Source organism: Phaethon aethereus (genome assembly GCF_964289735.1).
Source record: "Phaethon aethereus genome assembly, chromosome: 9".
Taxonomy (NCBI): Eukaryota; Metazoa; Chordata; class Aves; order Phaethontiformes; family Phaethontidae; genus Phaethon; species Phaethon aethereus.
This window is the reverse complement of record NC_138585.1, coordinates 9,623,031-9,695,119: the sequence shown is the minus strand read 5'-3', so window position 1 is coordinate 9,695,119 and position 72,089 is coordinate 9,623,031. Positions and strand designations below refer to the sequence as shown.

General features: G+C 38.5%; 1 protein-coding gene across 2 annotated transcripts; it reads left to right on the top strand.

Annotated features, from left to right (window-relative positions):
- Positions 1-12,851: 12,851 nt before the first annotated feature.
- Positions 12,852-69,750, top strand: CUL3 (cullin 3; the record flags this gene model as incomplete). Of its 2 annotated transcripts, XM_082003705.1 has the most annotated exons (16): positions 12,852-12,917; positions 31,979-32,176; positions 40,347-40,460; positions 46,075-46,235; positions 47,364-47,478; positions 48,779-49,007; positions 50,619-50,764; positions 53,740-53,916; positions 54,979-55,149; positions 56,295-56,402; positions 59,731-59,855; positions 60,197-60,293; positions 61,357-61,491; positions 66,586-66,772; positions 68,140-68,285; positions 68,984-69,750. In XM_082003705.1, the coding sequence occupies 16 exons, from the start codon at positions 12,852-12,854 to the stop codon at positions 69,113-69,115; spliced, it is 2,307 nt and encodes a 768-aa protein (XP_081859831.1). In that variant the 3' UTR covers positions 69,116-69,750. The 2 variants fall into 2 exon arrangements, with proteins under 2 accessions (XP_081859831.1, XP_081859832.1); XM_082003706.1 differs by lacking the exon at positions 31,979-32,176.
- Positions 69,751-72,089: the final 2,339 nt, after the last annotated feature.

Sequence of the window (72,089 nt, the reverse complement as noted above, 5' to 3'; positions counted from 1 at the left end):
GGCAGTTTCACAGACCTTGATGGCTGGGGCAGCTGCACACAGGAGGAGGAAGCCATGGAGGTTGGTGCAAAGAGTTTTGATCAGAAGGGGAAATCCTAAAAATAATGTCATAAGCTAATGCTGACACACATGGAAAGCGCTTGGCAGAGTTACGTAAAGGATTGGTTGGTGTGTAGGTTTCTATGGAGGGAAGGGTGGCTTGGATTATTTTTTTTTGGTGGTGAAAATCTAGGAAGGTGAGGAGATCACGAGGACATGAAGAGAGAGAGAGTGTTAATGGTTTGGGTTCTGGAGAGATATGACTAGAACATTAATCTTCCCTATAGAAAGAATTGCATCTATTTCACCAAATTTTTTTTCAGCTATTTAGCCCTCTTCAGAACATACTGGCTTCCTAGCAAGTTTTTTAGGAGTTGGGCAGAAGGCGTGCAGAGCTGGACTTTGATGCTCCCCTCTTCTTTCTGGATGCTGTCCTACAAATACTAAAAAGCAACTCTGGAATATCATAGCATTTCTTCTCATAGGCATCTACACGCATTTTCTTGTTAGTAAGCACCCTATGTCACTCTTTAAAATGCCCAGTAGTGTATTTACAGTATTTACACCGAGTGTATCTGGTAAGTATCACCACAGCTCCTGTATATGGTGTACCAGCTATACATTACACAAAACTTCAAAAAACAAGTCACTTTTAATCATTTCTCTTCCTTTCAGAAATGCGCTTATGTATGTGTTGTTCTCTCACCCATGGTGAAGGAGTGTTTGGAATGTGTCATTACGGGTAACAGATGTATTTGAATAAGGGCTTTTTTGGATGTCTGACTGTTCGTTGGGATAAGTCCTTGAAGTCAGGGCAGTTCTGAAATGTGAAAGCAGCATTAAATAAAAAAAACCCCAAACAACCAACCAAACAACCCATGCCACTCTCCCTGAGTGAGAATCTACAATGAAATGAATCACTCTTTTATCTAATTGCAAAATTCTTTAGACATGTTTCTCCTACAGCAAATGGGCCAGCATTAGGCTGATTGATGGGGCTTGTGAAATGATCTTTAGGACCTTCCACTCCGATCAAAAGTCTTTCCAAATCCTAATAGTCCAGCTGGTCCGGAGACGGAGCGAGGGATGTCTTCAGATCTTTGGGGTGCGTTCAAAAATGCAGTCTTTCTTTTAGCAATGTAAGTATATATAAGTTTTTGGTGCTTTTCCAGCTGCTCATTTAAATTTGACCTAGTATGGAGCACTAGGTGTGAAAGAAATACACATAACTTTAAAACTTAACTAGAAAAGGATCTTTGTTTAATTTAACAGCTGGCATTCTGCCTCTTGCTTTTTCTAGTTGCTAACAGCAGGCAGCTTCAATCTCCGTCAGGTCCTGAGAATGGCTAGAGGCACCGCGTACACAAGAGGACAGGATTTACACCTTTCCATTTGGCTGACTTTGCCTAATTTGGCAGAAAAACATCTTCGGCATTCCGAAGTTTTAAGAAATCTGCACACTAAGTGAGGTTTGCTGAACTGTTGCCTGATGTCTAGGAGTTGCTAAACTGCGATAGCATTTAGACAATGAAACAGCTAAAATAGCACAAGCCTTACTCCTGTTATTTCTAAAACTCCTTGGGGCCATCCTAGAATTTACTTGCTTTTATTTTCCTGAACGATCAGATACTAGAGACAAGGTTTGCAGTTAACATTCATCCCACACGTTTTTCATTAACGCACACATTGGTTAAATTCTTGTTCTGCTAAGATGCCTACTTGATTTCAAAAATGAAATAAAATTGGATGTATTAGAGGCGGAGAATTCTTGAAGGTCTTTAGCTAAGATGAAGCCAAACCCTTGCGAGTTAATTAAAAGCCTCCTTAAAGGCAGTCGGATTGATGGCAGGGTAACAAAAGGACACTGGAGCCCCTCCTGCGCCCCAGCGGAGGACTCGAGGTCTCGGGGAGAGGGGTGTCAGGAGAGCAAGCCCCGCGGCCGCCCAGCGAGTCAGCGACCACGGGTGCCGCCGTCCCGGTACTTCTCCGACAGCCGTCCCGGGAAGGGACTGGCCCTGCTGCTGCACCTCTTGAACTCAGTGGAAATATTTGCTCAGTGTCTCAGGGAACAGGGGCTGGACCCTTAGCAATAAACACGCTTTTTCATGGCAAAATGAATGGGAATTGTTTCTAATATATGCGTATACATACAGTTGTCCTGCATGTTTGAGATGTCAAAAATAACCCTTACGATGGCCTTCAAAGTAAAATTGAAGTAAATGTTAAGTAATATTGATAAAAAAATGAAATTGTATCATTTTGAAACTGCCAGAATATTGTGATTGTTTTGTATTTTCACCTCGTTTTTGTTTTTTATACTACAGTCCTGAAACCAGTAGAAAATAATGAATCCGTATTATTGGTTGGACAAGGTTTCTGATGATAGCTTGTGCCCACGCCTAGTTGTTATAACTCCTCAATTAGAAGTACCAGAAAAGTAGGTGAGGGAGATTATAGTTAAGTAATCTGCAGGGTTTTTTTTTTATTCCGATATTCCCAGCTAGACATGGCAGGATCCCGTTGAACTAAGAAGAAGAAGAAAATTACATTCCAGAAACAATTCTTATTGCCTGTCTTAAATTTCCTACCAGTATTCTCTCTCCATACTGAAACAGAAGTGTTTTACAGATTCTGGCTTTCTTTATAGGGGTATCAAACTTGCTGTTTGCTCAAATTAAAGAATATCACGTGTATGTGCAATAAGAAATTATTTTCAAGAGTGCTAGGCGCAGCATAGCTCACCTGAGGAATATTGCTTGCCTTACGCTATATGGGCAGAATCTGCAGACTCTCTAACAGCATTTGAGAGTCCTCAGCCTGTTGCTCCGAGATGTGCTGGCTACACTGGAGCACACTTGAAGTCTTACGGAGATGAGCCAGGGGCTCCTGAGGTAATAGGAGCCAAGAGAGAAACACCAATAAAACACCTCAAAAGAATTAAGGGCTGTTCGTCTAAGAAGGTGACATGGCCTCCACACCGATGCACGCAGCATGGGCAACAAACAGGAGGAGTTGAAAGCCACCGTGCTGCTAGAAAGCTACGACCTTGTAGCCGTTACTGAAACTCAGTGGGACGAACCCCACGACTGGAGTGCAGCTATCGACGGTCACAGGCTGTTCAGAAGGGACAGGCGAGGAAGGAAGGGTGGAGGCGTTGCCCCTCTACATCAAGAAATGGATAGAGTGTGAAGAGCTGTCTCGGAAGAACAGCCACAAGGAGGTTGAAAACTTATGGGTAAGAATCAGAGACGGAGGCAACAAAGGGAACCTTGTGGTTGGTGTCTACTACAGGTCGCCCGATCAAGGGGAGCCTACTGACGAAACCTTCTTACTCCAGCTGCAGGAGGCATCGCGCTCGCAGGCTCTCGTCCTGCTGGGGACTTCAGCCACCCCGACATCTGCCTCTGAGGACAGGCTGAGGGAGTTGAGGCTGTCCAGCCTGGAGAAGAGAAGGCTCTGGGGAGACCTTATTGCAGCCTTCCAGGACTTAAAGGAGGCTCATAAGGAAGATGGGGACAGACTTTTAGGAGGGCCTGTTGTGATAGGACAAGGGGTAACGGCTATAAACTAAAAGAGGGCAGGTTTAGACTACATATAGGAAGAAATTTTTCCCAATGAGGGTGGTGAAGCCCTGGCACAGGTTGCCCAGAGAGGCGGTGGATGCCCCATCCCTGGAACCATTCCAGGTCAGGTTGGACGGGGCTCTGAGCAACCTGACAGAGTTGAAGATGTCCCCGCTCACTGCAGGGGGGGCTGGACTAGATGATCTTTAAATGACCCTTCCAACCCAAACCATTCTGTGATTCTATGATTTTAAATTGAAGTAGTGATTTTAATAATGATATGAATAAAACACCCCTACACTCCAGGTAGCTGGAGTCAAATATGCCTTGAGATCTGGCCACAATTGATTTCAATCCCTAGGAAGAATTTGGGTCAGAAAGAGACACTATGAAATGCGATTGCCAACCCGAGTACCACCTGGAAAAGCTGTTACTGTTTGTTCAGATATCTTTGGGTTTTTTATCAGCACAGCAGGCTTGTGTAACATCAGTAACAATGAACTTTTGTTAATATACACTGCATTTATATTAGGAAGATTTTGCCATACATCTGATATGCCCATCCTGGGAAAAATGGTCTTGCATATACATTTTTATTCTAGTATATGTAGCTCTTCATCCCTTATGACCTTGGGGTTTTTTGCAGTTTGTCTTTTAATGTCTTGAGAAACTGTAGCTTTTTCATGGGAGTGGATCTGTGCCACAAAGTATTAACATACCGTGCCCTCTCACCAGGACATTATTTATTTAGGTATTTTCTAAAGGTAAAAGAAATAAATTATTCGTATCAAAAGCTTATCCTTACCTTGCATCCATGTCATGACTGTTCAAAACGCCAGACTCAGCTGGCCTGATTTACCAAACCCACGGGGTTCTCTGCATGAGAGACATATGCATATATATGTGATCTCATGTGTGTTCACAGCAGGTTCAAGATATCTAGTATGCGATTTTTTTTTCTCATTTGGTTTAGGTCTTCTTTTAGACTGAAAGTCCAAGAAAACACATCTTCCTTCCTGCCACACCTTCCCCATAACCTGCCTTATCCACATCATTTTCAAGCTTTTTTGTAGAAGTCTGTCTATTTTTTTGTGCTTATCCAGTCCCAGATATGAGTATTGTTTGTTGACCCTTAGATAACTGTGTAATAAAATAGCAGCAATAATCTTATGGTTTAAAGAGGCATCTTGTCTGAATTTATCGTCATGGTATAAAATCTGTTAAAATACCACTTTTTGCATTGAACTCAACCTTGTGAGTTGAGAGCTGTTTAACGGCCAAAAGACAGTTACATTTTTCACGGATGTTTCAGATTTTTTATGCAGAACTAAAAAGAGGGACAGCTGTACAATGCAACATGCTTAACTACTTGGTGGTCATGTGCCATGACCACTTCGCAAACACCTTTGATGAAAGTCTTGCTGCCTCTACCTCCAGTTTTGCATTTTCACCATAGCCAAGAGTTACCACCAGCACAACTCTGCCAAAAAGGTGTATCCAGGGGAGGAAATGCCTGCTACTCTGCTTCAGGCAAGTTCCACTGGGTTAGTTCAAACGGCTGACAAAGGCAGGCTTGCACTAGCCAGTATGCTTTGTCTTGGGCAGATTAGGAAAACAGCAGCACAATTCCAATTTATGGAGCTAGAGGCAGAGCCCTGATTCCTGGCAATGCCCATTCAAGATGCCTGGCGTCTTTAGCCTGCAGAGCCGGGTCTGGATGAGAACGTTTACCGGCAGCCTCTAAAATAATGACCGTCTCTGAGGCTACGGTCATGCGGTCATTGTAGAAATGGCTTTGTGGCACTTGAAGACATCCATTCTCACCCGTAAACTGGAAATTATCCTCCTCCTGGTACAGCTCAGACGTCAGAATAAAGCAGCCGGGAGCTCCTCACGGTGTTTCAGCGCAAAGGCAGCAGGTGAGTACCCGCTGGTGGCAGTGGCGTGAGCATACCCCCCTGATTCCCACTGGAATTTAAACACCAATCTTTTTATACAGCCTTTTGCGCTACACAATAGGGCAGACTGTACAGCTGCTGTGGAGCCATGACAAACATCTGGATGTCAGTCACATCTTAAACTGGCACAGCTGCTTTTCCAGTAAATACCTGACCCGAGACTGATGATCAGTCGCTTTGCGGCGCAAGGCTTTCTATGGCAGCGTAAAGGACCTGGAACGCATGCAAACTACAGCCGGCTGGAGACTTCGCCCGTGCAGAAGTAACTTTAAAGATGATGCATATATTTTAGGAGGAGGAAATTCCCATGTGGGAAACCTAGAGTTTTTACCTGAACGTGAAAAGGCCACAAATGTACAGGCATTTTAAGTATGCAAGGCGACCAATTCTCTTACTTAGCTAACAGGAAACGTCAAAATAGCTGAGGCATGAAAGTCAGTAACAGCCACAAATAATCTCTGGTGAGTGTCACTGTGAAAACTCTGAAACGTGTTTCTCCCTCAACTTTCAAAGCAACAGTCCCAAAGAAACCGAATTGGTACTAAGAAACTAGATCTCATAAAAATTTGTCAGCTATGTCGGAGCACACATTCTCCACCAGCATCGTGTGTGCCACAGCAAAGTGATGAGAGAATGCCACCAAATAGCTGCGCTACCCACCCCCGGCTGCACACGGTGCCAAGAGCTGCTGATGGTGTTAGTACTGAAGTCAGTGCCTCAGGAAACCTGCAGCTTCTGTTCTGGGAGAGAGTGGTGTTAGCTCGTCCTGACAAAATTCACCCTCTTTGGACTCTGGCCTGGTATTTAGCAAGTTACCGAGCTTCATTTGACAGCTTGAATAATGAAGGATCTGTCGCATCTGTACGTAAATAGTTTTAAGGAATAATTACCTTTGGCATTGCATTGGTTTTCATCTTGCTTCACTTTCCAACCATTTTGTTGAGCTGTCTTTTCCTACTTGATTTAGATGGTAGTACTCTCAGAAACCACTTTCCCAAATGGGTGCTTTAAACACCAAGATCAGGTACCCCCTAACCTTTTGGTAGGTGTTTGTGTAGTGTGATGGTACCAGCGCGACCTTTTAACTTTCACCTGGGTTTCTATATAATATTTTCTTCAGTGGTTTGTAACAGAAACTCTTTTTTTTTTTTTTCTTCTGAAAATTTGCCTTGAGTGTTTTGAAGCATCTGGCACTTTCAGGCCATCTTCTGATACACTAGGTGCACACTTGTTCCCCTCTAAGAGCAGATTGTTGTGATGCGGTAGGAAAAATCTCTGAACCTGAACCATTTGTCTAACCACACCATTGCAGCTTTTACTGTTGGTCGCAACTGCTGTAGCATGATTTTTTTTTTTAGTAATGTGAGCATTGCACAGAAGATTTGCTCCAACCAAATTTCCTGTGACGCTACTGAAAGCCTGTAAAAACTCTCCACTTGACCATGGGGCAGTGGACTCGCAGCTGGAAAATGGGTCTGTAACACAAGAGTCTGCCTTTCCTCAATATGACACATCCCCTCTTCTAGCAGTAGCAGCGTAGCAAGGACACAGGCGTCTATACAGTTACATTGTACTGCTGTGGTCCTTGCTTGACAGAGACCAACGCAGGGTATGAAAGAAGCTGGTAGTACAGTAGTTACAGCAACTGCTCCCACAAGAGAAGCTGCAGTGCTGATGAATCACAGGCCATCAGTTTGCCGGTGTGTTTTGCAGTCATGTTGTGCAAGACTGTCAGAGGTGTGCATTGGAGACGTGAGTTTGCACTTGAAATGAGACTTGACCTAGTCTGTCAAGGACTTCATTATTATTCCAACAATCTTAAAGTGGGTCAGGTACTGAAAGGGAAGCCAGTGCTGGCTGGACAGCATTAATTTTGGTTATTATGTGCATTGTCTGGTTAGACCTGTTTTTAAAATGAGCCACTACATGATGCTCTCATTACAGCAACCTCATCATCTCTCCTGCCAGTCCTCAGCACGCTGCCTGTAAACAGTCCACTCTGAGCCCATCGGCACTAGGAGCAGATCTTGTGGAGCACGGTGGTGGTGGAGCCTGCTGTCGGGTTGGCTGTGGGGCAGAAAGCATTACACAGAGCTCTATGGGAGAGCATAGGTTAAGCTGTGCCCATCGGCAAGGGTTTTGTCTGTTAAGTCAGGTCACTAACAGAGAAAATAGGGTTGAGAGCGTACCTCAACATCTCTTCTTCTTCCTGCTTGGAAGAATATTTGAAAGTACTTCAGTCTGTTTTAATTTTGAAACTGTTGAGTTGTTTAGACTGTCATATTTTAGCATTTACTCTATTTGTGGTGGCATTTAAATGCAACTGAAATTAAATTTAAACACAGCTCAGCCAAATGTTCTAAGCAACGAGTTTCCATGAGGGAACAAGAAAAGAAATTTATGCTGCCTGTTTTCCTTCTTGCCTTGCCACTCCACAGCCTTTCACTGCACCCCCAGGCCTCTCAGCCAGCCTCACTGCCTCCACCATGTCAAAAAAAAACAACCAAACCAACCAAACAATAAAACACAACTGTGCTCCTTTTTAAAGAAAATAAAATAGTATTTACATTATTTCTGTAGAAAGAAGAAAGGGGCGGGAAAAAAACTCCAAAATTACAGATCTACTTGGTATGCTGGTAGCTTTATGATGTTGAATTATACCTTTCTCTAAAGTCCTCTGAAGCAGTGATGGAGGAAGATAAAACCAAGCTTTTTCTTCATCCAGGACATGCAGGAAAGAAAAGAAAAAGTCTCAAAGTGGATAGAAATGATGTGAAACAGTGTGCCTTGAAATTGTTCTGTTTCTTTGAAGAGATAGGTAACAGTGCACTGGTAAATCATGTTTGTGAATATCTGTCATGTTTTTGCAGGATGCTGTTGTCCCTGTATGTATGGTAATCGATGAACCTTGTACACAAATCAGTCAGTTATTGTTTTGATTTGCAGAGGAGGGATTAAGGCATTAAAAGTATACATTTATCTGGTTGTCCTGAGCTTTGTTGTTCTTTCAGCGATTTGGAGTAAGATTCTGCTTTTGGCAGAACTATTTTTGGCAGAATCCTCAACACGATCTATTCAAAGACACCCTGTGGTTCATTCATTGGATGCTTGTTTTGCTGGTGCACATCTGTGTTGTTATTAAAAAATATACATTTTTTTCCTCAGGTTGTAGAAATTGTGATGAAAAGAATTATTTGTTTACTGTATCTCCTAAAATAGTAACATGGGAAAGTGAGGGAACTCTTACACATATGGTTACTGTGTCACAGATCATTCATGCAAATCTGAAAGCAACCATCACATGCAAAGTGATGCAGGCACTTACTGGGTGGGGGGGAGGCCAAAAAAAAAAAAAAAAAAAGGCAGCCTCCCCCTGATTCTGGGCTTTAAAGGGAGAGAACTCACTGCTTTTCCCATCACAAGATGCAAACATTATTTTGTTTCTTTTTCTCTGCAGTAGGAACTTACAGTGAGGTCAAGCCCTGAAACGCTTACCCCTGTGTCTGCAGTCAGGCATTAGGTGCTCTGCGGACCAGGATGCGGTCGTTCTGCTTCCTGCTGTGATAGAAATACTTTTTTTTCTTTATGCTTGTGTATTTATTTCAGTGGTCAAATATCACTGATGGTGAGGGAATATGTAAGTAAGTCTTGAAGATATGTATGTATGATTCCTTGGAAGTGATGTTTACTTTAAAAAAAAAAAGAAAATCTTGGTTCCTGGCTTCGGTGGAGCACAATCAAACCTTACCAAGGAAAAAGTCACCATTTGAAATGAAGAAATCATATTCTTACAGGTATATAGAGAATATTTTTCTGTAAGTTAAGCGAGAGCCATATTCTGCTTTTAAAGGCTTGATTACAAAAATGTAAATTTACATTTATTCTAATGCAGTGTACTCTTCAGATTCTTCTAAAACTTCTGCCGCCCTTTGCATGATTGAGGTGCTAAATCAGATTACAAAAACAGTGTTTAAATAATTAAATATTTGTTGCCACCTTCAAGATATACATGTCAATGGAAAGGGCCATCCTTCTCATGCTGACAGAAAGATGGCAACATGTCATTCAGGTGGAAATATTCTGTATGGATTAGCAGGCACCTGAGCAACTTCCCTTATTATTTAGTGATATCATCAATACCTAAATCAGACGACTGTTAGGACCTCAGAAAAAAAACAGTAAATGACTGCTTTGGATAATGGTGAGCTCTCCTCTGCACATTTTGGGGGCCTTCATACCTCTGCATGTTGTTGTGGTTGGTGTAGGATGCATTTAAGTCTGCTGCAATGCACAGATGTGAACCTCCCAACAAGGACAACCATTCTTCTGCACAAGAACCGTTACTTCGTTGCTGGACTAACAGAAGATACACAGGATATGTATGTGAGATAGCTGAGATGACCCGGTTAAGCAATAAGGTGGCTAACTCTTCCTATGCTAACCTGTCCTTCTCTACCCGCCTGTCTTCCTTCTGGTTCTGACCCACCTGGAATTAACATTATAAGCCCTTAACGAACCTCTAACTAGTTCTTTGTGTAAGCTTAAAGGCTAATTTTTAGTGAAAATTCATTTTGTACATTAGGTATGGAAATAGAAAATTTCCACTAAAAAAATAGTAATTGTCTCCACCTTGGACAGTCACAGAACAGACCTCAGACATGAAGGGAGGAGCTACGGGTGAATTTCTACACAGCAGATATCCCCACTGGGTCATAAATCTGCACAAAAAGAAGGCTTAGACTGCAAATTCAGCTTTTAGTAATAAAGTTAGATCTAGCAATATACTTATGTTAGTGTACTGTAGCTATAAGCTCACAGTGTAAAATAAAGCTGCTCATCATAAGAGTTGAGATCACTTAGTAGGAAACTAATTTTATTTTTTTGTTGAGTATACTGTGCTGGACTGAACAGTGTCTATGGGTGAGGCAGCACTTTTCTGATTTTGAGGTAAAAGGGTGCATTAGTAGCAACTTAGATGAAGAGAAGGCAAGAGGCTGGTGGTCCAGGGATAAGCATAAGGCCAGTACCAGAGGAAGCACAAAAGCAGTAATTAGAGAGGTTAATCTAAAGCAGTCTGCAGTAACGGATACTGTAAAAGTTGTTCTTTTTCTTCTTTCCTGAAAGAAGAAATGCCAGTTCCTCAAAAACAGTTTGTGAGGAAAGTTTTGGTTTTTGAACATAGCACTAAATTTGTTGAAAAGTACTCGTGTAATATTTTCAACATGAAAACTCTGTGCTTCAGTACGAATTTACTTTTTACTTTAGTTTTGAAAACTGTTTTTACAAGAGTCAAAACTAAACCTTTTCAAATTACTTGATCTTAACTGTCACGGAATGGAAAAAACCCCACATACTAACATAAGAGGTTGTCCTCATTTGGCAAAGGGAGTACTTAGGAGGAGAAATAAGACAGAAATTATATTGAAGCAATGTGGAAGCCATATTCTTCATATTAACAAATGGCAATCTTTTCCTTCTCATCTCATCTTTGTTTCATCTGCATTTTGACTATACTGTAATTTTGAAAAGGGCTGGTTCGTATTGCATAGTCATGTTGCAACCATTGTTTATTGTGTTGGTGTTATATAACATCTTCTCTAGGCGTATATACTTAATTCTGATCAGGAGATTAAAAAATATGTTGTATATGAACATACATAGTCCCAATGGGAAGTCCCATCTAACAGAGAGACAAAAACGGTGAAATTACTCTTACAGAAGATAAACTAGCGCAGAGCAAGTATGTTGCTTCTGTGCCCTGAGGGCAGGTGCTGCATAGAGGCACCTGATATTCAGAGTCCAGTTTAAGAGTCACCTAAAAGAAATTCTCTTCCACGTACTTCCTCTGGGGGACCTTCAGCAAGGCATGTTTTGACCCAGATTTCAATTTCATCTGCTAATTTTTCAGTTAGTCCCCTGGCAACTGGGACCTAGATTTTTTCTGGCTGACCAGCCTAACTTTCAGTTACTACGCAGCTACTAACTTACAGGATCTGACATTTTCAAAACGTTCTTCCCTTTTACAGCAACTGCCCCTTCCCGAATGACCTATATTTAACTCTGCACTCATGTAAGCGTTGCCTCAGGTGCCACCCTCATTTCTCAGGCATGCATTGCGACGAAAACACAAAACATAAATAATAAAAAAAAAATGCCTTGCATCATGCCATCCTGTGAGCCTCCGTGGAGGGATACGCCTACCGGTGACATGACTCAGCGGGGCAGAACTGACATCCGGGAGACTTCAAAGGGTAAAGAATAGGAAAAGGAACAGATGTTCTTTCCTTTTTTAGCTGTGCATAGCTAGGTTACTACCGGGTAGCCCAAACGCGGGGCAGGTGCCGTCCATCCGTGGACTGGACTAGGCCAATGCCCCGTTTTCCATAGGCCAGTGGGGCTGCAGCAGCAGCACTGCAGCTGCCCTGCATGGGTGCCAAAACCTGCACTTCAGCCCCAACATCTCCCACACGCCCAAGATGTGGGATAGCGACGGGGGGTAAACTGCCAAAATAAAATCCCACAAAAAAAAAACCAAACCCCAAACAAAAAAAACAACAAATCAAAACCAAAACCAAGCGAAGCCAGCCGTGCCACGCGCCCTGCCAGCAGCACCCGCCGCCCCTGACGGGACGTGCCGCCCGTTTGGCTTCGCCTCGCCCCGCTTCTCCGCGGCGTCACTCTTCGCCAATCAGCGCCGCCCTTTCCTCTCGCGCGCCTTCCCCGCCCTCCCGTCTCCGCCGCCGTCACGCTGACAGCGCGGAGCCGCCTGGCTCCGCCCACAGGAGAGGAGCCGACCGGCCGTCTCGCGAGAGCGGCGGAGGCCTCGCGAGAGCGGCGAGCCCCCCCCACCCCCGCAGGCGGCGCTCCGCCCCGCGGCCCTCCCGCCGCCGCCGCCCCCGCCCGCCGCCGCGGCCGGATCTGTCTCTCGCTGGTTGCTGGCTGGGCGGTGGGAAGGGAAGGGAAGGAAAGGGAGAGGAAGGGGGGGCGCTCAGCCCTGCGCACTGAGTGATGTTTGTCCGCCATCGCGGCGGAGGAGGAGGGTGAAGGAAGCGCCGCTGCCGGAGCGAGGGGCCTGCGTCGCCGCCTCGCCGCCGCCTCCCCCGTCTCGGCCCGGCCCGGCCTGGCCCGGCCCTCCCGCCCTCCGCGCAGCCCCGGGGTCCGAAGCCCAGAGTGAAGGTCGCCAGCGGCCTCCCCCGCCCGGCCCCCGGCCCCGCTCCCGGGGTCTGCCGCCCCGCCGCGCGTCCCCCGGCGCCCCTCCGGACGGGAGGCGCCGCCGCCGCCGGGCCCGAAGATGTCGAATCTGAGCAAGGGGACGGGCAGCCGGAAGGACACCAAGATGCGGATCCGAGCATTCCCTGTGAGTACCGGGCCTAGGCCGGGCCCAGCGGCCGCGCCAGGCCCCGGCCTCCGCCTGCCCGCAGGCCCCGCGGCCTCGCCGCCCTAGCAGCCGAGCCGTGTGCCCGGGGCCGCGAGCCGGGCCGGCCCCGGGCAGACGCGGCCTTGAAGGGGGCCGCGGGTGCGGGCGGTGCGGGGCGAACTGTCAGCCGGCCGGCGGCCTGGGGCACCCGGGGTGCGGGGGGGACGTGCGGGAGCTGCCTCTCGGGGGAGCGGTGCTGCCTGCCGCGCGGCGGGTGGGAGCTGGAGGAGCTGGTCCCCGCGACTGTCGTCTCCCTCATCAGTAAAGCAAATCAATTATGAAGATCTACGTACGGCATTGGGGGGGGGACGGACACGACTGGTTTCTTTGTTTTCAAGGAAAAGGCCTCAGAGAAGGAGTCGAAGGTTATATGCCTACATCAACAAAATTAGTTAACCCCGGAAGGAGGGGGGGATATTTATTCATGTTTTCGGGAGAGTTTCCTCTTGGTGAATTTATTTCGCTCTCAGCTCCGTGAAAGAGACTATAAGTCGTCTGATTATAAGATTTAGGTGGCACAATGCCAGCTGTTCAGAAGATGTTGCTATAAACATGTGGGCATAGGTAACTTTCATGCATGTTTGGTAGAGCCATGAGCATGCCATCCCTTTGAGTTACAGAGGGGAATGAGCCAGATCATTAATTTATACTGCCATAAAGCTTGCCGTGTTTTGACAGTTGGTTCAATTAAAGCTTACAACAGAATAACAACTACAGTGCTATTAATGGCGGTGAGGAACAAGAGAAATAGAAAAGCTTCAGTCTGCCAGAGGATTGCCAGGAAGTGTGTGTGTGTGTTCACCGGTGTATACGTTAAAAAGAAGATACTTAGTTGAGTCACTGGCTTTTAAGGTTTAGCGTAACTTTTTGATGCTATGTCTGATCCCAGTAGACAGTAGTATAGAACTAATGTGCCTTGCCTTTATAGAGAATCTGGACATACCTGTTTATCTTATTTCACTGGCAAGAAATATATCGATATATTTGCTTCATCAAAACTCTCGCTGATGAAATGGGAGAACTCTTTGTGTTCTCAGCAGCTAGCTTGATCATAGCAATCTGATTTATACTGTTCCTCTTACTCTTTCCTCTACTTTTAATCACTGACAGTTGCATTTAGTGGTAAAAGCCAAAAGAAGAAAATGGGCTATGAAATTCTGAATTTTAGCTTATGAAAGGTTTTTGATCTCCAGATTGCATTTATTTCTTTAAACAGCCTTTTTCAAGACTGTCAATTTTGTTAGGATGTGTTGGATTATAGGAATAAAGAAAAAGACTTACTGCAACATGGTCAGGGCTTTACTAATAAGTAGTAGGAAAACCTGTACAAAAATAAATCATGACAAAAACACGATGTATGTTTTCTAACAAACTACAACAAAAAGCTAGCAGTCTTTTAATCTGATAAACAGATTCATGTATTCCAACTGTCAATATGTAGATATGGGTTAGTCAACAAACACAGACTTTAACAATGGGATAAACTTTTGTTTGTGTTTTACTTTTTTCAACACTTTTGTAAATGAGCATATGATATTAGGTTGGGGGGTAAAGAATGCTCCCACAGAGTCCTCTTCTTACATAAAGTTAAACATTGTCATCATGTTTTTTTTTCATCTGAAACTGTTTTTGCTAGCATTGTCTTTCTTTTCAGTTGCTTAAAGAATGTCTAGGTTAAAAGTCTTTTAAAAAAATTTTCTATCAAAAATAATTCAATAAGTAAATAGGCATCAAGGCCTGCTGATCTTAAATGTTTGGTGACAGCTGTTGTCAGCAATTTTTCAGGTGTTTCTAAGACATTTTGTTGACCATCCTGTTGATAAAGCATTTATAGAAAAGAAGCATGTGTTTGGTTGAGAGATATGGAGGGGTTTCTCCTTCATAGCTGCAGAAGGCAATAGCCGTAGTTCGTGTAAAAATGTTAACACAAATTTGGTGGAGGACTAAGTGGTTGTATTGCTTTGGTCCTGTAAATAGGGCCAGTGACTGCGGTGGGATTATTCATATCAATGAGATTGCATTTGTGTGTGGGACAGATTCTATACTTAGAAAGGGCGCTGTTCGTAGTCCAGCTACTGATCTTCACTCTTTTATCTCAAATTTGGTGGTTCTGCTCCTCAGTTCTGAATTAAGAGTGCTTCCAGAGATGAATTTGTTTCGATTTGTCATCTTACTGATCATCTTTCCTCAGCAGGTCTACCTGTTTTAGATTAGTCTGCTTCTTGCATGGAGGTAGCTATTTACTATTATAATTAACTAGAAGTAGACAAATTGGAAAGGTAAGATTCCTGGAAGATAGTAATATTATGGTAACTTCCTCCATGCAGATTCTGTCTCTCTAATATTTTCTGTTTTTATAATGTTTTTGATATTTCTGTTATTGTTGTATTTTACAGTAGCTAAAGGAAAGGAGAAATAGTAACTTGCAAAATGTTACGACTCCAAAATTTTCTTTTTCTGCTTTACCAGAAGTAGGAATTGACCAAAACATTTGAAAACCACCAGTATTGTACCTAGAGATCTTAACGTTTGGGAATTAGTTTCATTCTAGATTCCTTTATTATTTCTTGTAATTGGTGGCAAATTATCTGTCATCCCAGGTGTCTGTTAATATTTGCTAGCTCCTGGCATATGCTCTGATGTGCTTTTTCTTACCTCAAGGGCAATGACTTTGAGTATGGGGGTACTGTTTTGCTGAAGTGGGATGCAGAGTAATCAAAAATAGTTGAGGAAAATGGTTTTCTATATATTTAACCATTTTTTCTCTTCACAATAGAAAAAATACATTTATGTTCTTAATTTAAAAACTAACTTAACAAAGAAGTGTTTTGTGTTCTCTTGTTGGGCTTGACTTAAAGACAGTGATAATATTTGCATCAAAAGTAGTCCAGATGAGGATGCATTCTTTTTATGAGACTTCTTTTTGTCAGTATTTAAATCTAGAAAGAATAATAGAAATAAATTTTTATGAAAGTTTACTGTATATTCAGTAGAGCAAACTGATGAGGTTAAGATTGTGTGATTAAGTAACCTTACGTACTGCTGTAGAAGACTTCCATTGTGCTACTTTCAGTAACGGCTTATGGTACTTTTAACACCTTCATAATATATAGGTGTTCTATATTTGTGTAAGGTCTATCCAGGTAGCATTCAGAGTAGCACTAGGGTTAAAGCGAGGGATGGAATAGAGTATGAGGGCTTTTGAGTGAAGGTTCTTTTTTCTTAGGCAGTCTTTAAGCTTTGTGTTTCAAATTCATACACACTGCAACAAATAGGTATATGTTGTGGCTGGACACTAAAAATAACAAAATTATTTCTGAAATGTCAAGTAATTGTCAGTGAAGTAAGTTGGATATAGTTTGTAGGTAATTTGTTTAATTATTTGGAGCAGTGCAGAAGTACTTTTGCTGAATACAGAGTATGTGTATTACGCAAAAATGCAGGTTTGATACTCCTACAAAGCATTAATTCATTGCACCTGTTTTGGAGAAGTGTTGGGTGCCGTTTTCTTCCCTTCCCTGGTTTAGTTTAAAGTACTTTCAGGGTCTCAAATTAGCTCTCATTGCCTAACTCAGTGAGCCTGTTACTGCTGGCTAAAGGAATACTTTAAAGCTCTCAAACAAGCTTGCAGCAAATTTAATTTTAAGATTATTTAGTTGATCTGTGAAAAGTGGTGCTGAAGAATGCAAGATTTGCACTTAAAACTTTTGGAGAGATGTGATGTCTGCAACAGAGATCTAGCATGTATAAATTATGTTTCCTGCAAGTGTATTTGAGCTGTTTAGCTGCAACTGTTTAGCTAGTGGAAAATAGTAGCTTTAAATGTGTTTTGATGGAAAAGTTATAGAAAGTAAAAAATGCACATCTCTTACAGAAATGAACAGTATGTGAGAATCCGGAAAGCATTTTGGGAATTCATTTTCAAAATTTATACAAGTAATGTTAAGCTGTGTTGAATGAACTTTTTTGCAAGAACTCATCTTTCTCTCAATGCAATATGTCAGTTGTCACCATAAAATTGGTTGGATGGATCTTTCTGAAAACCAGCATGACCTGATGTAGGTTATTGGGTTTGATTGCTATAGTCTTTTTTTTTTTTTTGAGTGCTTTTAGTAATTTTTATTTCCTGCAAAGCTATCTTTCCTCTTTAGGGCAAGATTACAAAATACTGTTTTGCCAGTTCTTGGAATTATTCTGGTGGATCACTATTATATGGTTACATTATGATTTCTGGAAAGCATTTAGAGAGATCCTACACATGAATTTGTCATAGAATGAGTCTTTTGAGTATATATATGTATAAGTTTCACTGATTCATTTTATTTGAAGTACTTGTGCCCAAGAAAATTCTCATTTCATCAGGTCCTGTGTAAAAAGGTAGAAGTGTATGAAAAAAAGTATGCCTTTTGTTCCTTTCAACCCTGTTCTTCCTGAGAGAAAGTTCTGTAAACTTAGAGGTAAATGGCTTCAACTCTTCCATGAGGAAGTGTTAAGGCTCATATTTTCATTGCCACTCCTCTTTTCTGTTCAGAACTAACAGCCACATGTTTTAGGCTTTGTGTAGGCAGGTGGCTTGGGTTTTTTTCTCTCAGGGAATGCTTACTGCTTCTGTGGTTGGTTTTGAATCTTGGGGAATTGACAATGCAAGTTGATAGGAGGTTTGTTAAATTTATGCTTCAACCTATAATGTGTAGATCTACCAATTCAGGAAGTTGATGCAACTTTTGTCTTGTGCATCGTGCAGCAGAGACCGACCATAGAAAACACGTTGAACTGCAGTTAGATTTTTAAGTGTTCAGATTACATAAGCAATACGTGTATCTCTGCTTTGGCTTATAACCCTTCAAGCATGCGTGCTGTATTGGTGAGTGAGTGGAGCTGTAGGCTGTTACAGCTCTGATTAAAATAATGTAAACCCACTGAGCGCTGCAAGACCACATAGTTAACTTCATGTTTTACACGGTTGGCTTTGTGAATCTTGATTGCTTTATATTCTCAAACATATTTATAAGAGCACATTAGCTATTAACCCATATAGTGTATACAGTAGTAATAAACTAATGTTCACAACTAAAATTTTAGTAGGTTTAAAACCTAGAAATAAAACAGACCAAAAATCTAAAACTGTTTATCTTATTCAAAGGAAAAAGCTGTTTTTTTGTAAATTACAGAAATAGTTGCTCTTTACTGGACAGTTAATCTTATGAAGGCCTTACACTGTTCACAGCTTTTTTAAGTGAAATGCTGTGAGCAGGCTGAATGCCCTAATACTACGTTTAGAATTTTTAAGAGATGATAACACTAATTCCAGGGTAGACTTGGAGAAGTTGTAGGTGGGTGGTTGTTTGTTAACACGCTGTACGTATTATCTTTTAGTTGTGGTCTAACCTAATCTCATTAGAATTCCTAAGTTCAGGGTTCATTTGCAAGTTTTCTTGTTTTTCCTTGTTAGTTGGGTCATAAGTTCCATAAGTTCATAGCAATCATCATTCCAGTTGGTCTGAGTTTTGAGTAAGTGCCTCTGAATGGCACTGGAAAGAGTACTACTGTTTATGGATCTTGCCCGTATTTGAAATTTGCTTGATTTTTTCATGCAAGAATATAAAGTAACACCACTAGCATTCTCTTAAGATCTTTATACTGGCTAATTCAATCTGACTTTTTTCAAGTGGCTTGGTAGGTTTCTCCACCCCTTCATTCTCATGTTGTATAGTAGTGCATTATTAAACAGGAATTACTGTTTTTCCCCAGTAGTGGTAGGTAAAAGGGCTTTATGAGTGTTGCTACAAAACTGATCAAGAGTTTTTGGTATTCTACATGGGGAGTTATAGTAAGTAACATAAACCCAAGTTTTTTTTAGAAAAATTGTTACAATTTTTCAAAATGTTTCTTAATCTATTCTGGGCAGGTGTTGGTGGCATAAGTGGGAACATTTCTCAGAATGTCAAATATGTATTCTGAAGTCTTTGGCTTAGATCTATGGGACAGGTAGTTTTGGTGCAGGGGCTTTTAAATTTTCACCACCACGACTGATCTGGAGTGTCTTACAATCCTCTGTGGTGAAAATATTTTGTGATAGACTAGGACAGATTTTCTTAAGATAGTTCGATTGAGTCCATTCATAAAATGCACAGTAATTCTGTTACAGTCCAAAATAGTTTCTTGACCTTGTGCATATGATCACTGGATGTTATCTTTGGTTTCTAACAGTTACACACGTGGCAAAACAACTCTTGAGAAGTGGGCTTCTATTTCTACTCCTGAGCCAGTTTTTGTGGAAACAAGGAGTAGGCAATACTGTAGTGTGTGTGTGTGTGTGTGTATATATATATAGCATGGCCCAGCATACCTTTTATCATATGGTTATTTTATTTTTCTGATGTTTGGTTGAAGCCAGTAGAATTTTTAAATCACTAGTGATTCTCTTGTGAAGGTGCAAGTACCTTTGTATCAGCAGAAGTAAATACTGTTAGATGACTTAAAAACGTCAGCATGGAAGTTCTTTCGTTAACATACACATTTTGGGGAAGGAAGAAAGTGCGTTTAATACCTGAGTACAGCGAGGACAAAACTGTAATAAACATTTACATTTGGATGGTGCTTGCTGTGGAGTATCCTAGATTCTTTAATTGGTTGTGCATAAAATTAGTGTTTGAGGGCTGAAACTGTCTTGCTTGTAGCTTAAAATAAGGTATAATAGTATGCAAAATGTATGCAGATAACTTGCTTTATTTGTTTATGGTTATGAATGAAGTGCATTTGTGGAAATGCCAATTTTTTGTTTAATACTAATGAGAATAAACATAAATGAAGACAATTTAAATTATACATGTGAATGAGGTAAAATTGATCTAGCTTATGTCATCAAAAATTCATAACACTAATTTCTTATACTGCAGGTAATCTGGGTACTGGCTGTGTGTGTCTGTTTCTTACATTTTGTATGTGAAGGCTGAAAATAAATACTTTCTTTTTTACTTTGTTTTTAAAGTGTTGGTAGCATCTGAGTGGACCTTTTTTTTTATATTATATGTTTGGATATAACGTCCATGTGTAGCTCTGGATTTGTTTTTCTGTTGCATTTGCTTTAGTGTTAGTCTTGCTTTTCCAGGCGCTGCTGCTCTGTGCATCTGATCATGGTGTATGCACGATACGGTGCAAAAATCCTCCAGAGAAAGGTTATTGTCAGCATGCAGTGGTATTGATTATCTGTAAATGTATAAGTGATTTACTAAGTGTATCTTCCTTCCCCTCTCAGAAGTAAGCTGAGAAAAAAAATTATCTACTGGTGGCCTTTACCTACCATAAAATTTTATCTTTGATTTACTGTGAAAGTTCTTGAATTGTTAATGCTGTTACCATTATGGAGGAGGAGTTGTCATCAAGCCACGAAAGCCTCTGACAGCCCTTTTGCCCCCCACCCTGGCTTTCTTCTTCCATCCCCCTCAAATCTTTCACTGTGTTCCTTGTTTTTAAATGGCTGCAGGAAATGTGTCTAAAATCTGTATAAGTTGGTGTGTATTTCACAGATTTCCTTTTTAAATAGTGTTGATTTTTGAATAATTGTAAAATATTGAACTACTTGTAGGTTAATTGAAAAAATCCAGAAATAATTCTTGTGGGATTTGCATTGTATTTGAGTGGGCAAGGATGGGCCATTTGTGGTTCAGGGAAGCCTTCTGAATCCAGGTCATCAAGGCTGGGAAGTTAATGTACTAATGGGTTTTTTCACCTGGAGAGATGATACCCCTGAGGAGGCTCAGGGCATTCCACAGAAGGTATGGATGTGCAGAACAGCATTGCTCTTTCCCCTGGCAGTTCTTAACTGTGAATGAGGCACACAGCATCTCTGTTATGCTTTAAAGTCATTATAATGTTAATATTCTACAAGTCATTAATATAAAATATACGCAAAACCCCGCGATAAATTTGGCTCTTACTAAACCGATGCTGTTTATTTCTACTTCGTAGTGTTGGGATGATGGTCTTAAACCTAGTTGATTCAGTATGTAATCATACTTCTAAGTTTTAAACTGTTTTGACTGAGGTTAAAAAGAAGAAAATATTTCTGTTGGTTTAGAGTTAGGAGTGATACGAGTAGCATGGGGTGTAATAGTGCTGCTTCTGTGGACAGTGACCCGTCGTCTGTTATGACAGTTTCAATCTACTGCACGTTACCTGGCATGTTGCAGTCCCACACCTGGGTTTTAAAAGAAGATTGAGAGTCAGGGACCTAAATCCCATTGAAATTTGAGAGTTCCAGCTTTTTTTTAATCTTTGATAGTAAACCTTGTTAGGTTATAGGTAGCTAAACAACTTTCCTTTCTGCTCTTATGTCTTTAGTAAATTGGAAGTAATTCCAAACATGGAAGTAATTCCAGTGGAAGAGGTATGAGCCACCTTCCTTCTACTGCAGCGTAAGAGCCTGCACATGGCTAGTTATCACAAGTAAGCTGCTTTGAGGAAATCTGTAATCGAACATACTCTGTGGTAGTTTGCTCATGGTCACATAGTCCTCGGATTTTGAAAAGCATGTCCTTGGCTGTTCTAAGATTTTATTGCAGAGTAGAATGCTAAATGACTTGAATGAAGTCTTTAGAATCTGGTCCTTCTTTGTAAATGAGGAAAGGCATGCCGTTCATAAAATCTTGTGCCACTGTTTGTCATTTCACCTTTGGCAAGAGCCTGTTTGACAGCTACGGACAAACAGCTGAGCTCCTGAAGTGCAGAACTACTTGTCTTTCCCTGTGCCTTCTAGACCTCCAGGATCCTGCTTACAGATGAGAGGAATGATTCACTCGCAGAAATTCAGCTCTTCATTCCATTTCTGCTGTTCTAATTAGGTTCAAATGTTTTCTTTTAACACCAACTTTGTTTAGGATAGAAACCTTAAAGCTATTGTATTTCTTTCAGGAGCATATTTCCTGCTGTTACACAAGCCTTTCAGAAAGCTTTTCCATAAATTTGCGGAAACTTGTCTTAGGATTGCTACTTCTGAAGTAAGTCAAGAGGACTCTCAACTTCTCCTTAGTCTTCAAAATATTTGTATTTGTTTTTATTCTTTTGGGCAGGAGAGAAAAAGTAGGCAGAGGAATAAATACAAAGCTTTGACACCAAAAATCTGTTTCATTCAGAATGGATTTTCTTTGAGTTAAGCTTCCCCCCCTCCCCAGAAGTTATTTGCAACTTAAGTAATCAATACAACTACTGAAATAAGCCAAAAACTTATTTCATGTCTGAAAATGCTTCTGTTACCTTGCAAAGATAAACATGAAAGAGCAGACTTTTTGAATTGTAAACCTAGATCTAGACTTCAGCTCTAATAGTAAGAGAAGTTTCAGAAGTATAGACAGTTTTTCCTTACTATTGTTGGGTTGATGGGTTCTTAGGAAATAAGTAGTTTCATTATACGTATTTTATAATCCTCCTGCATTTTCAGGCACTATAGTAATAAGCGCTGTAGAAATGTCATTGAGTGTTTTTAAAAGAACCTTGGTTAATAATACAGGCAATGTCACTATTTTGATTGTATAAGCACTTCCATTCTATAGCTGTGACGAGTATCTTTTGAACTAGAACTTCCTATATTTAGCCTCTTAGCAATTCAGTTCTTCTAGAAGCTTGAACGAAACCAGTTAATTGTTGTCTTTTAAATACAGCCTTTTTTAAAACAAGTTTCATAACCTTGTGGCTGGTGGGCAGAAGCTTGCACTGTGGCAGGGGAAGATTTACTCATTTACAGATAATGCCTTTTGGTATTTGAAAAGGCATTTATATTTGTCTGCAGATGGTGGGGGAAAAAAGGTAACTTAAAAACCTGGATTTCTGTATTTTCTATTAAATCCTATTCTGCCACCCTTTTTGGGCAAAGCATGTAATTCTAGAATAAAGTCCTTAGGGTAATTAGTAGCATCTTTGAAAGTTTATGTTGAAAAGACGTTAATTTTGGTCTGTGTTCTTTGTTTTTCCCCAGTATCCAACCCTGCTGGAGGACAACATCCTTCAGTCCTTGCTGACTAAAGCATATATGTATTTCAAGGGGTTTGGGTCTTGTGGAAAACAAATAGTAAGACAGATGAGTGTGTAAGAGGCAGAGTTAAGCTTCGTATAAGTGATCTTAGATACAGTATTTACTGACTTTGATTATCCTATGTTGTTACTTAACTTACTGACATAGTTTTTATACAGGACCTTAAAGACTGGTCTGTGTGAATCCATATATACCAATAAGTGAATGAAAAATGAGGCTTGTGAACTATCATTCATTTTTGATTGACTCCCTCAGGCAAGTAATATTCTGCTTTTTAATGATGCATTTTGTAAGTTGAGCATCATAAATTGCAAATTGAACCCATAAGTTGATTTTTACAGTATAACATAGTTTGTGGACTGCCCTTAGCAGACCTGGAGGAGAGGAAAAAGATGGGTAAGTCTTGTCCATGGACTTAAACAAGAGTCTGCATCTCTAATAGAAAAATTGTAGTTGGTCATTAGTAGTTAAAAACACTTAGTATGAGTTAGTGTTAGGAAAGTGTGCGAAGGTCTTCAGTGGAAAGATGTGTCTGTTCGCAGAGCCAGCACTCTCTAATTTTGTGTTTCAGTTTATATTTAGTTGTCTGCCTCTCCAGATTGTTTCTGCATTTTTGAAAGAAATGAAACAAAACGTTTTACATGATCTCTTGCCTTGTGTTTATTCAGTAACTGACGGCTGCTCAAATTTATATAGTTCACAGTCACAATTCAGATGAAACAGGTGTTTGGGAGGAGGTTTTTTCCTCATTTTTTTACCCTTTTTTCCAGGATGTTATGTTCCACAGATTTGCAAGACTGAAGTTGAGGAGGGGCATTTGGGAAAAATGAAGAAAATGTATAAAATAAAAATTGAAATCTAGAATAACTGAGGTATGTTGGCAGTTCAGGATTAGTCTCATTCTTCTGAATTGATTCCTAAAATATGAAAGAGAAAGGAGTCTGATCTTTCTTTCTTTAAATTTGTTCAGTCTCCTAAACATGTCAAAACTGTTGCTACAGTATGACATTTTCTATTAAAGACTTGTTTTAAACTTTTCGTATAGAGTGTTAAATTGCCATTGTGTGTTGAAGCTCCTGTCAGGTCTACCTATAATGGCAGACAAATGTTACCTCGAGTGAATCTTTTTTCCTGGGCTTTAGGTTTACTAGAAAAGGAAGTTCTTGGAGGATGTTAGTTTGCTGTAAAGCTTATCAAAACCATCCAACCAAACCCCTTCCTCTTCAAGCCCCCACCCCAAAGCAGCACTTTGTGATGGGATCAGCAGTGCTCTGAGACAATGCCTTGGAGGTAGACCAAATCAGTCAGTCACTACACAGGAGGTATGATCCCATCTTTTAAGGAACAATCACTTTTTAATTTACTTACCTCTTCCACTTCATGCTGGCAGAACAGCTTTTCATTGCTACAGAACCCATTTAAGCAAAGTGGAGAAGGAAAGGGTTTTGCCTAAAATCCTGCAGCACTTGGGTGTTTCAGTTGACAAAGAGGATTCCCTTTTTTGACTTAATCACGTATTTCGCTTGCCTGAGTAAAGCCTGGCAGAGCTGGGAAGGAGAGGTGGATATTGCGATTCCTGCATTTCCACTACTGAATATTGTCATGGAGCCTTGCCTATTCTACAGAGGCTTGAGCCTTTTTTGGGGTCAGACAAGAGCTGATTTTTCTCTTGGCCTTTATGGGATTACTCTCAGCACTGGTTACTCAGCTCATCGTCTGAACCTGGAGTGGAGCATGGTGCAGACGATGAATATTCCTTGCAGGAGGAATCTGGAGAAGTTTAATGTAGAGATTTCCCACCCAAATAAGGGTAAGGCTTTTGAATGTCAAGGGATAAGTGAAGAACAAAACATGGATATTAAAAATTGTGTCAATATTTAATGTTGTAAATGATAACTGGCAGATACCATAAGCAAACTATAGGTATAGCTTCCCCACCACCACACACACCCTCTGAGGGAGTATAATAGTGTAGTAGGCATTTCCTGACGCTCCTGGGAGATGTGGATAATACTGGATCATCATCTCCAGTTGTTGTTATAGGTCACCTAGGAGCAAAAGCCTAATTATTAGGACCAGTTTTGGTAGCACATTGCTATGACTTCCCTGTGACTCTTTCAGCAGATGTCCAAAGTGGAGTGGTAGCCCAGATGCAGGAGAACAGCAGTAGGTCAGGGTGCCCCTTACTTTCTTCACGCTCCTTCTCTTAGCGTCCAGTCCTGTGTTTTTGGTGTATAACAGCCAACCTAGTCAGATAACACTATTGAGGAATTTTGTGCCTGGTGTTTTTGGTTGTTCAGAGATTAGTTGTTTTAATTTGTGAGTGTGTGGTGTGGAGTTGTTTGCTTCTTGACATACTGATGTTTCTTAGGCGATGAGGTGTAGCCAATGTATCCTCTTCCAGCTGTGTTCATTGCTACACAATGCAATGAGATGAAACCCTCAAAATTCAGAGAAGTGTGAATATTGAGCTCTCCATTTGTCATTAATAGGATTACATTTTATCTGCTCTGTAGTTGAAGAATATGTAGTTCCATATCTTAATAGGACATTTTCCAGGGATATTCTTGGAGCAAACACTGTACAATACATCTCTGTCATTGTAAATTCTTGTCTTTTAAATTAACAATATTAGAAGGGTTTATAAAAATTCAAGTAGTGACTAGGTTCTGAGGCAGGAAATGCGCTACTCTTGCCCTTTTCTGGAAAACCTCAGCCAAGCTTCATCCAGAATGAAGGATCCAGGCTAAGGATGCTGAGTTACTGTGTAACAGATTATTTAATACTGTCTTGAGTGCCCTGTCTTGAAATGGAAGTGAAGACTGTAGTTTTGACAGCTTCCCTTGCCTCTTGGACTGTGGGTGAGGACCCCTGTAGTGGCAGTTTTAGATGGCAGAAGTCAGGCCCTGCTCATTTTGTCTGCTGAGGGATAGGAAATGGGGGAGTCAGAACAGGCTACAATTACTAGGTGCAAATGTTTACTCCCAGAGCTGCTAACTAACTTTAATTGTCAGTATCCACTCACTTCCTTCAAGTTAGAGAGTGTAAACACTTGCATTCTGTAATTTCAGTTGGTTCTCACTCCAGGGCCCTGCGGTATTAGACTAAAGGATGTCACGGAAGGGAATGAAGCAGGTGATGGTTGTGTGTTTTGAAAATTTTGAGAGATACTGCTCTGCTGTTTCCAGATTGATCTGTTTCACCTGGTAGTGTGTAGAATCATGATAAACACTCTGCAGATGTCTCTGGAAAAATTGAGTAGTAATGTTTGCAACTTTTTAAAAACAATAATGTCCTGCAAGTGTGTTTACAGTCTGTTAAAATTTCTGAGAATTAAAATGGCCTATTGGGTCTGACACCTTTGTGAGAGCTTCATAGAACTTGTCTAGAAACTTCTTCTGCAAGAAGGATGAGAAGCTGTGTCTAGTCACTAGTCTTGTTAGTGCTACTAGTTCATGTACCTCTTGTTTCTGCTGGTTGGTAAACCTCTGTGGATACTCCTGCCAAGGTTCTGTATGACATCTATTACCTCTTCCTCACTTATTTCTTAACCACCTCTTGTTTAAGAAGACTGAGTAGCTACTTCCAGTAAGAGTAAGTTGGTGTAAACCGTCAAGAATTCAGCAGGTTCTTAACAGTTTACTCCTGTAACTGCCTTTCCTTACAATTCGCAACACGTCAAGCGTGGTTATGTAAGTAAGAGGAGCAAGTTCTATAGTGTTACGGGCAAAATGACCAACTGATAAGAACATGAAATGAAGTTGTGTTCAAAGGAAATCGTGTTGTAAAAGCTCAGTTGTGTAGAATGGAAATTACACGTTGAAGCATTTATTTCTTCACAAAATAATCTGGATGTCAAGCAGTAGATCTGTTTGTTCTGCATAGATTTGGGAGTTTTGGTGTTGTTCTTTGACTGTAGTTTGTATGAGCTAGGGAACAAATGCCTGGTTCCATTGGTGACCACAAGCATTTTGTTGCTCACCTTTGTTACCCTGCAATGCATTTCAGTTGGAAGACTGGTACTGGTTGTTTTAACAGGTCATACTTACTCAAGAAGCCCTGGTTTTCTGGCTTCGTCTGTGTACAGTTGTAATGTGTATCACCAAATCACAGAATGGTTGAGGTTGGAAAGCACCTCTGGAGGTCATCTTGTTCAAACCCCTTGCTCAAGCAGGATCACCTGAGAACTGGTTGCTCAGGACTGTAGCCAGATGGCTTTCGAGTATCCCCGAGCATGGAGACTCCACAACCTCTCTGGGCAACCTATGCTAGTGCTTAGTCACCCTCACAGTAAACAAAGCTTTCCTGATGTTCAGAGGGAGTCTCCTGTGTTTCAGTTTGTGCCTATTACCACTGGTCCTGTCACTGGGCACCACTGAAAAAGAGCTTGGCTCCGTCTTCTGTACACACTCCCTTTAGGTATTCATAGACACATATTTGATCCCCCTGAGGCTTCTCTAAGCTAAATAGACCTGACTCTCAGCCTTTCCTCATAAGAGGTACTCCGGTACTCCATCTTAGTGGCCCTTCAGTGGACTCTCTCCAGTATGTCCATGTCACTCTTGTACTGGGGTGCCCAGAGCTGGACACAGTACACGACGTGTCTCACCAGTGCTGAGTAGAGCCCTCTACCTGCTGGCAACACTCCTTCAAATGCAGCCCAGGATACCATTAACCTTCTCTGCCTCAAGGGCCCATTGGCCTATTGTCAACCTGATGTCCACCAAGAACCCCAGGCTCTTTTCTGCCAAGCTGCTTTCCAGCCAGTTGATCCCAGCATGTGTTAATGAGTGGAGTTGTTCCTCCCCAGGGACAGGATGTTGCACTTCCCTTTGAACTATATGACTAGAAGGGAGATGATAGTATTTAGTATGAAGTTATGTTAATAGCAAAATTACTGGAGTTCAGCTGTTTGTCCCTTTTGATTGAAGGAATGCTGATAAAGTTATTCAAAAGAAGTGGTGTCTGTAGTGTTAGCTCCTGGGAGGGAGACACTGAAGAGTATATTCAGGACTGTTACTAGCTTTACCTGCTGGTGTCATGTTCTTCAGGTGATAATGGCAATAGATTGCTGACAGTGATTGTTTATTAGGGCTTGGAGTTTTTAATAGGACAGACAAACATTGTTAAAGGGCTTGCATGTATCTGATCCTGCACTGTGGCAATACTGTGGAATAAAGGACCTTTTGAGTCCTTGGCAGACTTTTTTTTGGTGAAATGATTGCACTTTCATGTACGCTATTTTAGTCTAATTTCCTCAAGATGTACTTCTGCTGCACTTTTGAGTTCAGATGTTTGTGTTCAAATTGCATCTTTGAATCATTAGCATTTGGGCAGTGGTTTGTGGAAGTTTTCCAACTGGCGGCTGCTTATAAACAGCTATCTCTCCTGCCAATAACAGACTTGATCTTTCTCCCATTCCCCAAGAAAGGTAATGTTCAGATAAACTGGAGTGCATTAACACATTTCCTCTCGTTGGACATTGGCTTCTTATTATCTTGGTGAATCTGGGTGTAAAGACTACTGAAATTACTGGGATTTTGCTTCTGAAAGCTTTTCTGAACCTCGTTTTTGTTGGGGGTTTTTTGTGTGTGGTTTTTTTTTTTTTTTCCCTGCAGCAGCAGTAATCTAGTTTCCCCTTAAATCTTCAAGAATAAAAGGCACAAGCAAGGCAACTGTATTATAACTGTGGAGTTCACTTTTACAATATAACCATTAGAAGAAATCTGGGAATGAGCATGGGAAAACATTTTTACAGCTCTGATGCTGTATTCGTATTTGTGGAAGTGGATCACTTACAGGCTTTGTTGTTGATAGGGATCTAGAGAGTTGCATAAATCTGCACTGCTGGGTCAGACTGGGGGATTAGGATCACAGTTCTCTAATAGTCTTTTCAAAGATGCTTTAGTACAAAATTCTGAAAGGTGCAAAAATGTCCTAGTAGCATCACAAACTTACTGCTTAGTTGTTTTGTTTTCTTTTTTAAATCGGCAAACAAACCTGAGTTAAGGAAGGGCGATGAAAAGAGATGAACCTGTGAGTTAAATAACCCAAGGGTAGCGTTAGTCATTGCAATTCTTACATAGCTTTGAGGATAATGATGGAGGAAGGCCTCTTCTGTTCAAAACCTAAACAACTTTTCAGCTGTGGAGAGGAAATAATAAATTTTTGCTAAAGCTTTACTGCGGTGACTTATTGTCCAATAGAGTGGAGTTATTTAAAGTATGAGGAGTCTTTGCTTTGTTAGAAAACTGCTGCAAACAAGCTAGCTATGCTAGATCTTTTTTGGAAGACAGCGTTCTTCTAACTTGATATCCTAGAACTTCAGCAAACCTGTTCCCACAAAACCTCATAGATACTAATGTAAAGTCAGTAGCAGGGTAGGAGGCTGCACTGAGAAGCAGAGTCCTTCATACTTGATCTTAAAAGATAGTAAGAGAAGTTTATAATACTATTTAATGTATTTCCGTATATTTATCCCATGGAGATGTGTAGTCCTTAAAACTACCTTTTATGGATCTTTCTTGTGCTTCCAGAGCCGTTCGTGGTGTGTCAGTTGTTAAGTGGCCGAAAGCTCTGTGTTCATGTTTGTATTCAGTGAGTTTGGAGCAAATAATGTTATAATCATTCCTTCGAGTTTTTTGTAGCATTTGGATTAAAAGTAGAAGAATTAAACAGTTCCGTTTTAGTTTTTTCTTGAACAGATCCGAATTATTAGATGTACTGCTTATCTTAGCTGACCAACCCAGAAACAGCAGTAGTCATACCTCTTCAGACTAGTGGCTGGTGATTTGCCTGTTTTGTACAGATCATACCCTTTTTTAAAATAAAATGAGCAATTAGATTGCAGTCGAGATAAAGATTGTCATGTTGGGTGGGAGATTTTTGATTAGCAAGGAGAGAAAATGGCATTGGGAAGTGTTGGTTTGAGTCTATGCTTTGTTTGAAAACAAAAGCTCTTTTTTTTTTTTTTTAAAGGAAAACTGAAAAGCTTTTACTTGGATTGCTGTCTGCAATTCTAAATGGTTGCCTTCATTATCAGTACTTGTAAAATTGCTTGTTCAGGAAGGCTTCAGAAAATAATTCCCCTGAAGAGGCACCAATGTAGCAAATGCAAATTAAAAAGAAAATAACTGACCTTTCAATATTATACATAGCAGAATAAGCAAGATCATGGCAGGACATCATTCCACCATTTCTGTGTTACTTTGAGGTTTTGGGAGATAGGGAGCTAAGAATTTTTGAGTATGTTTGTGATTTTTTTGCGTTTAGATATACAATGACATATCTCTTAAGTTTTGGGTACATATAGATTAGAAGGCTAGTGGATCAGGTATCAGGAGAGTGGAAAAAATAGTGATAGGATTATTTTTGTCACAAAAATATTTTTATTTAACCAAAACTCCAAAAGATGAGGAGGATGGAAGAGGATGTGTCATCTTTTGATTTTGTTCAGCAGCCCATACCCTCCCAAGGCAGCAAATGGTTTATCCGTGTTATGAGCTGTACTTTTACTTATAATGCCTAGAAAACTTGATATTTTGAAATTTGGTGTAAAAATGTACTTTTAATGAAAAAAATTATGCTAATCATTATGTTTGATCACAAATGCAGGCAAATCTAGCCTTCCATACCTTTACTCTGTTCGCTTACGGTTTTTTGGGTGGAGGGAGAGAGAGAGGAGAGGTAGACCAGGGCTGGTCGTATTTTCCTCTATAATCTCATACCATTATTCTTTACTGTTTTATTACTTTCAGCTCTTATTTTCAAAGCTGCTTTGACAGTATTGGTAGACTCAGGGATATTTTCTTTCACGACAGTAATTCTGGGAATGGTGGCTTTTTCCCCTTCAGCCTTTTTCTTTGGATGTAAAATGCTTAGATCAGTTCCATTTTTTTAATGAACTAAACCGAACTTAACCTTAAACATTGCATTTTAAACTTGGTTCAATTAAATTTTTTTTTCACTTGGGTCATGAAACTTGGCTACATCACAAACTTTAAGCAACACTGACATCTGATACTTTGTTGCTACACTTACTTCCCATCCCAGATACTGCTTTATTTATAAAGCATCACATTTTGAAGCACCTTTGCATTGGTAAAGCACAATTATAAACTGATTCACACTAAGCTCTAGATAGTAGAGGAAGAAAGTTGGTTTACTGTTCTGTTGAGACTATTTCTTACAGGAGTTTCTCTCTTTCTCGGAATTTTTCTTTATTGCTGTAGTTATTTGGTGTATTTACTGAAGTATGTTGTGTCTGGATGACAGATCAAGCGGATGCATATTCTGCTTTGTGCTTGATGCATATCCTGTAGCAAGTTACTTAACCATATTTGTGCAATGAAAATATGTTCAATACAGATGATAATTTTGGACACTTGTAGGGTTTTTCAACAATATCTGTAAGTATTTAAATTGTAGGCATAATATTGTAGGCATGTAATGCTTTGGCCATTAGTACATTGCTGTAAATAAAGAATACTTAGCTCAAGCAGATGTCGAACTAAGTTTGCTAACTCTGTTAGACGTTATTATCTTTTATTGTAGAAGTTGATTTGGGCTCTGGTTAAGCAGATCAGTGTTGCAGTATGATTTATGAGGTGTCAATTAGCATGTTAGTATGGGAGGAAAGCTGACTGATAATCATTGTTAGCACTGTCGAGGAAGAGTAGGGAAGAGATTCATGTCGACGATTACCTGCCTTTCCACCTGCAGAGGCTCTGGAGTTGGGTTCTCTGGATTTGCAGCTCTGAAGGAGGAAAGCATTAAACTTGTACAAATTATAATTTTCATAACTATTTCTTGAATTCCTTACTAGTTTCATAAATACTGTTTTGATAAAGTTTGAGAAACCTTGTGATAATGGAATCAACAAAATGTGGCGGAAGCAGTTACTGCTACTGGAGTTACAACTTCTAAAGATAACTTTATGTAATGATCTTACATTATTGTTTTATTTTTGCAGATGACTATGGATGAGAAATACGTGAACAGCATTTGGGATCTCCTAAAAAATGCAATCCAAGAGATCCAGCGTAAGAACAATAGTGGTCTCAGTTTCGAGGAGCTGTATAGGAATGCGTATACAATGGTGTTGCATAAACATGGCGAAAAACTCTACACTGGACTAAGAGAAGTTGTCACTGAGCATCTAATAAATAAGGTATGTCATTTTATGAATTAAGATTGAAGCGTCTTATGTGAAAGAAATCTGAATAGTTATTTAAATGATAAAAAACTAACTTTATTATGTTATTATGTTGCCTTGTGGTAAAATTGTATTGCTAACCACAAAAATGGTAGTGTAGAGCTAATATCCAGCTTAAATGACTTCATATTCCAGATACTGTTTGTTCTAAGTTACTGATGGAGGGTGAACCATAGGAAGTATTTGCAAGTGTGTAACAGGAAACAACTTTAGCTGAAGCACAACTGTTGAGAGCTGGGAATTTTTAAAGAAGGTTTGTGGCCTTTTGGTGGCATTTTGTGACTTTCTCAGAACAAATTTTGGTTTATTTTCCAGTCATTTTTTTATCTGTGGAACAAAATAAATGCCAGTGTAAGAACCTGTTTGTTATGGGCTAATGAACTAATTCACGAGTTAATGAGAGAGTTTTGCTAGGATTATGCTATTTAAAGAGGCGGTAGGCAATGTGCAAAAACATCAGCTCAGCAACAACAAAAGTCCTGAGTAGTCTGCATTCTGTCATTTCAGCCTTTTTAAAACCATGTAATTCGGTCAAAATGACATGCAGAAACTTCTTGTTTGTGAAGATATATCGTCTGAGGAAAGGGCTCTTCACATCTTGTGTTAAACCATGGAACCACCTCGTCAGTCTTTGCGAGGAAGCTTTAGGGTTGATTAATAAGTATGTCATTGGAGAAAAAGTTAAAACTCATTTTTTTTATTAGTCCAGATAATATTTAGTGGTAATAGGATCCTAAGTCTAGCGAAGATGCCTTACTCCTTGCGCTAACATCCATAGTTGCCTATCTTTGAAAAGAAATGCACATCCACTTTGATCCCATGTACTGGCTGTGGGTCCGAGGTGGAGTATCAGATTTTTGTCCTGTTACTACAACATTTGAAAAGGAAGGTCATACACCATCATGTGTCTTGGATGATTACTTCTGGCTGAATTATGAGAGGGGATGGGAGGTTTATGTCTAAATAATGCATAACACTTGGGGAGCTTTTTGCGTGTTCTAACTGATGTTACTGTTGTGTCAGAGAAGTGTGTTATTTCTTTTTAAAATCTTGAGTTTTCAAAGGTGTGATCCAGACAAGTATAGTTTAAAACTGCTTTGACTATCATAGAATGCTTTAGGTTGGAAGGGACCTTAAAGATCATCTAGTTCCAACGCCCCTGGCATGGGCAGGGACACCTTCTATTAGACCAGGATGCTCAGAGTCCCATCCAGCCTGGCCTTGAACACTTCCAGGGATGGGGCATCCACAACTTCTCTGGGCAACCTGTTCCAGTGCCTCACCATCCTCATAGCAAAGAATTTCTTTCTTATATCTAATGTAAATTTACCCTCCTTGAGTTTAAAGCCATTACCCCTTGTAAAAAGGCCCTCTGCAGCTTTCTTGTAGGCCTCCTTTGGTTACTGGAAGGCTGCAATAAACTCTCTCAGCCTGTCTTCATAGGAGTGGTGCTCCAGCCCTCCAGTCATCTTCGTGGCACTCCTCTGGACTTGCTCCAACAGGTCCATGTCCTCCTTACGTTGCGGGCCCCAGAGCTGAACGCAGTACTCCAGGTGGGGTCTCACAAGAGCAGAGAGCAGGACAATCACTACCCTTGACCTGCTGGTCATGCTTCTTTTGATGCAGCCCAGGATATGGTTGTCTTTCTGGGCTGCAAGTGCACATTGCCAGGTCATGTTGAGCTTCTCTTCAACCAGCACCCCAATGTCCTTCTTCTCAGGGCTGCTCTCAATCCATTTGCTGCTCAGCCTGTATTTGGGCGTGGGACTGCTTTCTGGATCTTTTTTAGTGTTTGCACAAGAGGAAACATACCATATGAAATGGCTAAATAATTTATGGTTCTATTCTATAATTGTAGCACATCTGTGACTCTCAAACACTTCTGTTTTCATAATCTGTGCACTTATAATCTGTACTATTCATATAAAATGTGGCAAATGGCTTGAGGCTTTTTGTGCCTTATGCTTGTACATGCCTATGTTTACAGTCCATACTTAATAATAATCATGACACTAAACTTTTATTCTTTCTAGGCTTGAGTTTATCCTGGTTTAATTTGAGGAAAGCTTCTTATCTTTGTTCCCAGCTTTTCTGCATATTAAAAATTATCTATATGCAAAATTAATTTTTCTGAAGTACTGATGGTGGCAAACTGATGAAAGAGCAGAATATCCTGTGAGTTTGTACTGACCCTGCACTGGCTGAGAAGGTTGCACAGATACCAGTGTAGAGAAACACCTTTCTGATACTTAGTGCTATTGTATCTGATGCTTAAAAAAAAATTCTCCAATGATCTAGTATTGTGATCTTTAACATGATTAATCAAGTTGTATCTATGTGTATGGGTAACATAGAAATGACCAAAAGTGCTGGATTTTTTTAAACCAAAAGGCTAACTACTGAGTTTTAGTAGTTAAATGCTGTAAAGTTAAAGGCTAATTTATTCAAATGTCTGATGATGCCCTCCTAAACACTAAATAATCCCAGTAAAAAAAAAAAAAGTTCTGCACAATAAAGAAAACTTCTGTGGGCTCAAATCTATTCCTTGTCCTTTCTGGTGGTTTGCTTAAGCATGTTATGTTGAGGCAGTTATAGATGGAAGTCTGGAAAAAAATAATGCATTGTTTATTAAGAATAGGATGAGTTCTATAACAGCATCTCATGATGGTGCCATTAGTACTTGTAAGATAGGTAAAAGAAGGTTTTGTTAGACCTCACACTTTATGTAACAGAAATTTTAGGGGAATCTTGTGTTTTCAGTGTCTTTCCAAGAGCAGTTCTCTGTTAAACTGTTAAGTAGCTAATTAACATAAATGCTTTTGTCACAAGTATTCGTCAACTTCTATTCAGGGTATAAATGGTGGATGCTAGTATTTAAAGAGGGGGATTTTGCCCATTGAAATGTTGTTCATGAAATCTGTTAACTTTTATCAAAATGAAATTAATTTAGTAAAGGACTACACCCGACTCTTCTGAAGAGCCAAAACCAAATTCTCAATTTCTAGAATCCTTGAAACAGAATTGCCATTTGCTTCCCACATCTGCTGTTTGTCTTTCTACAAAAAACAGTTACATTCCTGTAGTATTCCAGTCATGCTGGTTAATTAAAAATACATGAAGAGACGAGGTAGAGGCAATGTATTTGTTCAGATGTTTTTACAAATAGTTTTCGAGTTTGGTAAGTGAAAGTTGGGGTGTTTTTTTGGTGTGGCACAGTTAAGAGATATATTTATGCTTTAGGCTTAGTTAATTGCTAGATTGAAGTTGTGCTTTCTCAGCATTTTTATTAGAAGCCAAACATGTTAGAGAAGAAAATTATTTAACTTCTCAACAAAAAAAGTGTTGTCTTTACAGCCTGCTTAATTACACATAAAATGATAGGTACAGACACAATCAATACAAGATACAAGCATGTAAGCAAGTTACTATAAAGTATGCTTGGTTTTGAACTTGCAGACCTTAATGGCTTGTAGTTCCAGTCACCAGGTTCTGGCTGCTTGATGAAACCAATAGTAAGCCAGGTAGCTTACTCTACATCGTTGACAGGAGTCAGCTGTCTTGAACTACCTTGTTTTTACTACAGGGTAAGGACATGCTAAAACTTGTCTTTGTGTATTGACATCATTATTAAAGTATAGCACATGTATAATTAAAATTAAAAATACCCTTGACTAAAAAGTACTGAAAGCTTTCATCTTAATTCATGTATTTCATTCTCGTGCATCTGGTTCTTCATTGATTTCTCCTTTTCTTGTCCTTCAGCAACCTTTTAGCTTGAAGTGGATGCTCTTCCTTCGCACTTCTTGATCCTAGTCTGTTACTTCTTCACACAAATGTTGTAGAAGTGTTTTTAAAAAACAAACACTCAAATCTTAGTTTACAGCTCTCTAAACCATTTGCTGATAAGCAACATTATTTGTGTTAGAATAAAAAAACCCTGTAAGTTAAAAAGTTTTCAGGATAATATTTTTAAAGTTCCCTTCACTTTTATGAACACTTCATAGTGTAGTGAAATCTAAACCCATGACATGTCAATGTATCATATAAATTCTGTAAATTGTGTGTGTGTGACAAAGGAATTGATTGATTTGTTGGCCAAGCGCAATACAGTTTTGTTGGTTTTTCTGTGTAATGTATGTCAGAGATTGAGATGTAAAGGACTGTCCTAAACTTAAATGGGCTGAAATGTGCTCGTTTGGGGAGATACTAGAGCATTGCTGAAAAAGAAGAGATGCTTGGGGTATTCTCATGTCCTATAAGATTTCTTCATTTTTACCAAACATTTCTGTTGCTCTCTGTCACTGGCATGCAAGAATGACTTACAACATAGTGGTCTGTGCTGATACAGCTGGTGGAGTTCGGTAGCAATGGTGCATGCTATTTCAGAATAATAATAAAAGCTGACATGCAAGAAAGCTTTCAGTAAGGGGGGCACAGGGCCAGTCACTGGCAGTGTTGTTAAGTGCAGAAGGAATTGTATGGAGTGCTGGTGCAGAAGGTTTGGGGTGAAGGAAGCGTGTCTACTCTGGGGCATATAAAGGTATGTCTAGGATCCTTGGCAAGCTCTAAAATTTGCTGTTGTGGTGTCACAGAGGGAAGGTAGGAATCTCCTATAGGGAGTTTGATATTATTTCCATAACATCTCTGAAATAGGGAGGAATGACATGAGTTGTGTAGGAGACAAATTGATTTGTGAGTATCAGGGTGTACTGCAAGTCTGACTGACAATGGATGAAGTGTTACCTGCCTTTACCTTTCCTTAGTGATGTTTTAAGATGATCTTGTGCAAGTCTGCAATTATACAGAGTGGCAAAAGGATCTGACGGAATTGCTGAAAGGTAATTGCAATGCAAAATCATCAATATTCTTCAGTGTGTTTTTTCTTTCAGCAAAAGGATAGCAGCTGCAGGGGTGAACAGACACTTCTGTTAAAGTCATAGTTAATCTGTTAACTTAGTTGGAACTCATAAGATTTTAGAATACTGTCTTTTGGACTACTTGGACTTTTGTAGAAGATGAGGAAACTCTGTAATAGGAGTTCTGAGACCTTGAGGCCTCAGTTCAGAAAGTGCTGTTTTATACTGCTGTTCCCCGCATAAGGTTCTGGCTGTCCTTAGAGTAGTGGAAATTACATAATTGATCTATTAGTGCTGCTGTGTCAGGCCAGGCACTGCAAGAGAGAAAATACTAGGCCATAAGTCTACTTTGTGTACACTTGATAGAGAGTTACTTAAAGGTGTTGAAAGTTTATGCCAACAAACTATTCTTAAGAGATTGACAGGGGAGGCTGCTCTATTTCCTTAAGAGCTATATCCAGTATAAGATACAAGTGAGCCTGAAATTTTATACAAGATTGCATCCTTGCAAATAGGAGAAGACCTTACGTAGATTATGAAGCTGCTAATTTATTTTTGAGACTGTATATGGACAGTCCTATTTAAGATGGATATGCCAGCTAACTAACTGCAAAGATTGGTGTAGAAATCACTACAAACTCAGGTCATTGAAAGTAACAGTCTACCTTTGGAATTGAAATCTTCTTAAGGCTTTAGAAGAGTAGCAGCTTTTTCTCTGAAGGCCTGCCATCTCTATAGAAGAGTGTGGATATCCAGGTTTTTTCAGTACAAGTCGTTTATTCTACCAAAGTGGTTTGATTCTGCTACCTTTGCATGGCTAAGATGTTTTATGCATTTGTCCTGGTTTCCACTGGGATAGAGTTAATTTTCTTCCTGATAGCTGATACAGTGCTGTGTTTTGGACTTAGGATGAAAAAAATGTTGATAACACACTGATGTTTTTAGTTGTTGCTAAGCAGTCAAGGACTTTTCAGCTTCCTGTGCTTTGGCCTGCCAGTGAGAAGGTGGGGGGTGCACGGGGAGCTGGGAGAGGACTCAGCCAGGACAGCTGACCCAAACTAGCTGCTGGGTTAAACCACAGCAGCATTATAGTAGTTTTCCTGTAATATCACTGTATTCATGGCCCATACAAGGAATGTGTTCAATGCTTATTAACTAGGCAGCTGTTGTAAGCAATAATTTGGTTGGGTTTTGTAGCAACTAAAAGAACTCCCCATACCTGTCTGCAGCTTAAAATAAAGCTAGGAGAAGGTCATAGAGAAGATTCACAGGGAGGCTCTTCGAGTAGTTTTGTTGTACAGCATCCATTCCTGGATGTAAAACACCTTTCCAGAAAGGCACATGGCATACTGTATGAGGCAGAGGTGCCACAGATCTGAGTGTTCCCATGTCTGCTTGGAAGCAAATTGTCATTGCTACCTGGGGGCAAGCACCCCCTTTTGCTACCAGTTGGAGGTGATTTGGCTCTGGCTGGCCTAGTAGGGTTATTGTGATGGATGTGTGTAATTATAAAGGCACGCTGCCACTGTGTTTTTTAAAAAAATGAAAATAAAAAAAACTTTGATCCTTGAAGAGTTCTGTGATGGCCTCTTACACTTGGGTAAAACGGATCAGTCCCTACCCTGGTTATCTGTGCTTGTAAACTAATCATGCTTTTAGTTTTGCTTTGGTAAATTTTACTAGTATCGGTGATCAACATTTTCCGATGTTTTCCATATTGACTAAAGAAGTGAAAGGAAAGCAACCATGTCATGTTTCTTTCTCTTGTTCTGGGAGATTCTGCATACTCTTGTAAGTATGGCTGGTGAAGTTTTTAATGCATCTTTACATTTTAGCTAAAAGCTACATAGATTGGATGACAACAGGGCATGCACTGGGAGACTAAAGGGTAAATCAATATCAGAAAGAATAAGGCAGCTAAGTAGTGCTGGTTGTGACTTTCATAACTGCGTATCATGTTTTCCAAAAGCAAGGAGAGGAAGCCTTGCTAAGATGTGGGGAGTAGGTGTTTGAAGATCTTATAAAGCTTTGAACAACCTGCAAGCATACCTACATTACCTAGATTCAATAATAAGGTGAATATTATGGGGATAATTTTCCACATCTTCTCGAGAAGAGACCATTGTGTTCATATGATATGCCATGCTATGTTTCTGGTTTGCTTATCTAAGTTTATGGAGTATATATAGTAGTGTGGCAGACAATGTTTTGTTTTGCTGGTTTTGCCTAATAACTTCATAAAACTTCAATGACAGAATAAAGTCTGTCAGGTGGTTGCATCCGATCGTGGAGCTGCTTGTGGCTGGTTGTCATATGTGGTTTGTTTTCCTGTTTGAATTCTCAATACTGAAATTCTCAAATTTATACTATCACACAAGTATAAATGCAAAACTATAAATGTAAAAATACATTCTGTTCAGTTACAACAGAGGGCAAAATGTATTCTGCATGTTATGTCAAAAGTCAATTCACACGTTAACTCTGGAAAAGTTTTTTTACATTTCTTCAGGTTTCTTTTACATGAGTTCAAAGCTTTAGCACTGTAGTACATGCCTACTGCATGAAAATCAAAATATGAAACTGGATGTTCTTTTTTGTTGTTAAGGAGTAGTAGTGTCAAAAAGAAATAAAGCCTGACATTGATGGGGCAAATGAATCAACTAGCAAATACATTCGTAATAATGATGACTTTCTTTTGTTCTCCAGAGAATTGTTGGCGATTACGGACTATTAGTATAAGAGTTTGGTCTTTACCAAGTGATTGTTTCCTTTCAGAACTGTTGTTTGTTGTAACTTTTATCTCGGCATGTCTTTCTAAATGTCATCATGGCAAATTTTCCACCTGTATTTGTTCCCATTTGTAATATTTACCGGTACTACCCAATATTCTGAAATTACTTGTGAATAGTAAAGTTAGCATTAGTTGAAACACTATAGCATAGGAGTGTAAACCTTTGAGGAGAGAGTTGTAAAAAAAAAAAAAAATTTAACATTTGAGATTTCAGGTATTCCTTTGAAATGTAATGTCCATGTTTGATGTTTTTTGTGCTTGTTTTTAACCTGATTTTTCTTACTTGTGGGAAGTAATTTTTCCACAGAAGTGAAATACAAGGTAAGGATGGTCAGCACCCAGGAAAAGCAAGAACTAGTTTGTAATGTTCAAGTTCACAGAGGAGCAAGAATTTTTTTTAAGCAAAGCTTGATAAGATTTAAATGATGCAGGACAAACTGACTTGCATTTATGACAACAGGTTTTTTTTTTGCTTCAGGTGCGAGAAGATGTGTTAAACTCCTTGAATAACAACTTTCTACAAACATTAAACCAAGCATGGAATGATCATCAAACGGCGATGGTGATGATTAGAGACATTCTGATGTATATGGTGGGTATTCTGCTTTTTCACACACTTAACTTCATGCAGTAAGTTGTCTTTTGACAAATGTAAACAAATGAGCTGGAGGGGGTCTGAATAAGGCGTGCTTACCAGTCGTCTTCCCAAGATGACTGTTACTTGTTTGAACTCCCTACGTGCATACAAGACCAATATTACAGGTGTGTGGCAAATTATAATTGGATTCTTCTTTCAGGTTCTCTCTATCACTTGAAAAATGTGTCTGAAAAAATGGTTGAATTTTGCAATTCTTAAAATATAAGCGAGTCAGACCCATACTGGCAGGTTATAGATGTTGCTTGTATGTTTTAGTTCACATAGTGGTGGTTTCTTACTGTGGAAAGCATGATGGTGTAAAGGATCCTCAAACCTCCAGTGTGGCTGCTGCTTTTTAAACTTAAGAGGATAACTTTGCTTAGTCTCTGTCCTTGAATGTTAAATTCAGTTTGAATCTTTTGCTGCTCACACAGAGCTCGGGAACAAGATTAAGCAGTGGACATAAATGACAATATGATCTTTGGTTGCATGGTTGTAATTTTAAAAGAAAGAAGAGCATTCCTTAGCTGATAGCTAACGGAAAAAGTCTTTTTTGAAGAAGCCTTACATTTTTGTGTCTGGATTGTGTTATGCTTTAGGTAGTTGGTATATGTTTAACTTGAGAAGGAAAAGTAGTATGTGTTGAGAGACTGTGTTTTTTGTGTGGGGTTTTTTTTCCAAAATACCGTAATGAAGATAGTACTTTATGCAGTATTAGACAGTGAAGGATAGATAATGGTAGCTCTTGGGCTTTGGTTGCTGGGGGCAGGGGGGTGTGTGTCAAAAAAGACGATTAACTGAGATTGTACTCTATCTGCTGAACAACTGGAGTTAATATCTTGTAGCTGTTAAAGATATCATGCAATTAAATTGAGCCTGTTTGTATTAGCTGTGAAGAAATCCTACTTGGTTACTAAGCTATTAAAAGTTAAAGAATTTGTACTAGTTACTGTAGTCACATAGCTAGCTTAATTTTTTATTATTTTTTAAAATGGATTTACTGGCTTTTGTGTTGTGAGGTTTTTTGGGTTTTGTTGGGAGAAGACCACATAGCTAAAGATAGAGGACTGGAGAAAAAGCCTTCAGTGACACTTGGTGATCTATGTATCTTACCTTGCCAAGAGGAAGATTGAGAGATTATTTTGAAGATGTACTATCTTCCCTACAGGAAATCCTGGAATCTCTAATCTGTTTTTTATAAAATAAGGATTGATGTGTTCTTTTACGATGTTGAGTCTGAATGAAATGTAGTTTTATGATAATATGCTTATTTAGAAGTTGTTTTTACCTTTTTATTCAAGCATAGCTAATATAACTTACATAAAAATATTTTTCTTTAAAAAACTAAACACTGTATAAATTCGGTCACCAGGCATTGTTAATTGATATGCTTGTGTTCCACCAGGAGAAGTATATACAATTATAATTTGTTTATAAATAAAGGATAACTCAGTTCTCCTCCTCCTTATTTTGTAGGCCATCCCAATTACTTACCCATCAGTTTCAGGAAATGTACGTATTGGTACCCAACGAGCCACAGTCTGATGTCAGTGAAAGTAAAACATTTAACATCCTCTTGAATTCTTGCTTCATCAAAATGATTGTACATCTTAAACTGAACTATGTATGTTTTAATGCCATGTTTGTTTTCCAGCTTATTTTCACCCTTTGGCTCCCATATAATCTAAGCAAAAACCACCACGTCTCCAACCTACCTTAATCTCTTTCCTCTGTTTAATTTTGCCACTTCTAAAATAAAAAATAAAATAGGGTTTTTTTTTTTAATAAAGGTATATATTTTGTGCAATGGGGTTTGCACACTGTTATGATACTTAGTCACTAGGATACTTGCCGTTTGAGGTTTATGGCAGGATTTCATTTTATGTGCAGAACCTCTTCCACAAGACACTCTGTAAAGCTTGCCTTATAGTTGCATTTTTAAAAAGTGCATTATCTTGTCTCTTGTGTCGTGGTGCTGTCTGGTAAAAGTCTGCTTGGTTTCATGTCTGTTGTATAATGTAGTTCTGGTGTGAGGTTTTGCAACCTGGAATTGCACAAGAAAGGCAAATGTAACTTCTTAAGAACTCCAATTTCCACAATTGAATTTCAAGTTTACGTAGTTCCACTGTATTTTGTACTATATGTGCACTAGCTCTCCTCCTTTTATTTTACATGTTCAGGCTACAGTAATCAGTGCCAGAATAGATGCGATACTCCGTAAATTCATGGTGCTGTCTGCAACAAGCAGTGAGGCACTGAAGCAGTGAAGTCATGTCCTAAGTAGCATCTTCACTAAGTCAAGTCATGTTCAAGTAGTGATATAATGCATTTGGTCATATCTGAAATTCAGTCTCTTATGCCTGCAGTGTAGATAAGCTTCCCTACAATAGTTTTTATTTAGCTACTGTATGTAACCGTAGCAGTGGAGGTGCAGTGGTTGGGCCTTCTCTTCAAGTTATGTAAGTGTGAGCATTCTTGGAACGTCTTACGGAAACTGGGCTAAGCTGCATTCTGTGGTGTCGCTTCTTCACTACTTGTACTTGCTAAATTTAAAGCCATTTCAGGTATGCAAGCGCAGCAGTCACACCCCTGGCTGCATTATAGGTATATGGTAGTGCCAGTTAAACACTGTCAGAAGTGAACAATTACTTTTGCAAATGCTGCTGTGTATCTTGCAGAGGGCAGAGCATTCCCTTCTCATCTGTGTGGTGCACGAAGCTGGTGTCTTGATTTAGGTCAGCACTGACAGATCAGCAGTGTGAGCTTTGGCCTCGGGGCATATGACTGTCATTGTTCATGGCTTACACACGAGGTAGTAGGGAGAAATGTTGTTTTTATTTTCAGAACTAGGATCCAAGACACTTGCTATATATATACACACAACGGTGTCTGAAGGCTACATCATCCAGGTAGTGCATCCATGTGGAGATGGGCAAAATGTGGCTGGTGATATTTTATAGTAGGTAACTTGCTTTAGTTGAGATCAGAATTATTCTGCAGTTTAAGCAGCATTGTAGTTGATGGATAATTGCTGTCTGAAACTCCACCTTTGTCTCCTGAGAGTTGCTCTTACTTTTCAAGCACCTGCTGCTTCTCCCCGTGGGAAGTGATTGCTGTTCAGTAGCATGTAGCCTTGTCAGTCAAACCTGTTCCCAAACGGGGCTTCCTCTCTCCAACATTATTTTCTTTTAAGTTGGGAGAGCTTCCAGTAAACAGTGAAAGGAATCGGGTACCAAGGGTAAGCAAATCAGCAGTATCAGAAACATTAATGCTGCTACTGTAATTTGGGTATTTTAGAGTGGTCTGGCTTACTAAAGAGGCATTGCTGTTCCATTGAGAAGGGTTTCTAGTGCAGTTATTATTTCATTTCCTAATGGCAGTGTTCAGCATTGCCCCAACAGAAGCCATGCAGATGAGTCATGACCATGGCTTTAATCCATTTTGATACCCTGCTGCCTGTGCTTCAGAGGCCTAAATATTTTTTTGAAATAATTATATGTATTCTCTTCCCCTCCAGTTATATAGTATATTAGACACTACTTTTTAATTTTATCTTTCATATCTTTGAAAATGTATTTTAGGCTTGTCTTACTTTAGTATCACATTTACTTCTATTCTTCATGCAAGTGTGTAAATTAGGGAGTGAAATAAAGAAGCCTGTTCCTACGTAACAGAAAAAAAAAGTGATACAGTCCAAAGATCTAGACCACCATGTGTTGCTAAACAGACTTCATGAGACCAATTAGTAAACTTTTGGTTTGAGGCAGAACTGAGCTTGCTTCATGAGCCACAGAGTAGGCATATCTGACCTGTTCCCATCTTGGTTTTTCATTTAAATTAAGTGCTGCGTGTCTGAAGGGAGTAAGTGGGAAATCATTCATGAGTCATGGACCCCAGTGTTTTGGTTTCCTCTGGTCACCTGGTGGCAATTTTGCATATAATTAGTATATGAAAAATTTTGCCATGTAAATTCAGTTGCTAAAATACTAAAGGTGTCTGTGCCTACTGATTCTTTCTAATTGCGGATTTTATATAAACTTATAATTTTGTAGTCTTTTTTCCTATAGTCTGAAGCATGGGGGTTTTTTATAGTTTAGTTTTCTAGGTGTTTGAGTAACTTTACATTTCAATTCTGAGTGTGGCAAAGCACTTAAGATAACTGATTAAACCAGTGGAGAAGCTAATCTTTATACTCAAACACTGACCTTCATCCTTTATAGAATTTGATTATTTTTTTGTTTTGTTATAGCTATGTAAATTCTCAGAAAACCTTATCACAATCAGATTTGTGAGTGGGTGCAAAACTTAACTTTTTCTACTATCATCATCCTGAGGCTTAAATGGTAGTAAAGCAGTATTTTTAGTAATTACCCAAACTATAACATTAGAGGAATGGATTATGTCCTGACAGAAATTTAAAAAATAATCATTGCTTATCTCAGAAATAATTTGTAAAAACTGACAATTTTTCTATTCTTTATTGTTTTTTTAAATGGCCTTACCTGGTACAGCAGTACTGCATATGAAGTGAATACACTCATTTTCTGTCTGCTAGTAACTTTTATTAATAGACTTCCTTTTCTAGAGAGTTGATAAGTTGGGAGAGGGGAATAGAAAAAGGGAGACAAATTTTTTGAGCATTTCTGTGGTTAGCAGTAAGAACCTCCGGGTGCCTGCTGAGCAGTGTCTCAGTCAAATCTGTATGATGGTGTTTGGCTATATGGACTTGGAATACTGTTGGGAGGATCAGCCTTGATTTGTAAATATAGGTAGTATAGGGCTAGTGGATAGTTGGGGAGCTTGATCCTTCCTATAGACTGAGATTATGTAGGGAGATAGAACTTAAACCTATATTGAAGCATAAAAATTATTCTTTCTTCTCTTCCTCTTTTTCTTTTGGGCGTGTATGCGTATGTGCAATTTTAATGAAACATAAAAAGGTTTCAAGGTATTTGCTCAAGTCAAATGAAAGTGAATTTTTTGGGGGGAAGGGATTCCACAGAAGTCCTTACATACAATTTTGCAGTAGCAATCCGTAAATGTTTTGATCGTAACTATTCTCATTTTGACTTTACTTTTTCTTCTGTTCACATAATGATGCTATTTCAAGAAATTTCTGTCAATATTAAGGGGAAACTGCCTAGAAGGAGGAGTAGGAGAGTATCTGGGAGATGGGGAAAAATGAATTAATTTTTCTTAAAGAATGAGAAGGGGTGGATGGAGTGGGTTTGAGTAGATAAGTAAAATCTCTTTCAGATTGTACCATTAATTTTGTCAGTGTTTGGAGATTCCCCTACTCCCAAACTAAAAAGTGGCAAGGCTGTACATTTGTTCTAGCATGCTTTAGTCTTAAATGCTGTGCTTACACTCTTAAGCACAACTATGTAAATGAAGTTTTGGAAAATGGGACTGGTTTTGAATTTTGAGGGTATTCATAATCTGTGAAGAAAGTAGAGAAGATTTATTTGATTGTTTCTGTACAGTGCAAATATGACCACTTTCTTGCAATTTTGAATAGCATGGGTATACTGAATTTAAAATCATCTTGCTGTGTATGCCTTCATTGTAGGACCGTGTGTATGTGCAACAAAATAATGTGGAGAATGTCTACAATTTGGGCTTGATTATTTTTCGAGATCAAGTTGTACGCTATGGTTGTATTAGGGATCACCTGCGGCAAACTCTGCTGGATATGATTGCAAGAGAAAGGAAAGGAGAAGTTGTAGACAGGTAAGATGTTTGTGACTGCCTTGTTGTAAATAATACCTGTCAATTTTTGAGTGACTCAAGAACACGCACAAATACATCATTTCTTAAGGCCGCATTTCTGATCACAAGTAAAACTTTTCCATAATCCAGAATAACATATTTCTTTTTTCATTAAGGTTTAGCATAATGGCAAATGAGGAAGCTGATTAATATATTTTTTTAATGTTTATCTTGTGTTTTTTATTAAATTTTTTGTTAAATCTCTATTACTGCCTTGTGCCAGAGCATTTGGTTATAAAGTGGAGTTTTGACAATTCTCTGCCTCTTGCTACCCTGTATTTCCTCTGTACTGAGAGGTTGTTTAATTTTCTTGTACCTGGGTACACTGCAGATACTGCAACTGAAGTAACTTCAAATTCAAAAGCTTTCTTGTGTTTCTCCAGTTTCAGAGCAGCTGTTGGGTGTGGAGATATGTAAACTCCATGCTACTTTGGCTGCAGTTCTGTGACTGAGATTGTCCAACACACAATTTATGAAGAGAAAAATACTCCCTGGCAGCAGCTGTATATTGTCCCCTACTGCCAGAAAGTGGAATTTTTTCCTGGATGCGGTTCTTTTGTTTTCACATTTTATTGATGTGTTTCTGTGCCTAGCCAAATGCTTGACTTGCTGATATGTTTTCATTGGGTTTGGGGTTCTTTTTGTTGTTTGGGTTTTTTAAGGAAAAAACCCAACCAATCAGAAAGCCTAACCTTTGTACAGCAACTTCCATCTGTGCAGTTATTTTAAATTGCTCAATTCCAACCTACATGTGCAGTTTTCACTTTTCTTAGAAGTAGTATTTTTTGTTCTTGTATGTTGAAATACAGTCTTTATAGTTTTCCGAGTTAGAAGAACTTGAGACTGCTTCCCTATCACCGTATTTAAAACAGTTAATAAACATTGTCAGCTCCTTAATTTAGAGCAGAAACAAACAATCTTGCTCTTGTAATCTTCTTGAAAACCTGTCATGTAAGTCCATCCTAAATCTGTTTGGTACTTTTACTGTATTTTATTTAAGTTGATACTGTGTTCTAAGTTGTTATTCTGCTATGTACTCTGTCTTACAAGCATGTAGATTTCTCAAGTTGTTAACTTACTTTTTGGCAGAGGCGCAATAAGAAATGCTTGCCAGATGTTAATGATTCTAGGTCTTGAAGGAAGGTCAGTCTATGAAGAAGACTTTGAGGCTCCGTTTTTGGAGATGTCTGCAGAATTTTTTCAGGTACAGCAATGTTGTAATCATATTTGGAATGTTGTTATAACTGCTTGGAATTGTGAGAATTGGTGGTACTCTAAGTAATTGCTACTTCTTTGAATATGTCCATCTCCATTAAATGAAATTTTACTAACTTTGCAGAAAAAGTAACACAAGTTTTACAGAATTACCATAACTTGAATGTAATTTTGAGAGATGGGGGCTAATAGCCTGTAAAGTAATGATCATGCTAATCTTGTGCCTGTTTTGGGCTATTTCATGAAACTTAGTGGATCCCTGCGTTGCAGCCACAGTCTTTTTGAAATACCCGTAGCATGAGAGGTTCAAAGTGTTTCAGGCTGTGATTGGAGAGGGGAGACTACTTGTCAAGCTGCCTTTGAGGAAGCTTTGTTTCCTTCATGGTTTCTACATTTGTGAGTTATTTTTGTAATGAAGTGAACAGAGTCAAGGAATTAATTGTATCCAACTGGCTATCCAGTTGTTGACCAACCACTGAATAACATGTTTTAAATATTTCCTGAGTTTATTTGGGAGATAGTTTCAGGAAAAAAAAAAAACACTTGAGTGGTTGCTGGGTGCAATCATGCTCATCTATTGATGGAAACTGTAAAAGTATGCTAAAAGATATCTAGATAATTTGTTAGTCTCCCAATTCTTCGCAGGATTGACTGTCATATCCTCTGATCTGCAAACTTCTTTGAAAATCAGAAGCTTATGTTGCACAGCCTTTTAAAAGTCACTGCATTCTGTTTTTCATTGTTGCTACATAAAATTAAGAAAAATAATTACTTTCATTTAAGTTTTATCTCTTAGCTCTGCCTCAAAAAAAATCTTTCCTCCAAAAGACTATCCTGACTACTATGTAAAAACAGTTTGACATGAAGTAATGTCCTCAGCATTGTCACTAATGAGAATAATGAGAACTGTTGATTCTCACAACTCTCAAATATGCCATAAACTGGTATTCGCAAGGGATTTATGCCTCTTCTCATCCTTCTGGTTTCTTTGGACCTGTGGCTAAAACTGTAGTTGGTTACTGGAAACTAGGTTGGCTTAGGTTGTTTCAGTATGAAAAATACTATGTTCATATTGCATGTACCCCCTTACGTATGTAACACAATTAATGTAATAAAACCTTTATTTTGTGTTAAACATGTAAGTCAGTCTTGGGGGTATAATGATCTCATTTGTTGGATATGCTGCGTTTGATTTGAACTTGCGTATAAATGCTGATCTGAAATAACAAGTACGTTTCCTTTTTCCCCTTTAAAAAAAAGTCTAAAGTATTAATTTGTGTTAATCACAGATGGAAAGTCAGAAATTTTTAGCTGAAAACAGTGCTTCTGTATATATAAAGAAAGTAGAAGCTAGAATTAATGAAGAAATAGAACGGGTGATGCATTGTCTGGATAAATCAACAGAAGAACCAATTGTGAAAGTTGTTGAGAGGGAGCTTATTTCCAAGCATATGAAAACTATAGTGGAAATGGAGAACTCTGGGCTAGTTCATATGCTGAAAAATGGGAAGACAGAAGGTAAGACTGCATTGTATGGGAGACAGAAGTGCTTATGATACTGCTTACTGTTTTTAAACATCGGATAAGTCAAGCTTAATATTTGTGTTCCTGTGTAGTTGTAAAAACACTTTGGTGGCTCTGTTTTGCAAACATCTGAGACTATTGCTTCAGAGACTTTTAGAGGGCTCTTAAAACAGAGCCCATATGTATAACTTGTTTCTATTTAGTACCAGATACAGGTACTTTTTTTTGGTAAGCCAAGTATCTCTTAAGAAAAGTACAAGTCTATTGTGGTGGTCTTTGTTATCTGTTTTCCATCAGCCATTTTATTAATTTCATTCCTCTAGTATGTAGCTGTCAAAATGCATTGTCATTTTTTAAATAACAGGCAGTTACTTAAAAAGTGCTAGTGTAAATGACTGACTTAATAAAAGTATTGCAGGACCAATTCTTGCGAAGAGAGATGCTTTGCAGAAAAAAAGTTGGCTGTTTTTAAAGGATAAGAAACAGCTTATCAAAGTGGTTGAAAAAGAAGAGCTTGGCTTGATTTGGTTTTCCCTAATAGAGGTTAATGTGGGACAGAATGACTGAATGAAAGTTACTATGGAAAGAAATAGAACCTAAGTTTCTAAAGCAATGTAATGAAGAGAGTGATTGTAGTATCTTTATTTAGTGCCCACACTGAAGCTCTGAGAATGAGGAACAGACTTGCCACTTACATTAATGGCCTTTGTTCATTAAAGCAGCTTGACAGTTACTAGGTGATAGAGTGATGAAGTGAGCAAATTTCTTAGCTGTAAGAAAAGAGAATTACTGTACTGAAAAGGAAAGTGATGATACTATACTTACTGTTTTTTCTTTAATATCCAGTGAAGATAGCCTTCAGGCTGAGGGTACAAGGATATTGAAGGGTATTCATGAGATACAGGAATTAGTTAAACTTTTCTAGGCCTTGGTTTGATTTTGTTAAATACTAGAGAGGGAATACTTGCTGCACTGTGAAGATAAGATTTCACATAAATGTACAAGGATGGATTTCTCTTTTAGAAAGCCATGTTTAAGCTAAGTCACTTCTCGTGATTTTAGATGAAACAAAGTAGTGTAAAATTATATGTCTGACTTTTAGAATTTAATTCATATTTGTCTTATTTTTACCAGCTTTTGCTTTTCATACAGAAACAAGCATCTCCTAGTCTTGTCCTATTTACGTTAACTTAGATTTTTCTTATAACTTAATACTGTATTTGATTTTTTGGGATGATAATCTTGGAAGCTACATTCTTAAATACCACTGGAAAACATAGTCTTCCTGAAGCTTTAAGTGTACCATCCTTCAGCGCAAGCATCAATTTTTGCTGGCCTGGGGATCAGCAATATCAGAATCCATGCTATAGACAACCTACAATAATTGCATACAATCTTTGTTTTTAATTTTGTGGCTGCTGTGATCAGCTGCTTGTCGGGTAAAGGAAAGGGGACATCAGAAAATCCTAGTGCCTGAGTTGTTACGGGATGCTTTTTGTGGCTCAAGTGCCTGGACTCTTACTGTCGTCTTGCTATGAACTGAATGAGTTACAGAAGAATAGCAGGCAGAGGGTGCCCTGCATAATATCTCATTCTTCTTTCCAGATCTTGCTTGCATGTACAAGTTGTTTAGCCGTGTACCAAATGGTCTGAAGACAATGTGCGAGTGCATGAGCTCATACTTGAGAGAGCAAGGCAAAGCACTAGTTTCTGAAGAGGGAGAAGGAAAGAATCCAGTTGACTACATTCAGGTAGTTAAAATATTTAACTTCCTTTTTTTCTCTTTCCCACACTCCCCAGAGTAACAGTTAACTACATGATTGATAAGGTAAACCTTAATATCGATTCAAAAGGCATTATTACTATTATCATTATGAATATTATTATTAAGCTACATTTATAATTCTCTTTAAAATGTACATTTTCTCAATTTTCAGACATGTTTAGAACTCTGCTTTTACCCAAGTTGCTTGGAAAGTACATCCTCAGTTTTTGTGCTGTTGGTAGCTGCTTTTATTAAACAACATATTCAGACTAATTATCTAACTGCTGGGAACTTTTTGGGTTGTCCTGAATGATACTTGCCTCCAGAGTGAGTTGTATGTCTGCTGGCAAATAGCTTTATAAGTGTCTATTCTGTTTAATTTTATGTAATGTTAGCTATCAATGTTTACTGAGACAAAAATCACATGACAGTAAGATTAACTATGGCAAGATTAACTATGAGAGGTGAATGTGTTATAAATCATAACAAATTACTTGCTTCATTCTCAGTATCCCTGAGAAACAGAACACTTCTGCATGTTAAAAGATGTAAGTGTTCTTTCTTGTTCACCATCTCTCACTAAGAAGTGATGTGTACCATTAATTTATCAAGATCACAAAATAAGCTTCAGAAGTGTTTGTAATCTTTTCTCTCCCATTGTCTCTGAGAAGATGCTTTAAATTTGCATTTAAGTTTTTCAGAGTTCATTGAACTTTAAGGAAATGCTTTTGTAGCTGGAAGAGTTTTTATGCTTAATGTGAAAATGTGTATTCATTAAATGTTAAGTGTTTGGGGGGCGGGGTTCAAAAATGTGTAGTTGAAGTCCTTGTGTCTGGTTGCTAAGAGAAACATTTAATGCTGTATGTCTCATCTCTGCTATTTTGTTTTAAATTAACAACTTTGCTAGAACTGGTTATTATTACAAGAAGCCATTTGAGTATAAAAACATTTTTGATTGGATTATTAATTTTCTGGCAATGCTGAAGCAAACTTCTGACCAAGTTTGGACAAGAATCACCTCTCCAAGGACTGTTAAAAAGAAGAGAGAATGCCTTTTGAAATTTATTAGGTTTAATGATTAAGGGCTGTTATGTTTGGGGTTTTTTTGTGGTGGTATGATTTAAGAAAAAAGGAAGGGGGCAAATGTGGAAAATAAGTTTCTGGGTTACTTTGAGGTTACTCCTCCTAAATCCTGATGGACCCAAAGGCATATCATAAAAAATTTAACCGAGAAAGCTTTAAAAACTTAATTATAAAGGTGCTATCGATGTTTCATGCTACAAAGGCAACTAGCATAATGAAGCTGAAGAAGACTTAGAGCTGTACTGCATGTGCTTTGGCAGAGCTCATCCTCAGCACATCAGTGTGTACCCCAGACATCTCATGGAGATGTCCTAGGGAAGAGACTGGTATTTGATTACAGCTAAACGCCCAAACAGGTTTATCTTCCACTTCCATTGACAAAATGGAAGAAGAGAAAAATACCTGTGATTTGGGAAACCACCTCACTCTTCTCATCTCAGCCATGTTCATCTACATCTTTCAAGGACTTACATAGCAGTAAGACGACAAAGAAGCTACATTATACCATCAAGAAAAAGACTTCTTCATAGCCCAGCACTGCTTCTGCAACACGACATCACCAAACCCTGAGCATAATTGGTGAGACGATTGCAAAAGCAATGCCAGGGGATTAGGTGGATAATAATTTGAAGGGATGATAAATGCTGCTGTAATTTAAGGTACTAACAGTTTTTCCTGTTTAACACCAGGTTGTTCAGATGATGTGCTCCTGGGGAGGAGACATAAGCTAACCTTGGTAAAGAGAGAGATAGTGGGATTTACTTTGAATTTAAAATTTCTAATGTGCATTAATTAGCCTGTCTAAAGACCATTCCTTTAAGTGAGATGGTGAGTTCCTAAGAAACATTACCTCTTTGAGTAATTCTTGAATGGCTTCTTTAAGTAACCACATAGAAATAATATAAGAAACCAAGGACTTTAAGATCATTTAACCTGAACAGCTTTTGTGGGCAGTCATTATCCATGATAAATTCAACTCTCAAGTGAAATTTTCTCCCTGTCTCTCCCCTCGCCCCCATCCCTGAACGCTGTCTTAGTTATATCTAAACCCTGTGTGTATCGTATATACTTAGCAAGGTAATCAGGTGATTTTTAAGATGCTTCCTGCTTCTGCACTCTGTTGTTTTAACTCTGGGTGAAGACGGTGCAAACCCTAAAAATGACGTTAAGAATCTGATGATTAGCTCAGAGGAAGTGGTTCAGTTCAGGCCTGTGAACTTCACACTGTAATAACTGGAAAGCTATTGCTTGTTTCTAACTTTCATATGTTCACAGTGACTCTTAAAGATCAGTAAGAAACGTGACTAAATAATGCAGAACATGTCCCTGGACTGAAACCAGAAGGGGAAAAAAACCTAACAAGATTAGGCTCATTGTTGCAGTGTGGTTTTCCCTCAAACTTGCTTATTAGCTGTATGGATGCAGTAATGGGTGCTTAGTCTTATCTTTCCTGTATCCTATATATATATGATAGTGATTTTGTCAACGTTATTTGAAATAGAAAAGGCTTAACAAGTACAACAAATACCTCCTTTATGTTGTGGGTTTTAAAATACAGTAAATCATCCTGTTTAACAACAGTGATTAAAAAATTTTCTTAATCTTTGAGTAACCTATTACAGCAAACTGCACCAGCATTTGACACCAATATTTTAGCCAGTTTATCTGAAAATTGCTTCTATGAGAGATTTATGGCAGCTATAGATACTTAAAAATGGAAATGAAATTTCAGATACTTTCTAACAATGTCAAACATGAAGAGCTTTGCAGAATCTCTGACTGTAGACGTGGTCTTCTCTACAACTTCATCTATTACTACTGTTTTATACCTTACAACGTCAAATCAGTGAAAATTTTTGTGCTCTTTTTTTTTTAAAGGGTTTACTGGATTTGAAGAGTAGGTTTGACCGCTTTCTTCAAGAATCTTTCAATAATGATCGACTCTTCAAACAGACTATTGCGGGTGACTTTGAGTACTTCCTCAACCTCAACTCTAGGTCTCCAGAGTACCTCTCATTATTTATTGATGATAAGCTGAAGAAGGGAGTCAAGGGAGTAAGTATAGATTAAATTAAAAGATCATACTCTTGGCTGTGTCAACTTGGATGAAATTAAACTAAGCTACTTTTCTAAGAATTACTTTTATAGTAAGATAAATGACAATACTGCCTTAAAAAAAGTATGTGTAGCACATCTGAGCTGGTAACACTTCAGATAGAAACTTATAGAAATATAAGGCACCAGGAAATTTCAAGATACTGGGTGGCTTGTCCCCCATCTGTGAAGCGGTATAACTGGATTACTTCTGGCAGATACACTCTCAAAAACCAATTAGGTTTTAGCAGATTCTGCAACTCCCTTTCTTCAAAACCTTAAATATATTTTTAGTTTGGCAGTTATTCTCAATATCTTATGTTTTTTGAAAATTAACTCACTTGGGTAGGGGAAACAATTTGTCTTCTTTCTACTGCTTTTACGTATCAGAGGACTATTACCACATCTGTCTCTTCTAGCTTAAATGCAACTGTTTCCTTCAGTCTTACCTCATAGCTTCTTTCATGAAATTTTTTGAGGTACAGCACCTGGAACTAGACAGGATGGTTCAGCTGAGGCTCTAGTGGCACTGAATAAAACTGAATATTATCGCATGCATCTTATGCTTTGGGAATCAAATAGTAAATTCTATTTATTAATGAAATAAGTAATAATATTATTTGTTGTGGCACTAGACAGGCTTTGCAAAATGAGTCTTAAAGGCTTTTATTACAAATTAACTTTTCATACTCCTAATACCGGTTTCCATCTGTGGTTTTTTTAGAAATACTTAAAGACTTATCCAGGAACTTTTACTATACTAATCCAGCCTTTCTACCCATCCATCGTCTCCCTTCTCCCTCACAATTGCTTTTCCTTCCATTTTAGATCTGTTTCTTTCTCTGCTCTATTGAGTGTGTGCACTGATCTTTTGGCTCTATCATTCACACGTTGGACCAGTTTTGTTGGCTTCTTTATAGGCTGCTGTTAGACCATATGCTTACTGTGAATTACTTTAAGTATTTAGGTTGTATAAGACACTGGTGCCGGCAGGTTGAAACCAGCAAATTATTTCTTTTACAGCTAACAGAACAAGAAGTAGAAACTATATTGGACAAGGCAATGGTTTTATTTAGGTTTATGCAAGAGAAAGATGTTTTTGAACGCTATTATAAGCAGCACTTGGCAAGAAGACTTCTCACAAACAAGAGTGTTTCAGATGACTCTGAGAAAAATATGATTTCTAAATTAAAGGTAAGACACTATCTGCATACCTTTTGCTTATTTTTTTCATAAATATGGCTTATTCTGTTTTTACATAAGACATATAGATAACATACATCGTGATTGCTGTTAAATACATATTTGATTTTAAAGGCCCAACAGAAAATATGAAAGGCTTTTCTGAATAATTTTTGTGGAAATAAAAGTAAAGAAACACTGGAAAGCATGTGTGATGAGAGTAATCTAGAAAACAAAATTAATTTTTTTTTCAAAATTTGTTAAGGCTTTCCAAAGAAGAGGACAACTGCTGTTACCTAATGACTGGATCTGAAGACAAGACTGCCTTTTATCCTACGTTTTCTATTAATCACAGTAGAATTTTTTTATTGCATGCGTTTGTCTTTTAGTTACCTCCATCTGCAGACTGATGATAATGCTCAATTCCTTTTTGATTAAGTAGTTTGAGGCAGATTGGAAGAAAAATAAATCTTCGTGTCAGTGTCTGATACATATTTTTCCTTAGCTGGTTCAATTTACTGATTAAATAGGCCAAGAGGTGGAGAAGAAAATAAATGCTAAAGATGAACAGTCCTTGAAGCAAGTTCTAATGCAGCAATGGCATGGTAAATGGCTAGGGAACTTCTGAACCTGACTGATTTGATCCTAAAACCAAACCTTGCTGATCCTCAGTTTTGCCCCTGATTCTCAAAAGGTCTAGCAGTCTCACTTGGTAATCTGCAGTAAGCCTTTAAAATTACATACTCTTAGGACAACAGGGTTTTTTTCTGATATAAGTGAAGGTTTTTATTTCCCTTTACAGTACCATGCTAAAAAAGCAGGTGAAAGTGTATGCCTTCGTCTGATAAGCTTTCATAGTTTCTGTTTGGTTTTTTTGGTTTTTTTTTTTTTTTTAAGATGAGATAGGAAGCTAAATCAAAAATACAATAATGGAGAAAAGAGAAGGGAAGCAAGTTTTGATATGTGTAGGGTTAGATCCTTACACGAAAAATGGAACTTTTAAGTTCTGAAGGTAATGTGAATGGGAATCCAAGTAACCAAATGCACAGAAATGTCATTTTTATGAGATTTATAAACTAACTCCTAGTCTTGCAGTTCACATATCAGAAGCTCTGTTTTCATAGTGCTGGCACAACAAGTTATTTTGTGTATTTTAGACTGAATGTGGATGTCAGTTCACGTCTAAACTGGAAGGAATGTTCAGGGACATGAGCATCTCAAACACAACGATGGATGAGTTCAGGCAACATCTTCAGGCAACGGGGGTAAGAGCATGGGGGTCCGTGTGTTTGTCCTTTTACCTCAGAACAAACTCTAGAGCTTTATCAAGGCTTGTGGTTTTTGTTAGCATATGTGTATGGAAAGAAAGATTTTGTTAGCATCCTCAAATTCTGTTTGTTTCACTCTGTTTCTCATTTTATAAACTTTGCTAGTATTTCCTGAAATACAAAAGTCAGTTCGAAGCCCGATCCACAGCTGAGCAGCGCCAATTTCATTCCATCAAATCCTGTTGCAACTGCTGTTGTGTCGGCACCGCGCTCCGCGGAGCGGGCTCTGCGGCACCGCGCTCCGCGGAGCGGGCGTGCGGCTCTTCCCGCTCCCGGCCGGCAGGGGGCGGGCGCCGGCTGCCTTCCCCGCCCAGCTGTGCCCCCCACCCCCAGCTGTGCCCGGCTGCCCCTGCCCAGCTGTGCCCGGCTGCCTGCTCTCATGTGCATTCTAGAAACACCGTGTCACCAGCAAAGTCTCCTCTTTCTCGTTCTTTAAAGGTAATCTTAGTTGCAACACATATTTTATGCTGACAGCAAGAAAAATATTGCATGCTGCAGGTATTTGGCAAACGTACCATCTCATATTTAACTTCCGTGATGCAGTTAATGCCTTTATTAAAAGCAGGACTACCATTTTATTCAAACTGCCAAATATGGACTTAATTCTTCAATCAAGTGTTACACCTTGTTGTAAAAAGGGGACCTCTAGAATATTGCATAATGGAGAGATCACTTCTATTTTGAGATATCAGTTTCTTGCTCAAAACACTTTTTTTTCTATACTGATACTCAGTAGTGCTTAATAATATATAATAAACAGCCAAGTAGTTCCCTGTCTGCAGGTAAGTCAGTCTGTCTATCAAGTGTGTTTGAATCGGTTTCAGACATCTGAATGCCAGAAATGTGTTCATGGATATACTCTGTTCAATGTCCCTGGTCGTGCAAGGTGATCTGAAATCTTTGCTATCTTGAAGCAGTCAGCTGAAATCTTCCTCATCAGCGTACTGCGAATCGTCGTGAGTGAAGGGATGTTCTCAAAGTGGTTTCAGAAGAGGTTGGAGGCTCATAGGGATAGATATAAAGGTGTTTGGACAGGCAGCTTTACTACTGCTGTTTTTCTTTAGAGGCTAATCATGTTTTCCTTCTAGAATGCTTGAAATACTGTTTCAAGAAAAATTTGTTAGAGCATTCCCATTTTCTAGGTAGCATGTGGGACTTGTACATGGTGGTTTTTTGTGTTAAGATTCATGTACTTCAAGTGTGTTAATAAATGATGTCTCTGTATTATTTTTAGCTATGTACAGCTATTAAGATGAATTTAAAATGTTAACAGGTATTTTGCTAGGCCTTATTTGAAACTTCATCTTTTTCTTGGTAAGGAACCAGCAGTTTGCCTGATGGTTGCCTTTTGGTCAGCCTAATCATGGCCTTTTAATTGAATTTCTGGAGTATTTATTTATCATGGAGGTATATATATTAGTATCAATAATATTTGAGAGGAAATAGAAACAGGAAGATTTTTGGGTTTCTAAGTTACTGTTAACTTGCTTATGGTACTGTGTTTTGTATGAAATAGTCCATTCCACTGCTTTTCAAACAATTTGTGTACCATGAATGCGTATTGTGCCTCCTGGAAGAGTCAAGCATCTGCTCTTCTCTAAATAATCTTATGTGCAAAGTCTCCTGCTGGATCCTATATCCTGAGATATAGGTAGTGCCAAGGACTGCATGGACGATGATTGGTTTGCTATGACTAAGTGGAAGGTGATCCTGAAACTTCAGTTTCTTGGAGTTTTGTAAGGATTAGATCACTTCAAGGCACGTTCCATTGGTTCATACTATTTTAATGCTGAAATGACAACTTGTAAAATAAAGTGCTTCCAACATTTTTTCAAGTCAAACTGCTTAGTGCTCCACAGAATGTATTATGTGCAGCATTCTAAATTAATGCTGTGTTCTGGTCTGGCTAAGACCAGAAAAATTCAGGAAACAGTTGCCATCTCAACTAAGATGTTTCAGATAAAGGTGTTTTCTGTGTCCTTCTGTCTGCACTGATGGCCTTTCTCTACCTTTTGGCTGGAGGGAGAAAACTGTTGAAGCTTTTTTTTTTTTAGGTGGTTCACAGATTAACTATTTTTTGTTTGTGTGGCTGTTTGAATTTCTCGTGAGCCTCATGAGGTTGGTGATGGGAAATTAGAAGCATGGCAGTAATGTTGGCTACAGAACAACCTTTATATGGGTCTTTACATACTTTTGCAAACTGTTCCTCTTAAACCTTAATGAAATTCAGTCAAGGGGGTTTCTGTATGAGTAGCCTGTCACCGGTCTGTCTAGATTTTTCAGACGTTTCCTAGGCACTAGTTTGTTGATGGGCACACAGGCATTCAACGTGCACGATACAAAAACTCCTCCATAGTGCATGGAAATGCTACTCAGCTATTTAATAGTGGAAGCTTCTGAGTTCATATGACAGTTTTTGACCTTCTAAAATAAGTGTTCTATTTCTATGTGGTAGGTTTATAACAAGTTAGATATAGTATGCTTGGGTTTTTCTTGTCCATAATATGTGTTCTTTGAAGGTATATAGTTACACCTCCTAGTACTGAAAGTAGTCAGTTCTAAGTTTAATAATATTCAGTTTAGTTGAGGATTGTGCCTCACTAGTAGCCAGATGTTTACCACCTACTAACAGAACTGCTTTATAGATCTGCACTTCAGTTGTAGAATCTTTCCTAACCAGTGCTGAATATTTATGGTAATGGCTGTCGTTAGGGAAAGTGGCTAGGTTGTGTGTGTAAAAGTGAGTAACTGTTTACATTGCAGTCCAGAAGTAAATTGCAGGAAAAGCTCCTTATGGTTTAACACTAGATATTCAATATTTACTCTCTGCTCCCAGAGAGTAAATTTAGAAACAGTTATTTTGAAACTGGTATGTTTAGCAACCTGGCTTTACTGTATGTCATCAAAAACCTGTTTAGATATAACAAAGAATTCTTATGTGTATTATGAGTTCTGTTTATCATTACAGACATTTCATTCTTGGTTAAGAATTTATTTTCTTAAGTTCTGTACACTCTTAAATGCCAGAGTGGAATAATGTGGAGGATTTTTGCTGTACCATCTACTCTTACAGTGATGACTTCATTTGTCTGGCTTTGTAAAAATAATGTTTATAGGTACATGTCTATTTTTTTTCTTAGTCTGTGAAAATCCTGTTTTCTACACTGGTAGAAACTCTACACCAAAATTCTACACTGATACAGAAAAATGGTGAAACTTGATCCTGTTTTTAAAAAAGTGGTTGTTTTCTTCCAATTGTCCTTAGGTCTCATTAGGTGGTGTTGATCTTACAGTGCGGGTCCTCACAACAGGTTACTGGCCTACTCAGTCAGCCACACCAAAGTGCAACATCCCTCCAGCTCCCAGACATGCTTTTGAAATATTTAGAAGGTATGTATTGAAACAGATTTTTAGGTAACAGTTTTAAGAAGAAACTTTCCAAATTTAACTTACAGATACGTTTTACCATTAGAGTTAAAGACATGATAGCATATTGTTCCTCTTGAGTTCATACCAAAATTAGAGAATGCAATAGTCATGTTATGAAGCTAGAGTTTTTGGGAGCTTTTAATTAGAATTCTAACAGGAGCTAATGTTTTGAAAAAGCAAAAGTTAAAAACTTCTTAGTGTCCTTAATGGCTATGAAAATTCTGTGTAACTGTTTAAAGCAATTTCCTCTTAGATACAAAATGTGAACTATGTATTAAGGTTTTGATTCAATTATACTACAGATTTTATTTAGCCAAACATAGTGGGCGACAGCTGACACTCCAGCATCATATGGGTTCTGCAGATCTCAATGCCACTTTCTACGGGCCTGTTAAAAAGGTAAAGTATCAAGATTATGAAAGTATTGTATTTTTTTTTAGAAGTAAGCAAATGCACATTTCTAATTACTTCAGAACTTTGTGAAATAAAAGCTTACCCACTGATAATACAGGAATTAAAAAAAATGCCTTCCCATTGGTTTTATAGTCTGATTCTTTGTAGTTTTGTTTTGACTTCCCATCCCCTCACCCTGCCAAATCAAATTTGAATGCACCACTCGGCATCATCTCTTTGCTACCTCATTGAAAAGTAGTAATTTTGATCTTGAAGAGACCTCAATGGTTTGAGTGTTTCGGGTTTTTTTTGACTGTGAATGAGTCAAAAGTAAAATGAAACTTGTTTCTCTTTAGAGTACCTTTTGTTAATGTGAAAAACTGTTGTTGAGCCAGGTTTAGCCTGATTTTTATCTGCAGAGCACTAGCACTGTAGACAACACTTCTCCAAACGTGAGAATCTTAGTAGAGTTTATAGAAGTACAATGCTTAATGTTTATGTATACAAGAAAATAATTTGGTAGAGATTTAGACTAGCCCTGAAATGCTAATCTAGAGGTAGTAGTGGCATGATGCCTGGGAACATAGAAGGCAATGCAAAATGAAAAGAAATTTTTTGTAACACAAAGTATTAATAATGTGCATTTGTGAGGATGTTAAAATTGTATTACTGTAGGATAATTTGAAGGACAAGAATAAGAAAACTGGAGTATGGGCAAGCAGTGGTACAGGGCACAGAGAGGTGGTGGAGTGTCTGTCCTTGGAGATGCTCAGTGTCCTTGGAGATGCTCAGTATTCTTGGAGATGCTGGACACAGCCCTGAGCATCCTGCTCTAAAAGGCCTGACTTTGAGTGGTGTCTGGGCTGTGGGACCTAGAGGTGCCTCCAGCCTCAATCACCTTGTGATTCTGTGACAGCTGCAGGAGAGACATTCTGTTACACTACCAGGTGTATGCTATTTTATCACTGATCTCCTAGATAAATATTTCATCAGAAAACTTTCATCTTTCCACTGCAAAGTATTTTACCTTGGTGAGTAATCTAATAGTAGTTTTGTAATTTTAAAATAGGAAGATGGCTCAGAGGTTGGTGTAGGAGGTGCCCAAGTAACTGGCTCAAATACACGGAAGCACATATTGCAAGTGTCCACTTTCCAGATGACGATACTAATGCTCTTTAACAACAGAGAAAAGTATACGTTTGAGGTAAGAGTTGTGTTTTTCTCACCTGATTTTAAAGAACTGTTTTAAGTACTTTCTTGCCCTCTCAAAAAGACCTTTGAAGATCAGGTGCCTCTCATTCTATTTGAGTGTGGATCTGGCCAGTAAATACAGGAAGCAGAGCATTAGCAATGCACCTGGGAAGCAATCCTAGGGGAGGAAATTATTTGGGAACAGAAGTTTTCAGAAATGTTGGAGGGAGTTGAGAGTGTGTTTTTTGCTAGGCCATAGAGCTGTAGAAAAGCTGAGGTTGGAATGCAGCAGGTGGCTCTATTTGCTCATTTTATCTTTGAGAAACTGGATTTGGAGGCCAGAGGGTGGGGAAGGGTTTGCATCCTGGCTTCTTAAACACTGAAGTGCTTGAATTAGCAGGCTGGAGTAAGCTGTAGGATGAATCAAAGAACTTTCATGCTGTGCTGCTGAGCCAGAAAAGATAATGAAGAAGGTCCAGATAGATTCTTAACAAGGAGACTAGAGGGGCATTGCTGGGAAAGGTTGAAGTGGTCAGCTGATAGATGATGATGAAGAAGGCTTTGGGAGTGGAGGAGGATCCTGTGCTATGAGGTTTGAGCATTGTATTGTTGATGTCAATTAATAGTTTCTTTTTAGACATTATCTTCTGAGAGAGCATTGGCAGCCTTGAAAAGCAGTATAGGTGCAGTTTGAAACGGAGTGGATTTCCAGGTTTTCTCATCTACTTTTGACTGTGCTATGCATAGTAATCATTTGCCTTTTTGTTTGGATTTTGTTTTCAGCTTATTTGGCATACTTCTAGCCTGCTAATAAAGAATGTTTCTCTGAAATGGTCTCAGTTGGGATTAAGGAAGGCAGGGTTTGATTAGAGGCTCTTAATAAACTGCTCATAGTTCAAAAAAATTATTTTAGAGCACAAAGTCCTGTGTGTTGTGAAATCTATTGCAGGAGCATTACAGCTTTGAGTACTTTATCTGCAGAATACTTGGAGGCAGGGGAAAAGGGGGACTTAGCTCTTTTTTTTTTTTTTTTTCCTCCTTGAAGTTGGTGTTGAAATTGGGCTGGTGGCTGCCTTATTCCACAAAACTGTAGGCTTTATGAGTAGTAGAGCCTCACCCATTTATGAATAAATAATACTGGTAGAGCAGTGAAAAATACTATTTTTAATACATGCTCTACATTATATAGTTTATTTTACTAAGACCAGATGATAGAGAAGTATGTCCATGTGCTTTAGGTTGTGTATGTTTTGTTTCTGGTTTGGGAGTTCTTAAACTCTTACTGTGTGTCCCACTGTAACTAAAACATTAAGGCTGCATATTTATTTTGTTTGGTTTCTTTGGTGAAGTGTGTGGGAGTTGTCTTTAACTCCAGCCAGGAGAGCTTATGAAAACTTCAGAGTAGAATGTATTTTATCTTTATTCATTGATTATTGAATACTATGATTAATTTCTGAGTGCTGGGCAACTGTTATTTCTCTGTCATATCAAATTAGTGCTTCTACTGCAACATAGCATGAGAGATGACTTGTGGTGTGTGCTTGTGTAAGGCTAAACTGATATACAAGTGTTTCTGCAGAGTCACAGCTGAAGAGATTAATTTGGAGTTGCCTTCACAGTTGAACACACTTAGCTGTTTTGTTTTGCACTCAGTGTGATTATTAACTGCAAACTTGACAAGATCCTCGCAATAATCCTAAAAGCCATTAAGCCTGAGAGGACTGAGAGGAAAAAAATGGGGTAATGATGATGCAAAAAATTTTTGTAAGATGCTACAGAAACTTAAAGGATTATTGCATAGCAAAATTCCTTCACAGAAGTGTATGAACTTATTGTATTTCTATACAGCAACGTTTTATATATGCAAAAGAACTGGTAGCCATGGGGGTCTAGGTTAATGCTACTTGAATCTAAGATGAAGGATATTCATGCAAGCCTTCACAGAGTGCTAATTTTTTCCCAAAATTCTATGTCTTCTTATCAAGTCTCATCTAATACTCAAAATATTTTTCTGTTAGCTTACAGTACATCTTGGTGCTTTAAAAGGTGAAATGCATAATTTTTAAATGATTATATCAAAAATAAGGAGAAAATTTTTGGTTCTTTAGGTTTAACAAACGAAATACAAATGCAGCAGTAGCAGAAGTAAAGTTGTTGAGTAAGTCCACAAAAATGAGAGATTAGAACTTAAAACTGGTTAAATCTGTTTTCTCTTTTGCTGATCTCTGCTTTGGGAGATACACAAGTTGAAGTTTATAAACAAAAATACTTTCTTTTGTCATTTCAACAAAATGACATAATGTTTTTCCTTCTAATTTCCTTCTGCACATTTTCTTTCTAATAACCTTTTTTCTTGTGTAGAACTGGACAGAGGCAGTTCTTAGAACCATGTCTTTGGTAGCCTCCAGATAGAGCTCACTTGATAATATTTTTAGAACTAAGATTGTGTAATCAGTACTACTCTTGTGCGTGACTCTAGTGTGGTCTTTAAAATAAGGCATTTTTGGAGGTGGGGGAAGAGAGGTATACATTTTTCACTGTTACATCAAATGTCTATATAAAAATATGTTCAGAAAAATTACATGCTACGGACTGAGGGAAGAAGGGAGCATAGGAGCATCTGTTATCCCTATTTACTTTCATAACTATGCTTTTTTATCCAACTTGAAGTTTTTGCCTTCTTCTGAGGCAGCATATTGCAGTGCAGTTCTTTCTGTGGTTCTTATTTTAGTGCTAGCTTATAAATTCTGAAACCCAAATGGTTTGCATACGTTAGTGGCTGAATTGGAATGCTACAGAGTGAAGTAAAATAAACACAGAAATATATAGTGGTTAGTATAAGGATGTTTAGCATCAAAAAACATCAAATTCTATTTTAGCTCTTCATTTCACTTTCATCAAAAGCAGCGTATATATTTCCATGTAGAAGTGATGTAGTTTTGAAAGGATTTATTTTAGATGTTGATCAAAAATCAAAGTTTGGGAACGTGCATGTCACAGGCATTAATTACATCATTAATAAGCTGGCCTGGTTTGTAGCCTCGAGGCTTTACATTTACCTAAGTCCTAAAATCGAAGTGTCACCTTCCTTGTGGTTTGTTCAACTTAATGCTAGTCAATCCATTTCAGTAAGACTTTTTGTTTGTGACCATGTAAAGGATTATAGCAGGTTTGGGTTTTTTGAATACTACTTTGTGCTGGATCTGGAAAAAATGTGTGAAAGTGACAATTGTGTTTTAACTAAAGCAATAAACAAAGAAATAGTAACTTTCTGTGAGCTGCTTGCGAAGAGGCATTTTGATACTAACAAATAGTTAAAATAGGTGGATACATGTCACTTATTTCAAATCCTGTGAACATTTCTGAATGTATTATGCTAAGAATACTCTTAAGTTTGAGAATGCTTTATTACTTCCCAATCATCCATAAGCAGTAGGTATTAAAAATTCTGAGTTTTTTTACTTTTAGACTTACCGAGTTATTTTTTAATTTACCTTATTCAAGTGAATTTGAACTCTTGTCAAAAACACAATTCCACATGAAGTCAACATTTTACATGTAAGGTTGGGTCTATAGTTGAAAATTAAGGCATATTCTGTCTGAGCCTCTGGCAGTGAGATGTTGTATGACAGATGCACTGTAATTAAGGACAGAGTCTGAGTAGAGGTCAGTACATCCAAATTATTTTTACTGTATGTTGTCAGTGGTGGCTGACCACAGAAGAGTAGCTTTTTTTTCTGGGTTGATTTTAAAAAACTTGAGTATGCTCAAGAAATAACATTATTTAATAAACTTAGTTGTACTTCAAAGTTTGATTTCTGCCCTGCCTTCCCCCCGCCCCGTTACTATTTAAAGAACTTCTAACAAGTTTTTTATAGTTCTTTATAGTTCTTTACAGATCTTAGCATTTTGGTCAGTGGGAGTTCTTACTGCTGCTTTTAGCCTGAAGGTCATCAGTTTGACTTGTGTGCCATGTGAATTAGGAATCTATGGGGACAACGGAAGAGCCTGATGCTGCTCTTGGAACTGAAGGTGGGGAAGCTGGGAAGCTGACAGCTCTTACAGACAGTTAGATGTCTGTGGGGTTTATTTTTCTCTTTGGTAGTTTAATCTTCAGCTGCTAGAGGTCCCTCAAGAGTCTGAATGGGAATATGAAATCAGAGATGTCTGCAGCTTCCTCAAACTATAAAAAGAAAATAGAGATAAGGCTAAAATGAACTTCTAATGAATGGGAGCTCAGTAAACAAGTTAGGTTTGAGGAAGGATTAGTAGTTGCCCTACTCCTAGAGCATGTAAAGACATCATTCTGCATCTTCTATAATTTGCTTCCTAACTCATGATCGTTGGTGACTTACCTAACATACAGCTCTCAGCTGAACTCTTAAGAATACTGACAGAGGTGCAACAAGTTATGTACATGTTTTTACAAACATTCTTCTTCAAAGTTCATACATTGAACTATGATGTTTTGGGTTTTTTGGTTTTTTTCATTGTACCTGGAGAAGTCCTAGCCAAGGGCATCTGGGCTGTAAATAAATTGGTTTAGGTTATTCAGAAAGGAGGCATAATTAATCTAGAGTATTTCAATGTTATGGTGAAACTAGACCTTGTTTGCTTCCATTTGTAAAGGTCTTATTTTCACCGGTGCTGCTGAATGCAAAAGCATTTACGCAGTTCTTCGTCAGGAATGCTCATGAACAACATATATGTTTTCCATCACTGAGTTACAAGGCTTGGTTTCACTCTATTCAGCAAATGTTGGAGATGGTGAACAAATCCTTTCAGCCTTCTCAAAAATTACAGTGAAATGAAACAGGTGGTTATTCATTCTTCTATTGTCAGCTCATGGTGACTATTTACTTGACAGAATTCAAGCACTGTCTATGCATTGACCCAGGTGGGTCATTTTGCACAGTACATGTTGAGACTTTGCCACTGAAACTTTGCTATTGAGACTTTGCTTTTCTAACCTTTCAAGCCTGACAGCTGTCACAGTACTATTCTTTTCCATGCTTGAAGGTGGATATTTCAAGCAATCAGTGCTGTTTGCAAGATGTGATACTTAGATCTGCCAGATCCATAAACTAATTAACATATTTTTCTTTAGGAAATTCAACAAGAAACTGATATCCCTGAAAGAGAACTGGTTAGAGCCCTACAGTCCCTTGCATGTGGCAAACCAACACAACGTGTTCTTACAAAAGAGCCTAAATCAAAAGAAATAGAAAATGGTCATATATTTACAGTGAATGATCAGTTCACATCTAAACTACACAGAGTCAAGATTCAGACGGGTAAGTGAGCTTTATATTCTACTGTCTTGCAGTCACAAAACTGCCTTAAAATGTCAAATTATCTTTTGCAGGATTGATGTCCATACAAGTAAAAGGAAGAGAGTAAATTTTTTTGTTGATGATTGGCTGCATCAAAATGAAAATTTAAGTACTGAGAAAAGTGTGGAGGTCATAGTTAAGCCTGTTACTTTACAAAATTTGTAGTTATCTTTTAAAAGGAAATGTTGAAAGAGAAATAAAATTCAAATTAAATAGTAAAATTATGTTACTGACTGATTCAGAAATATGAAAATTGCCTCATAAGTTGCTTTACTGCTGTGAAATTGAGTTATGTTTTTAGCCCATGATACAACAGCCATTTCTAAGTGCCAGGTAGCTATAATGTTTTGGGGCAATGATTTGGGTTTAACAAATTAGAGAAGCTGATCGGTACAACAACACTTCATTAGCTCATCAAAATGCTGGCTTGAGTTACGCATAAGTAATGTTGATATCTTTTGTCTGGAAATAACTTCTGAGTTACAGCATTGCTGTGGACATACTTCACAGAACATTTTGGAAGATTAGTTCTTAGTTTTAGTAAATCTAAAAGTATTTTCTGACTTTGCAGATCTCAGTACATAAAACATACAGCATCACTGGCAGTGTTTTAAGTGCAGTGTTGGTAATTCACATACTATTCGTTGCACATAATATAACTTGTTGGGCTCTGTGCAGCACGCTGTGTCCATGTAAACATGTAAACATTTACAAGCATGTAAAACCCAGTAGTACCTACATACATTATATTACATGGCTTTTGAGTGAAGAAGGGCAGAGAGGAAAGTGGTATAGCAGTGGGAGGAAGGAGGTCTTGGTTATAATGGTGCTTGGGTGAAAGGGTAAGAAAAGCTAGACATAAGTGCAGAAATAAAGCATAAACAGGAGAACCGAATACAAAGAATGCAATTGAGTTGGAGAGCATAAAGTTGGACTATTTCTTCTGATTGATGAACTTTTAAAAGCATTTAACTAGTTTGTGAAGTAAACTTTCAATCCTTTTTCTATTTTAATTAATGGATTATTTGCTATATTAAAAAGAAGAATGGGAGCATGGGGGTTGGTGGTGCCTGTAAGCAGATTTGAGTACTGTTCAAATTTTAACATAGTAATAATTAAGTAACAGATTGTTACCTTGTCAGTTGCTATCAAAATATGCCAGAAAGTGTTCATATGTTCTTGTGGCTGCTTTTCATAAAATCAAGTTTGAGAACATCAAAACTCAGGAAAATATAACTTGATGTCTAAATGGAATAGTGAAGCTAACACACAATGAAATTAATTTTAATTTTGCTAACATACTTTACATTCTCTTTCTTTTCTTTAAGTTGCTGCCAAACAAGGAGAATCTGATCCAGAAAGGAAAGAAACAAGGCAGAAAGTAGATGATGACAGAAAACATGAGATAGAAGCTGCTATAGTTCGGATAATGAAATCTAGGAAGAAGATGCAACACAATGTGCTAGTAGCAGAGGTATACTTGTACACAGTTTTGTTATGGGCTTGGGAATTCTTTTTTGCTTTTCCTGTTAATTCATGAAAGTTACACAGCTCTCACATGATTCTGAAAGGCTTTTGGGGGATACTGTATTTAATCCATCTTTTTTTTTTTTCCCCTGTCTGAAGACATTTAAATCCTTATCGTTCAGTTTAGGATCTACTCATGGGAATATCTAATTTTCCTTCCTCCTTTTAGTGCTATCGTGATGTTATCAAATTCCTTGAAGCAAAAGTTGGCAACAAAAAACACTGTAATTAACATTAATTATTTTCTGCTTTGATCTTGTTACTGACTGTTGGGTCCAGGTTTGAGAGATTTGAGCTCTTAGCAGAGAGAGAGAGTCCTGCTGCTCTTAACTTCTATGTTCTGACAGATTCAGGAATAGTAATGCGTTTTCTACTCTTGAACTCCCTTAGGGCTGTGAAATTGAGAGGCTTCGCAGGTTGTGACCGTGCCTCTCTAGAGGGTCAGTACTCTGAATCATACCCAAAAATGAGCAAGCAACTGATGGGGGGAAAAACTGTCAGAAGCTTGCAGACTGTTTCGTACGCTTCATGGTTGTAACCAGCCCTGTCTCAATATATTTTTCTGATTATTTTGCTCAGTTAGGATACTAAATGATCTTACTTGCCCTGTGATCTTATATTACTGGTTTTGATCTTATGTTTTAGGTAACTCAGCAGCTGAAGGCCCGATTCCTACCAAGTCCAGTTGTTATTAAAAAACGTATTGAAGGACTTATTGAGAGAGAATATTTGGCACGAACACCTGAGGATCGCAAAGTATACACTTACGTAGCATAAAATGCGTTCAGAAAATTTGATTTGTTCTTGGACTATACTCTTCGCATGAACTGGGAAGTTCTTTTAAATCATTAATATTAAGACGACCATCTCTTCTATTAAATTACAATACATGTTCTAGACCGTTCAGATCAAGCCTTTTACTCCTTTTGAGAGTTTTTCAACATCAATTGATTGAGCTTCAGGCTTTTCAACGTTATCCCTGTAGAGATCATCCTTACAATTCTTCGGGAAAATGTGAATGTGCCGCGTTTGTTTTCAATACTGTATGAAAACAGAAAAATAAAAACAAATTTAGAAAATACAGCTCATTTAAAAAAAATAAAATTGTTGGAATTTCATTTCCCCAGATCTTCAGTGTTGATGTAAATGTGTTTCTGTAGTGTTGCTTAGCACTTCGCGCATTGTATAAGTTGGGTTTAAAAGAAACCACAACTGGTAAGGCAAAATTCCCAGTTATATTGCTCTGCTTCAAATGTTTCTTTAACTAGCCATGTTTAATTTAAATATTTGGTAATTTTTTGAAGACCCAAGAAGTCAACTTGAGCATGTTTCACTCTTCCAGCTGCACTCACTGTTCCAACAACATGAATCAGGAACTTCTCGGGGCTCAGAAAAGACCGTAATAATTTTGGCTTTCCCTTCTGTAATTTGAGTTCTTCTAAATTAAACTCTATATTGATTAGGTTTGTTCTGGTTTCTTTATAGGAAAAAGGAAAAGGTTTTAGTGTGTATAAACTGTATAATAATTTTTGCTGTTGTACTCACTGCTGATGGTGGATTGTACAGGGCGATGTTTTTATTTCACTAAATGTAGACAAAATAAATTTAAAATAAATGGATTTAGTGTACACAAACAACTAATTCAAGTGTGTTAGAGTACAGGGTTGACAATCTTTTGGAACTAAATACTGTCCCCTGGGGAAATGTACTGGGATTATTTTATGTTAATATAACATCATAGATGGATCTCTAGCCCCAGGGCTTCCCATCATAAGTGCATATTTCAGGAGATTAAAGAGAAGCCAGCGTGCCCTATTTGTTTCCAAAAATGCATTTTAAACATGCAATAAAAAATTGTTTCTGTAATGAAATTTTTAGTTCTTACCCTGTAACTTTTGTCTTCTTGTCAGTATGCTGCAAAAATAGATTAAAAATTGCAGTTTAGTGGCATCATTATTCTCATAGTTAGAAATCATTTGAAAAGTGTGCATTGTACTGCAGAGTTTTTATTAAACAGTATTTCTAACATTCCAATGCACATATTACATGGTTTCTCTGCCATAGCTATTTTTCTGTTTTAATTAAAAACATTTGTTTTTTCTTGGTTCATATTGCTTTCATCCATAGATATTGAAAAATATAGTTGGGATGGGCTGTCCAATCTATAGAGCTGGAGTTGGAACAAAACGAAAAACTTGATTGTAGAGCATTAGGATACTGCCAGAGCATTTCTTGATCAGCTATATTAAACAAATATGTGGTGGTGGTATAATGTAGCAATGCAATTGGAGAGGTTTTTTTGCAACGTGTCCCAAATTTCACCCCTCTCCAGCCTATTAAGATACAAATCCTGGCTATTGTTCAATAGTAGGATATTTCTTCTGAAGAGAGGGACTGGAATCGGGGTGATACTTTAGCTTGACTATTCTGAAGCTTTTTTTTTTTTTTTTTTTTAAGAAGCTTTACTTAAGTTTACTGCACACCCCTGACACCCCCCCACACATGAGATTAGCTTTTAGGTCATCAGAGGGGAGCTGGCCAAGGGACCTTCCTGGCATTGTTAATGAAGAATTTAGCCCCAAAAGACAACAGCTAGGCCCTTGGTCATTCTAAAAATGTGTTTGCTGACAATAATGCGTTATTAAAACACCTGTGTCTCTCTGTACAGTGTATCCAAAACTTCAACAGAAATGTGATCATTGTTGAGCCATAGAACAATACTGGATCAGAGTCTGAGTTTTGGATTGTGTCTTAAGTCATCAGAAACATCTTCCTCAAAATGCTGACTCGCTCTTCCATGTATCAGTATGAAGGCTTTCTTTTATGCATATTTTATTCTTTAGTAGCATAAATGTTGTGATAATTGCATGCTAATGCTTTCCCATGTGCTTTTCAGGGAGAAATGAGTTCACGTCCTTTTTCCCTGTGGAGCTTATAGAGACAGTAATGTTCCTGGCCGTGACAGGAGGACTTTGTCCTTGGTGTTGTGATTGTACTTCTGCTGTGCATCAGCAGAAGCTGTGTGCTTCTGGTGGCTTTTGGAAGTGCTGAACCTGAATGTTACAGGAATGACTGTGTAGTTATGTGTTTAAGGGTGAGGTGGTTTGTTTTTTTTTTTTTTTACAAGCTATGTGGGCAAGAGTGTTTGCTAAGAGTAACAGGTGGCTTCAGTAACAAATACTAAGAGTATAGTTTCCATTTTAAATTTAATAGAACTTTGAAGACTAATTATTCAGGAGGGCACTTTTGCTGAAGTCACCTTTTGGAAATGTGCCCTTTACCACTGAACAACGTGATCATGATACTGAGGATTTAAAGATGGAGAATGTGAAAAGTCTGGTCAGAGAGAACAAGATATCACTAGGACTCTGCTGAAGGTGAGTTTGCTCGTGCCTTTACACTGCTTGTGTATCTTAGTGGGATTTTTTTTACAGTCCATAGTAGAATTCTGCTATGCCTTATCTAATTTCTTTTTTGCTTCCTTTCTTAATTTCCGCTTAAAGTTTTTTGTAATTTTGTTAAAATTTCATCAGTAGGATTGCAGTTACATATATGAGTGTAATTACTAGTAAGTTTGGTTTCTTTGCATTAATGTGCAGTTAAATGCAGTAACGACACAATAAACACAGAGTTTAATTCTTCAGAAGTTTTAAAATTAAAAGTGGGTTTTGAGTTCTATAGCTATTTGAAGATACATAGGCATGTACTATCCTTGTAGGCGAGTTTGTTTTAAAGGGTCAAGAGTACATTT